The following is a 72,089-nucleotide window of genomic DNA, read 5'->3' as shown; positions in this document are numbered from 1 at the left end:
AAGTCTTCAAATCAAATTTTCAGCATAACTAATCTCGTCTGTTTTGAGAATGAATGCATCACATATTCTCAACTCGTATCTCAGAGTGTATCCGAGCTTAAACAACTAACACAACTCAACTAAGACTAATTCTCCATTCCCCAATACAACATGAACAAAATCTCATGTTGAGGCTCACATCCAATCTCACATATATATTCCTTTTGAAAACAATGAACTCAAATACGGATTGCTCTCGATAATTTATTTTGGGAATAATATCAAACATGTATTTCTTAGAAATCCTTCATAATTCAAAGCTTGCACAAAATCAATGATTTAAGAGATATTTGCTTTTTCTAGCAAATTATTTACATTTCAAATCACACACATTGACAAGCTTCACAATATTTGCTACTTCTAGTAAAATCAGACACATTATATCTTTTTAAACATATATACTAATCGGGGGAAGAGAACACGAATAGAAACGGGTTGAATAACCACTGTCTCCAAACTTTTAGGGGTCGTCACCCACCTTTTCACACATGCTTGCAAGACTTTAGGACATGTCCCCACACAGATGTACAGATGTACATTTACACAGATGCACAGTTGTGCATTTACAAAAATCACACACAAATACACAAGTGTTGTTCATGACTGTTGTTAACGGCTTCTTCCCCACTAAAAACACATTTGAAAAATTATCCAATAAATTGAGAAAATTATATATATATATATATATATATATATATATATATATATATATATATATATATATTTATATATATATATATATATATATATATATATATATATATATATATATATATATATATATTCTCACACTTACTCAAAGTCTGGTATTACAACAAAACCTCATCTGAAATCTTATACACAATTGAAAATCTTGGCACAAACCATACTTATACAAAGTGATAAATTTGTCCAAAATATTCGTTTAAATATCATAATGAATTACTCATAATTTTCCAAAAATTTCGTATACGTAATTCTTGAAAAACAAATTTTAACATAGTATATATATAAAGTCCAATATTCTTAACAACCCTCGAATATAAATTATATTTCAAGGTAAATCATATTTCTTAAACTTATCACAAATCATACTCTCCAGCTCAAATTTTCAACTCACTATTAATGCATCGAAATCCTTAATCTCAATTACACAATTGCACATTCAATTTGGCTTGTAACACAAAGATCACACCTCCAAACCATTAGCTTAAAATCACAATAGCATAATAATCTCATACCCTTTTAATGCGTAATTTTCATAAAGTCTTATCACTTATAAGTAATCCTAAATGAATTTGACTTCTCAATAAAATATTATACCCAAACAAGCTTAATAGCTCAATCCGTACTAGTGAAACTTAACTTCATGCTCAATCGCACATGGTTCCGTACAAAACTCTATCACATAGATCTTATAACTAATTTTCATTAGGGTTAAAGTATAAAACGATACATATAAATCCACAATTTAATCGTGTTGAAATATAAATTATTTATATTATTTCATCTTATTCAAAGAATAATCGTGGTCTTTCAAATTCAAACATACTCTTTACAGAAAACCATATAAAGATCTCAAACGAAATAATTTAATAAAATGTTGAGCTTCCCAACTCGATAAAGGATAACTTGCTAAATATAGGCCATACTTCATAATTCGAATAATCAAGTAATTAATTAAAATACATAATATATTGAGTAGTTCAAAAACTAGATTCTAGAAGATCAATTAGTTTACTTCCTATGATTACTCAAATCATAAAACTTAGTTCAAAAAGTGTTTTTCGTTGTAACCAATCATTTTCGTCATATTCGAACTAAAATTATACAATAACTGGTATATTGGTGAAACTATCATTTAGCGATAACTTTAATAATAACGTAAATAAAGAAAATAATAGTCTCATAAGAATAATTTGTAGATCTCGTTATAAAATTGTATGGCTCAAATAAAGATTCAAGAAAACAAAGAGTACAAAAGAGATCTATCTCGCACGTATGGGTCAACTAGTAGTTCTTGATAAACCTTATTAATCCCGAAAATAGGTCAATATATATGAGTCACGTATTCTTAGTTTTATAATCATGTACTCCGTAGGTTATTTCAAAAAATTTCACACCATAGCTCGAATACTTAGAAAGATGCTCAAACCCTATTTATCAAATATACCAACATAATTACACTAGCATAGGCTTGCCCGTAGCTTTTCATAATGCAAAGGACTAATAACTTCACAACCCATATCATTCTTATATAGGCATAACTATTTTCAACAAAATCTGGCACCGATCATATACCAAGACACACGTTACTTTTCACAAATCTCACAGTCAAGCTTTCACAATTCACACATTCATACCAATCATATATTTCACATTTGAAAAAAAAAATAGGAAGTTCTTTGAAATGTTAAAATAAATGTACATTTCATACTTTCTTTCCGAAATCTCAAATTCCAAATCACAGCAACATAGTACTTGAATAAAAATCAAAATTTTATTCTTAAATACAAATCATATAATTCTTAAAATCCAGGAAACACAAGCCAACTTTTAGCAAAATGGATGGACGATGTGTACCTTAAGCATACGACAATAATACTCCAAGAGTACGATCTCAGGTTCATAATCACATCATCACCACCAATTTCGTGATACCCATCACTCCTTTGCTTGAACTCCCAATTATATATCCATAATTCAATCTTCATAATATATGCATGAACTCAACTCTTTAATAAGCTCCATATATTTACCTTAACAAGGGTTCTGCTTCCCTAATCAAATCAGAGTTGAGATACGAGAGGAAAGCTCAACAACAATAAGGCCGCAACAACAATGAATAGAGGCATCACAACGACTCGTAGCCAGTAGTAACTACCAATTTCAGATGAGCATATCTCCTAGAATACGGATCCAAATTAAGTTATTTTTGCGCCCAAATTCATCTAGAAAAGAGATCTACAACTCTTATTTAGAAACAAGAAGCGGAAAATGAGCACAAGATCTTCAAAACATGGAAAACAAAAGCTGGTGCTGAAAGCAACAACTGCAGTAGTAGCAACAAGCAGAGGGATTTTCTCCTACCATACAGCTCCAAATTGAGTGATTCTGGAGGCAAAATTGATTAATTTTCCAAGGACTACAATTTTCATGCAGGAACTATGAGCAAAATCTGAACGCATGTTGTACGAATTCGACGAAACAGAAGCAGCAACAGACCAGCAGTAACTGACTCAAAGAAAGATGATTATATGAAAGTAAGAGGGGTATTTTACCAACGGTTTCCTATCACTTTTGGTTCCCATTTTCATCTGAAATGAAGTGAATAATTGACAACAAATCATTTTGTGGCACTTCCTAAGGGACACACGTGTCACTAATGAATTATGTTTTTCTTAAAATATAGTAAAATCATAAGTACAATTTAACTAACTCCTACTGTATTAAAAAAAATCTTTAAACGTATTTGGATTACTAAAGAATGATTATTCTTTTATTAAAAAGGGCCTTAAAATATAGGACTATTACAATGGGCTACCACCATGAACTCCAACTCCTAATTGTCCGTCACTTCAGACGTGCACAGTCTAAAGCTATTGCTATCCGATTTCACTTTACATGATTTACCAATTAATACTGTTATGACTCATGAATAACATAAATAACATAATCAAAAAATAATCACAACTTCTTTTTATCTTGGAATCAAGTAAATGATCACACAACTTACAGTTTAAAATTAATTCCAATTAATTCAATCCTTCCTTTACCAAAGATCAACTACCTTTCATTGGTGTAAAATATCGACTTACTAAACAAGGTCCACGACCCTCATAAAGTAGTGAAATACTAAAAAGGGAACAACGATCAATGATGATCCATGCCAATATATAAATAATATAAAGTTCCCAAACCAACATGCTTGCAAAAATCATTCATGCCAACATGATAAATCTCATAATATAATTTTCATGCTCAACATGTATTTTCAACGACGTCAAACATGCAAATTCTAACATAATCAAGTCATACATAAATTCAACATGATTTCCATTCATTATACCACATTCATCAACACATAGGTATGTACGTACCTTGTGTAAACAAATTGTGAGGCCACTTTAACAAACTCAAAAGTCGCCCACGGAGAATTTTCCACCTAAAAACAACCAATATAAATTCATATCAAACCTCCAGGAATTTACAGCAACATTGGAGCACTTCAAAATTTTCCTAAACATATTTAGAACATTCCCCAATATCAAAACTTAACTACTTAACCTCCTAGCATAGCAATTACCACACTAATGGTCACAATTCATCGTAAACTCCAATAAAGCATCCCTTTCTAAAATTCCAGCAATATAAAATAATTTAAAACTTCTCCAAAACATAATTAACATGCTTAAAATCATAAGAATAATAACTTAACTTATAATCATCCTACCATGATTTTAAAACTATTAAAACTTTAAAAATTCATGCTTTAATAATTAAAACCCTTATTTCAATCAAATTATAGAATCTGAAAATTAATAATTTAATTATGCAAAATATATAATCTGAAATTAATAATTTAATTATGCAAAATATATAATCTGAAATTAATAATTAAATCATAAAAACTATAAATTTAACTCAAGAAAACATGAATTAAATTATTAAAACATAATTAAAAACATTAATTAGTTTAGGGTTTAAGAATTAACCAAAAAGAGTGAGAAGGAGGGGTGGCTGGCCGGAGGTAGCTGGCGGCGCAATAGCAGGGACCGGTGCTGGGCAGTTGACGATGGCGTGGCTGCACCCTGGTGGCCAGCGGGAGTTGTTGCGGATGATGGTGGTGGCGTGAGCAAGAAGCAAGCAAAGGGGAGAAAAAGAGAAAGGACGAACGTGTTAGGTTATAAATAATACAATAATATAATTCATGCGGAAAAACCATAAAACAGAATCCAAATTAATTGCCACATAGTCAATTAGCATAATTTAGGTGACATACAATGTGATGCGTGCCTTCCCTAGCTGCTCCCGAACCGAACATGAAAAAGTCTTTAGAGCCCCAAACGTTGCACCTCCGTAGAAAGTCCACAACACGTTCGGATCCGCCTTAGGTTCAACCAACTAGGATTTTACTTAAGGTTTTATGTATTCGGGTTAGGCTTGTATTATGTTCTCCCTTGAACACAATGAGAATAAAGAATATGATTTTCAATTCAATTGATGTTTATAATTATGAGGGCCTAGCCTCATATTTATAGGGTAGGAAATAAGGAATTTGAGTCTTACTAGGAATAGAATTTCAATCCTAGTACCAACCCTACTAGGATTGAAATTCTTATTCAATTAGAATCGCTGCATTAATTAAACTCTTAATTATTTGAATTCCAGTAGGACTAGGAATACTTAATCCACGGTTACTTGGGAATTAAGCAATCGGACCTTTCTTGGAGCCCAAGACGAAACAACCCAACGCAGCCACAACGGGCCACGTTGGCGTGCGTGCTACCTCGGCCCAGCCACAGCCGCAGCTGGCCGAAGGCCCAACGCGTTGTGGCCTTGCCTCGGCGGGCCTGCAGTGTATTGCTTGCTGGTTGGGCGAGGCCATGAGCTACTGCCTTTCCAGCTTGTTGGCACAACCCATGGAGTTGTTGCCTTGCTCTCTGGCTTGGCGCGGCCCATTGGCGATGCTGCCTTGCTAGCAAGCTAGGCGCGGCCCTTTAGCGTTGCTGCCTTGCTCTCTTTCTTGGCGCGGCCCATGGTGCTGCCTTGCTTGCTTGTCGAGAGATGGGACGGCTCGCTTTCCAGCTTGTCGTTCGTCGAGCTTCCGATTCGTTTTCCGATTCCGGAATCCATTTTCGTTTAGTTTCCGTTAATATTTCCGATTCCGGAAATAATTTCCTTTTCCGACAATATTTCCGATTCCGGTAATATTTCTGTTTCCGTCAATATTTCCAATTCCGGCAATATTTCTATTTCCGATAATATTTTCCGATACGATCCATGTTTCCATTTCCAGCAAAATCTACGACTTGGATAATATTTATATTTTCTTCATGAACCATATTTCCGTTTCCGGCAATATCATCATTTTTGGAGTATTCTTTATTTTTCCTTTTGACGATTTCAGCTCCCACTAGAATCGAGATCCGTCGTTTCCGAATGTTCAAAAATGGAGTGCTTAATGAATAATATATTCATTTACATACTTGATCCGTTCACGTACTATTTGTGTGACCCTACGGGTTCAGTCAAGAGTAAGTTGTGGATTAATATTATTAATTCCACTTGAACTGAAGCGGCCTCTAGCTAGGCATTCAGTTCACTTGATCTCACTAAATTATTAACTTGGTAATTAATACTGAACCGCATTTATTAGACTTAGCATTAAATGCATTAAATGCAAACTTGGACCAAGGGCATTATTTCCTTCAGTCTCCCACTTGTCCTTAGGGACAAGTGTGCATTTCCTAATTCCTTTGTCGCTTGATGCTTGCTCATGAACATAAGGTAAGAGTAGTCATCGTTATTATGTCCAGAGGTATTTCTCGGTTTCAGTGTTCAACTGATCAAATAAACAGATAATCATAGTCTATGATTCATCTGAGCACAGCCATGTATTTTTCAGTTTCTAGCTCTCCGAGTGGCCTTGTACAACTTTCGGCATCTCATCCCGATTTATGGGAGGACAATCTCAATCTTTTGATCTTGAGGTTAGACTTCGTTTGATAGGTCATTACCTGAGCGTTGTCGTTATAGTCTCCTTTTACGGTGCGACGCTTGACAACGTCAAAGTAACCAGTTCTCAAACAAGTAATCTCAAATCACTCAGGTATTGAGGATTAGTGTCTAATAATGCAATGAAATTTACTTATGAAAGATTTTCATCTCTTACAGTAAAGTTTCCTAGGTCTGTCCGATACTAATCTTTTTAAGTAAGTATCTATGCAAATGATTGCGACATTGCCATGTCCACATAGTTCAAGAAACATAACTACTAGTCATCTTGCATTCTAGTCGTCTAGCGTTATCGATGCGTCCACCTTTATATAAAAATTCCGACCAGGGACCATTTTCAACTTTTGACATTCAAGTTCACTTGATATACATTTCTTAGTCACAAGACTGGTCCTGACAGTCTATCTTGAATATATCGTCAAATTGAAAGGACTCATCATTTAATAAACCAAAAAATTAAATGGAAAAATGAATTTCTATTCATTTATATGAATTGTTAACCAAAATGTTTTACAAAGTATTAAACTCTAAAAATTTAAAACATTTATAAAGGACATAAAAGCCATTCTCCAACATGCTTGATTCCCATAGCTGCAGTGTGCGAGTTTTGCTTCGCTTGCGGCAGAGGTTTAGTAAATGGATCTGAGATGTTGTCGCCAGTTCCAATCTTGCTTATCTCGACTTCTTTCCTTTCCACGGACTCTTGTAGAAGGTGAAATCTATGAAGTACATGCTTGACTCCCTAGTGGTGTCTAGGCTCCTTTGCATGTCCCAATAGCTCCGTTATTGTCACAATATAAAGCTATTGGCCCTTTAATGGAGTGGACTACACCAAGTTCACCTATGAACTTCCTTAGCCAAATAGCTCCTTTGCTGCTTCATGTGTGTAATACCTCGTATTTTTATAATATTTATAAATATATTTTGTTATATTTATAAAGCATTTTACGATTTTTGGAATTTATTTCATATTTAAATATTATTTAAATGTATTTTAATTAATTAGAGCATTTATTATTTTAATTAATTACGAAACGAATTTAATTTTCGAGTCGGGAAATTTAATGGGTCGCAAGTAATTTTAAAAGGTTTGGGTTTTAAATGAAAAGTCCAATTCGTTTTATTAAACTAGCCCAATCAAAATAATTTAATTCAAGTCTTATGCTAGCCCAATCATTTAATTCCCTAAGCCCAATTCTAATTTTCTAAGCCTAGCCCATTGAAAATAGGGAGCCTATAAATAGAACTCCCCTCATTAAATGATCCCCCTTAATTTCATAAACCCTCTTTTTGCTTTCTTGCACCTCACTCCTCTCCCTCTCCTCTCTTTGTCCGGCTCACCCACGACCGCCCAGCACTCGGCGTGCTCGTGCTGTGTGCCCCGCTCGTTGCCCACACTCTCACTCACCCACCCTCTTTCTCGCGGCCCGCCCAGCCAGCATAAATCGCTGCTGGTGCCGTACTGTTGTGTTGTTGTTGCTGCGTGCACAGCGCACACCCCTGCTCTCGTCTCCCTTGCTGCGCGCACAGCGCCCCTGCTCTCGCTCCTTCCTCGCGCACCACGCCCAGCGCCCAGCGTGCTGTGCTGCCTTATCCCGCGCGCCAGCGCTGCTGCCCCTCGACCCCTGCCGCGCGCACACACCGAGTGTGTGTGTGTGTGTGTGTGTGTGTGTGTGTGTGTGTTGTTTTTGTGTTCGTTGTTCAATCTTTTTCGCCCAATCACATTAATTCGTGGTTGTTCTGTGCTATAGGCCGGATTGGTATAATTCTCTTCTTTCTTACCTATTCTACTTAAATTCCGTATTTTAAATTATAATATTATTATTGTTTTGAACAATTAAAATGATGGGAATCGGTTGTGAACACCGTGCTTTGAGGATTTACGTGTTGTGATTCATTAGGCTTGTTTTAATTATTAAAGTATGAATTTTCAAATTCGTTTATGTAATAAAGAATTGATTTTTGTGAGGTAAATTGGTTTTATTGGAATTTTAATGTTAGGGTTTTAACCTAGACCTAATGAGTCAATTGATTAGCATAATTAGGTGATGATTTTAATTATGATAATCAATTATATTTTCAGATTTGAATAAAGGCTTAAAGTGTTGATTTTTATTGATTTTAAAGGCGGAAAAAGTATGTTTTCGTACTAGGAATTGGTTTTGCAAATTGAGACGATTATATTATTGAAAAACGATTGAATTCTAAAGTTTAAATGAGGTTTTAGATTTTATAAAGTTGCTGGAAATTTAATGAACATGGAAATAATTTAAGTTTCATTATTTTGATGATAGGAGGTGATTTCTAAGTGAGTGCTCGTTATTGCAAAGTGGCCCCTACGCTTAGGTATTCAAGGTACGTACAAGTCTAGTGCGACCACACCAATTGTCAAAGAGAATTACATGATTGTTGTTGATGTGAATTATATTATGTGGAATCATGTTTATTTTTGTGAACGATCATGTGATTTATGATGTTGGATTTATTGGATTAATTGTTGAACAACCATGTTCAGATTATTATGAGTATGGATTTCATTGTCAATCATGTTGTTCAATATTTATGCATGTATGGTTTGTTTCACATGCAATGGATGGATTATTTATCATTATGCTATTGTACGGGATGTCTAGCATACTTTCAGCCAATTATTCGTACCTCGTTGTACTATTTATTTTACCACATGTGAAGGGTTAGCTCACGTAAGCCACCGCACATGTAGGGTTCAGTTGGGAATATTTTGTATGAAATGAATTAGGATTTGTCGTGCAAGGGCACAACCCTCATGTTAATGGGCATGATGTGGAATCTCACTTTGGTGAGGAGGAACATGGTAGTAATTTCACAAGTGTCTTGCTTTGTTGATCACAAGTCCTAAAGCATTAAAATAAGATTGTTTTGGTTGTTGTTTATTAATTATATGTGTATATGTTGTTGAGTCTTGAGTTCGCCTTTTAATAAAATATTAATAAACGTAAAGTGCAACCGGAACAAGCTTCAAAACTCTTGGAATGTATATACCTTGAGTATGAACAATGGGGGGAGATTTGCCGGAAAGCTTGATCTCCTACTAATGATACAAGACGTTGTTTCATTTATATTATGTGCAGGAATTCCGTCGGTATGGCCCGACACTCGGTATGGCCCGATTTTATTATTTGTTATTTGGTGTATGGTTGGCTCCCATCACCTTTTTCCTTAATGGAATATTCTTTTGGCCCGTTCGAAGCTTATTCTAATTAAATTGTGAGTCAAGAGTCGAGTCAAGGGTCGAGTATTGTATTCATGATTTGTTTGTTAATTATTAAATGGCTTTTGCATGTTGATTAGTACATAGTGAGTAATGCATATTTATAGTTTCATTTCACTCTATTCTTGTAAGTACTTAGCTTTTGCTGACTACGTGCTTTGTGTTTTTTGTCATGGCCTTTTCCTTAATCTATCATTTGCACTTGCATTGATGGGGAGTAGAATAATATAGCAGGTTGGTAGATCGAAATCATGTGGCTTGGGATGATTGAGAGAGTTGCATGCTTTCGTATTTCGAACTACTTTATTTAATACTTTAATTATGTTTGAATTCGTTGAACTTTTTATACTTTGGTTTTTGGGCCGTCATGGTTCCAATTTGTAGGAGGCCTCGATATTTATTAATTATGTTTTGAAAAGTTAGTTGACATTAATTTCCGCTGCGTAATTCTGGTACTAGCCTTAACCGTTATCACGGTGGCGGTAATACTTTAGTAATTCCTTTATTTTAAGTTGGAAAATGGTTTTATAAAAGCAAGGAATTATTAGGGTGTTACAAAGTGGTATACTAGAGCTTAGTTTCATTCCTTCTTTATAGTAAGCAATACTACAAAGTGGTAATCGGAGACTAATGCGGAACTTTAGGATTTTTAAATATTATTTTCCTAAAGTCAAAACGTATTATTTTGAGTACTCAATATTTTAAAGGTCAAATATCAATTATTTTGGGTCGTTTGAAATAAGTTGAAAAGTTTAGATTATTATTTAAATTACTTAAGTTTTCCGAAATTACTTTATTTATTCGGAATTTCCGAATTAAATTCAAAATATACATACACACACACACACACATATATATATATATATATATATATATATATATATATATATATATATATATTGGATTTCTTTTAATTTGTCCGTATTATTTATTTATTTATTTATTTATTTATTTATGTGATTAATTTTCGAAATTTCGGATTTTTAAAAAAAAATTCCGGATTTCCTAAATTAATTATCCGAAATTAATTTCTTAATTAATCATTAATTTGTATTAATTTTCGATTTTAATTTTAATAATTTCAACTAAGTTAGGAGTTATTTCTTAATTAATTTCGAAAATTAATATTATTTTCAAGTGAGAAATGGGTAGATTCAGAAGGGCATATTAGTTTAAGTATGCATATTATGTGACAATGTGATTTATTATTTGCCATGTATGTGTTCTAATCATGTTTTATCTTTCTTTATGTGATTAATTGCATCATATTTCATGTTGAGCATATACTTGTGCATTGAAATTGTATGGCTCCACGAACTACTTATTGTGAGGGGGTCGAAAAAGCACGAGGCTAATGCGTGACCTCGTCCCTCGTGGGTGTGACGATTCTTTTTATTCAATCAAGTGTAATTGGATTTCCTGTGAGTTTACACCCAATTGACTAGTAATATAGGAGTCGCCATTCAGTTTTTAACGACAATGAGAAAAACCGACAAAACCCGCTTATCGTGACATAAAGGGGTGCAATTATGTTTGACCACGACGGCCGTAGGTTCCCTTGTGATCCCTGGTGTGGGGATCTCTCAACATACACTCGCAGGGTAGAGATTGAGGGTTCGGGGGACTGTAACTACCGAGAGGAGTACTCGCTCGTCGATAACTCCAGAGGCAGGATATCCTTACTAGCTCAGCATAAATAATTGAAGGGACATGCGTTAACTATTAAACTAATCTGAGTTGATTTTAGCAATATGCAACATATAATACTAGATCGATCGCGATTATCTGATTTAGATTGCATTAAGGGACCTAGCATGATAATCCAATTTCCCAAAAAAATTATATTTATTAAGCGTGATAGAACAATCAGATTTAGTTAGTTTAACAGTTCATAAAAAGGGCGGGGAAAGCAATTAAATCATAGAAAAGGGACACATTACGACGCACCCTTGAGAGGTGCGTCACGGTTCTCAGAAAACTAACCACTTTGACTTTGCTATTTCTCCTTTTTATTTAACGAATCTCAAATTATGGGACAGGATACGTTCTGTTCGATTTATGGATTGATTGCGACAGAACGCATGAATAATTTTGCAGCGTGAGGCTTAGGCTAGGGGTTGGAGTCAATACTTAGAATATGAATTGTGTGTTGTGTTTCACGTCGAACTTAAGGCCCTATTTATAGAAAAGAGTTCGTGGAAAGACAGAATTGTAGAACTCTAATCCTCGAGGAATTAGGAAAAAACACATCCCAGGTATTTTCAGCGCCCAAGGCTGGGCGTCAAAGATTTCGGCGCCCAGCTCTGGGCGTTGAAAATAGGATCCATGCAATTTCAGCGCCCAGAGCTGGGCGTTGAAATTGATGTTTGGGCCGTTTCTTTGTCAGATTCGGACTCTTAGAATCCGGAGTGTATGAGACTTAATCGAGTCTTTTAGTGCGTATCAATTTTATGACGGGATGCGTCTGGGCCCGTTACGAACTCTTAGCTCGTTAGGATTTTAATTAATACGTGACTCTTATTTTCGAATCATATTAGGAATAGGATTCTCTCATAATTTCTATCTCATTTAGGATTTATGTTGGAGTGCAACACCTAATTCTGACAGGTTTCTATCTTTTATGACTTGCCACTTTTAGAAACTACCCTTTACGGCAGTTACTATTTTTAGCAGGTTTCCATAAATAGCAGGTTTCTATAAATAGCAGGTTTTGGGTGAAACAAGAAGGGTGATTGAGATTCGTTATTTTATAGGAGATGCGTTGTTAAGTGGAGATTTATGTTTTCATCACCGAACCTTCCCTTTCGGGAATGGGGACAAAAGTAGGTGTCTACAGTTAGCCCCCACTTTGACTGAGTCTTGGAGTAAGACGATGGTCAAAGTATTAGACGGAGTGCGTCACACAAGCCATGGTGACCTGTTTTTTGCGAGGGTCTCACGAGCCCCCGAGTGATAACATTTGACTTAAGGGTCATCACTTTGAAGTGTCGACATATCCCTCACGTGTCATTGGGATTTGTCAACTGATAGTATAAAAACTTCCTCACTTTGTCATTGGAAGGATCTAAAGGTGCGTAGAAACTCCCTCACTTTGTCATTGGAAGTAGCTACAGATGTTTTCGAAATCAAAGCTATAAAGTGTAATTGGGCCTGGCCAAGCCCATTCACGAGGTAAAAATGTTTTAAAAGATTCTCATTTTTAGGGTTAGCTAAACGAGAAAACCCCCTTGTTTTTATGGGACGTAAAACGAAGGAAAATCCAGCACATCGCTCTTTTTTTGGAAAAAAACGGAAAACCAATCTTTGAATTTTTTGTGGAAAAAGGAAAGCTACTCACATCGTTCTTTTTTGGAAAAACGGAAAACAAAAAGCTACCCACATCGTTTTTGGGAAAAACGGAAAACCAAAAAGCTAGTCACATCGTTTTTGGGAAAAACGGAAAACCAAAAGCTACTCACATCGTTTTTGGGAAAAACGGAAAACCAAAGGCTACTCACATCGTTTTTGGGAAAAACGGAAAACCAAAAGTTACTCACATCGTTTTTGGGAAAAACGGAAAACCAAAGGCTACTCACATCGTTTTTGGGAAAAACGGAAAACCAAAGGCTACTCACATCGTTTTTGGGAAAAACGGAAAACCAAAGGCTACTCACATCATTTTTGGGAAAAACGGAAAACCAAAGGCTACTCACATCGTTTTTGGGAAAAACGGAAAACCAAAGGCTACTCACATCGTTTTTGAGAAAAACGGAAAACCAATAAAATTTATCGCTGCAGCGACTAAGGACCTGCGCGGTTAGTGACGCAGACCCCGCCGGCTGAAGATGGCGAGCCTGTCCGCTAAGGGTGGAGGTCCCTGAATTCGTTTTTTTTTCGACTTGGAACTCGCGTGGTTGGTGACGCGGTCTTGCCCGCTGAAGATGGGCAAGTTCCTATTGCTTTTGTTCATCGTGATTTCTTTTGAGAATTTCTTTTCTTATTCATTCTTGCAGGAGCGAATTCTTTCGAGGGATGCTCGGATTTAGTTGCAACCTGAATGTGGGTTGACAACGTGCTTAGACGGACCATTGTCTTGTGGTCATCTTCTTTCATGGTTTTGAGCTAGTCTTTATGGCTCAATTTTGCCATTACCTGGGTCCTTCATTAGGGGACTATGTATAAGTATCAACGGCGACCTTTGTCTTGAGGTGGTAATCCGGTTTTATCTTTTGAGGTTATCCAAACACGGGACTTCGTACAGCGTAGTCTGGGAATATTGTTTTTAATTTGCATAATATATATTTTCTTTCGAGCCCCCAAGAATTCGTCCTTGACGGTCATTTCTTGTCAAAGAGGTTCCTTGGGGATACGCTTTCTGTAATGTCCTTGATCGTGTTTGGGATTGTGCTCGTAAGTGCGAGCGATCTTTGTAGTGGTGTGCTACTCTTGACAAAGTCGTGAGGTGCGACTTTCAGTAAGGAAATCGGCAATTTTCGAGTCGAATGGATGCGGCAGGGCCCAATAGAAGTTAGGGCCCCTTTTTGAGCCTGGGTTCATTTTCGGCGCCCAGGCCTGGGCGTTAAAGATTTCGGCGCCCAGCGCTGGGCACTGGAAATAATTTCTGGCGAGGTTTCTTGATGACACAGTTGGCCTCTTGATCGTTCGTTTTCTTTTTTTTTCTTTTGAACGCGTTCGTAAATGATACTTAGAAAAGATGATATGTATGTGCGAACGAGCGTTCATAGAATGGCCGTTGTGTGCGGTCCATTAATCAATTTGCTTGAATCATTTTTTTTTTTGAGCAATAACTGATTTTGAATCATTTGCTTAGAAGCTTCATAGGGTTCAGGCCCATTCATGAAGTGGGCTCAAACATCGTACCCTTTCGATTGTTCAAACATTTGCTTCGAGATTTTTTTTATTTTTCTATGGTTGTTTCGTAGCTTGGAGCCCCCAAGTATGCATGTTGGGATGCTTCCTTTTGGCGTACGATTTTTGTAGGTTCTTTCGAGAAAGATGCCTTGGGGTTCCGCTCGTGTAGGTGCGAGCTATCCCTTCCGTGGTAGGTAATATTTTGCTACTTTCAATCCTTAATGTAGAAGTCGTGTGGCTTGCATTTTGAATTTGGGTGATAAGTAGTCTTTGCCTCTTTTACACATGCTCTTGGTCGTGCCCGCATTAGTGCAATATGCCTTACTCTTTTTTAGACTTGTACCGTGGGATGGTTGAACTTATGGCGCGACTTAGGCTTGTGTGGCCTAACGGCGTGTCTTAGAACATTCCTCCAGGCGTTGGGATATCATTATTATTTTTGCATTGGAGTATTTCATCATGCCTCGTTCAGGTGTTTGAACAAGTGTAGCATCTTCTGCGTGGGTTTGCACGGCTTATTACTTCGTTCGATGCGAGGATTCATAGGCGTTTCTTTCTTATTTTTATATCTGGGCAAGACTTGGCTAGCAGAAAGATTCAGCGCCCAGGCTGGGGCGTTAAAGATATCGGCGCCCAGCTCTGGGCGCTAAAAATGATTTCTGGGTATATTTTGACAGTTCTTATCCTTGATTTTCTTCTTTCGCTTTTGCTTTGGAACGAGGTAGACTGTGTAACGGGAGCTTGTAGGGCGAGCGTTATGTGCAGTAGTTTGATCGGAGTTTTGGTGACTCGCGATTTTCAGTTACCCTTGTTAGTGGGGTGACTTTATATATTCTAAGTAGTGCTTTAGAATTTGGGAGGGGTTGTAGCCATTCTAAGGTTCGTTTTACACGATTAAAGCTTAGGATTGTGCCCCTATGATGTACGTATAGCATTAGCGTCGAGAATTTGCGATAAAATCGTCATTTCGAGCATTTTTAGAGTGTTTTTCTCAAGCTACGGGATTGGCTTGGTGCTATAATGCTTTGCATACGTCTTTATGCATTCATGGTGACATGGATCATGAATAGTTTGAACCAGACTCGTTTAGTGCGAGGTACGTTCGAGTAGTGACCTGCTACATCTCTTGTAAATGTCGTATTATGCGACATCGCCATGGTCAAGGTAGTAACATGTGGAAGTGTGCCTTGACCAAAAGTTAGGTGCCTTTCTTTACCCATAATCATATTTAGAAATCTTATTGACTCACTTGCAACATCGGGATAAACGCATACTTAAACCAACGACTCTTTATTATGTTCGAAGAAGTCTTTGAAAATTATTTGGAAGTTATTTAAAATCCGAATCCTACTGTGTACAGTCCGAGGTGTCCTAAGTAAGTTGACTTATAGAAGGGTTCGTACAGGATTACATGAATGAATCAAAATACTGTTACGATTTTTGGAATGCTGTCTCAGGATTTGCTGGAAGCCAGGGTGCAGGCGTCAAGATATACTTGTGCCCGTTTGGCATATGCTTTAGGCTTTTAAGGCCATCTTTTCCAGAATTGCGGGAATATAAACCGTTTTCAAATTGACTTAGATTTACTTGGTGTATGTCTGCACAAAAGGTCAAGGTATACTTAGTTTTTTCCCTAGCTCTTTCATTTCAATTTTTTAGCCCCCAATTGCTAGTATGTCTTCCCATTAATGATGCTTTCGGATTTCGATTTTAGATGCCCGTGTCATATGTCTGAGTAGGGTGAGCCTTGGTTAGGTGCCAAGTCCTATTGACAATGTCAATTTTTTTTTTCGAAGGGGATTAGCGAGCATTTGAATTACCATGAACGGGTGCCCTGAGTTCGAAGGAATGATGGGGCGATGCCGTAGAACAATCCTTTTTATTGCAAGCTTACTGCCTTTACTACTTGTTGGCGATTATGACTGTGTCTACTGGTGAAAGAAGGTCTTTAAGAGAACGACTATGTCTAGTGGTGAAAGAAAGTCTTTAAGTGAGTTAGTTCGCTTTAGGGAGGGTCAAGTCGAGTACTTTAGAGGTCATGGACACTTGCGCTAGCCCCCATTCAATTGAGGCATAGCGATATTTTTGAGTCTTGGCTAAGTGCCTAGGAGTGTGAGTGCTCCTTCTGGCAAGGGTACGTGCCCTTGTTATTTTTCAATGTGTGCTCGTTTTGGCATCTTGATGACTTGGATTCTTCCTATGACTTTTTCTTTCGACTTGGGTTGCAAGTAATTAAATTTCAATAAGGGACTTCTATTTTTTATTCTTATTTTTCTATAGGCTTTAATATTTTTGCAAATTGGTTGGACCGAATCATGGATTGCCTACGTATCCGCCTTAAATAGATTTAATTTGGAATCAGGTCTTGCGTAGTTCTTAGCCTAGAAAATGGTTTCTTAGAATGCCGATTTTAAACAAGTACGTTCTGAGGTGGAATCGTAATGTTTGAAATAGGATGAGATAAGTGAAGTTCATCATTATTTTAATCTGCTGCTTTGCCGTAAGCCAAAAATTTGTTTTATTATTATTTTTTAAGTACATGTATTTGCACAAAAATCTTTTCATGTGTTTTTTTTTTTTGGTACGTATATTTGAATACGTGCTGTACCCCTCCAAGTGTTCGTTATTTTTCCGTGCATGTGCGGATAAAACGACGAGCACTTCTGGACAAAATTTGGCAGGCAGAGAGATTCAGCGCCCAGGCTGGGGCGTTAAAGATTTCGGCGCCCAGCTGTGGGCGCTAAAAATAATTTCTGGGCGGATCTTTTTTGGTGCGCTAAATGCTTCTTTTTCTTTTTAGACTAACTTTAGAGGCGCTTTGCAAAGTTCCTTTTTTTATTATTCACATTTTTTTTTTATTTTTTTTTTCTTAGGTTGAGCGTAGAATGTACTTTCCATTTGTCTTCTTTTATATTCGTGACTCAAGACAGCTTCAAAGATGGGTTGAATGAGTTGGGATAAGTTGTATAGGTATTGGTCAAGCATGAGGATTATATCTGCTAGGACTCATAATTTGCAGCCTCAAGCTAGTGTCATGAGTTTACATCAACCAAGGCCGATGAGTAGCATGGGGACGGCTCAAGGGTATATCAACAGGATGTATCCAAACAAGTTATATGGTCATTATGCTAATGGTGGTTTTGGGCTTTGGAAATAATGGGTATAACGCACGCGTTCAAGAACAAGAGTCGAGGTAATGGTTTCTTGGGTTATGGCAGTGAGAACATGGATGGGTTAAATGAGCTGAACAGGGGCCCCAGAGCGAAGGGGTCTAAGAACATAAGGAAGGGTAGACATCGTAGAACTTTATGATTTGGATTGGTTGACTCAATTCTTTTCCTTCGTTTACTTGGGTAAATTTCGCACTTTGGGAGGTACGGGCTAAGTATTTCATGGCTCGCTCTTTTCGCTCTCCCTTTTCTCTTTCTTTTTAAGTATTTCATGGCTTGCTCTTTTCGCTCTCCCTTTTCTCTTTCTTTTTTTCTTTTTGCTTGGGTTTCTCCATAAATCCTTCAAACAATTTTTTATTTATTTGGGCAAAAAGGTAGATGGTTGTGGTCTTTGAGTCACGAGGCGAGACTGAGTGAGCCTCGTTTGGTAGGCCTATAGTGGACCTCTAACTTTAGTAGGCCTAGGGTGGACCTTTAGCTTTAGTAGGCCTAGGGTGGACCTTTAAATTGTCTTACTTTGCAAGCGTATTTAGTCGTTTCTTAAAATGTGCAAATAGCGTAGATTCAAAATGTTGTTTTTACCTTATTGAATTTTAACGAAAGAATTACATCGAAAATAATTTTTTGCTTCTTTTCAGATTCCAGTTTCTGGGATTTAATTGGAAGTTGTGATTTAGACTCAAACTTTCATTAATCTTTCTGATTATAACCCGTGTATGAATACAAGGAGGTGGCCTAGGCTCAAAATAATGACATGGCGTAAGCCTATAATACTTGACCAAGCGACTCTCAGACTTAGGCTAATTGGACCATAACTTTCGTTGGTTGACACTTTAGATTTTAACCCTTGGGTGTTCATTTGTCATGCGCCATTTTGCTTAATGTTGGCAAGGTAGTTAATTGGGGAGATCGGATTTTTATTTTTGCAAGACTAGAATCATTAGTGCGGCTTCTCTCTTAGTGTGTATTGCTTTACCCCAATGGTAGCCTTATGGTATGCCGATTTGGGTATTTTCATGGTTGGTCATGTTGCATTTATGAAAAATCTTTTAGTCCGTACTTAGTAGTATTTCAAGGAGCGAGTGACTGAAGAGGACTATGATAGTCGTGACCCAATGTGATTATAAGCCTTGGGGCCATTAATTTTTTCTTTGCCAATGGTATTAACACCTTAGGTTCACTTTGGGGGTTGTGCGACTATGGGGGAATGATTTCCAGAATGTGACCGTTTCCATTTTTCAAATACTATAATATATTCTTTTTATTGGTGAGAGGGAGTATTGAGGCCGTGGATTCCTAGCAAGGGATGACAATTACATATGGGTGCTCATTGATTTAAATGTTAGGAAGGGAGACTCAATATGGTTTAACCTTTTAGCTTGCAGAACGACACCAAGTATTAGGACCGATTCTATGGATAAGACAACTAAGACTTAGGATTTAGATTGTACTTCGGCATAACCTAGTCTAGACTCGGATTTATTATTTTTTTTTATTCGAACATTTATTTTTTCTTGAAGACTTTATTCGAACATTTATTTTTTTTGAATACTTTGCCCATGTGACATTCAAGGTCGTTTAATTAGCATGCTCGGTTTTGGTGCCGAGCATTGTCGTCATAGGAGGCCTAACAACGACACAAAGAGTTATTTATTTTTATTTTTTTAGTCGCTTTTAGAATCGAGTGCCTTTTCATACGCCCTCGCAGCAATTTTTTTCGAAAAGTTTTTTTTTTGCTACGTATTTTCTTCACGCGTTGGCACCGAGGCTGCTGTGCCTGACCAAAAGGCCAGGCAACAACTTCAGCGCCCAGCGTAGGGCGTGAGAAATTTCGGCGCCCAGCCAGGGGCGTTGAAAATGCGTCCCTGGCTGGTTCTCGTTTTCTGTTTGCGTCTACTTTTGTTTATGCGACTTCGGTTTTGCGTGGTTGCCTAATAACATCCTTTACGCGTTGCAGTGTTTGTGGGATTCGTTACAGGCCATCCCGAGCGTCGCTCATTTTTGTGGCGATCGTTCGGGCTTGCGGAACACGTATTTTGGTATAACTCTTTGGCCAATTGGTTTATGAATGTTTGGGCAATTTTTTAAGGTCGTTGGTTTGCTAGCATTGTTTGTCTAGCATTATTCGTACGCACAATCATAACATAGTCACATAGTTCGCTACACATAACTACATTACAAACATGGATTTGAAAATTAAATATGTCACGTAGTTTATGATAGGCTTCTATGGGTAGTATTTGCGCCTGGCTTGGTACCGCTTCTATCGTAGATCCAACACATGCCCCGGTCGAGGTAGTGTCTTCAGCAGACGAATTTCGCTCAAGAGGCCAACCCGCAAGTGCAAGCCAAGGGGGCATGCAGGTGAGAGGGACCTAATGGGCGAGCTATTGGGTTTGGGACGGATGTACTACTAGCGAAAGTGCCGAGTGGACAACATTCGAAGCGTATGCACCCCCCGGTTGGCGATGGGTATCCTTAGTCCCAACTCCCAAGATGAAACATCAAGGGAGCCAAGATTTGTTATGCGGTTCTGTCCATTCACATTAATATGCTGCTTTTCAGGTCGTCCCAACTTGATGGGGAAATAAACGCGGGGTAGGATCGTTTCACCCTTCGGCTATTTTGATTACCTACAAGCACGAGTATTTCCTTCACTATGCCTAGTGGAGTCGCCACTGTGAGGGGGTCGAAAAAGCACGAGGCTAATGCGTGACCTCGTCCCTCGTGGGTGTGACGATTCTTTTTATTCAATCAAGTGTAATTGGATTTCCTGTGAGTTTACACCCAATTGACTAGTAATATAGGAGTCACCATTCATTTTTTAACGACAATGAGAAAAACTGACAAAACCCGGTTATCGTGACATAAAGGGGGTGCAATTATGTTTGACCACGACGGCCGTAGGTTCCCTTGTGATCCCTGGTGTGGGGATCTCTCAACATACACCCGCAGGGTAGAGATTGAGGGTTCGGGGGACTGTAACTACCGAGAGGAGTACTCGCTCGTCGATAACTCCAGAGGCAGGATATCCTTACTAGCTCAGCATAAATAATTGAAGGGACATGCGTTAACTATTAAACTAATCTGAGTTGATTTTAGCAATATGCAACATATAATACTAGATCGATCGCGATTATCTGATTTAGATTGCATTAAGGGAGCTAGCATGATAATCCAATTTCCCAAAAATATTATATTTATTAAGCGTGATAGAACAATTAGATTTAGTTAGTTTAACAGTTCATAAAAAGGGCGAGGAAAGCAATTAAATCATAGAAAAGGGACACATTACGACGCACCCTTGAGAGGTGCGTCACGGTTCTCAGAAAACTAACCACTTTGACTTTGTTATTTCTCCTTTTTATTTAACGAATCTCAAATTATGGGACAGGATACGTTCTGTTCGATTTATGGATCGATTGCGACAGAACGCGTGAAAAATTTCGCAGCGTGAGGCTTAGGCTAGGGGTTGGAGTCAATACTCAGAATATGAATTGTGTGTTGTGTTTCACGTCGAACTTAAGGCCCTATTTATAGAAAAGAGTTCGTGGAAAGATAGAATTGTAGAACTCTAATCCTCGAGGAATTAGGAAAAAACACGTCCCAGGTATTTTCAGCGCCCAAGGCTGGGCGTCAAAGATTTCGGCGCCCAGCTTTGGGCGTTGAAAATAGGATCCATGCAATTTCAGCGCCCAGGGCTGGGCGTTGAAATTGATGTTTGGGCCGTTTCTTTGTCAGATTCGGACTCTTAGAATCCGGAGTGTATGAGACTTAATCGAGTCTTTTAGTGCGTATCAATTTTATGACGGGATGCGTCTGGGCCCGTTACGAACTCTAGGCTCGTTAGGATTTTAATTAATACGTGACTCTTATTTTCGAATCATATTAGGAATAGGATTCTCTCATAATTTCTATCTCATTTAGGATTTATGTTGGAGTGCAACACCGAATTCTGACAGGTTTCTATCTTTTATGACTTGCCACTTTTAGAAGCTACCCTTTACGACAGTTACTATTTTTAGCAGGTTTCCATAAATAGCAGGTTTCTATAAATAGCAGGTCTAGGTATGGGCTATGGAGGAATAGAAAGTGATGGTGAGGATGGCATGATCCATGATGAGCAAGCTAGTGATGTTGAGGATGACGATGATGATGATGATGATGTGGTAGAGATTGAGAATCCTAATCCTGTAGTTCCTGAACCAACAATTGAGATATCTAGTGGATCTGAGGATGAGCTTGAAGAGAATAATGTGGTTGATAGTGAGCCACAGCAGGATGATGAGGCTATGGATGAAGACTCTGATCCGGAAGAAGACTTGGATGATCCTAATGATCAGGACTTTACTCCAGAGAAATACAAGGAAAGAAATGACCGTCGTGATGACGTTAGTCTTTAGAGAAGTGTAATCCTTAGTTATTTATTTTTTGTTGAATAATAAAGTGGCAAAGCTACTACTTATGGTTGTTAGTTCTATCATAGTTGGAGAATAAATGTTATGTCATAAGTGGATGTAACACCTATTCATTGAACCATTAATAAAATCATAGAATTTCTTTTTCGTTATCTCTTAAGTTCAATTTTCAATTCTATGTTTTGTGGGTATTGCAAAGGGATTAATTGCTATTTCTTCAATGAAATTTTATGTGCAAGGTGGTCAAGTAGCAACCATCTAAATTACATGCATCGAATAGTGGGGTGAGAAGGCCCAAAAGTGGCGCCAACTTTCCCCTAGGGCACGTGTAACTGTGTTATTGTTGTGAGTGGGTTCGTTGTCGAACTAGTGCCTTAGTAATGTCATGTCCAACCAATATTAAAGTTAGCCTTTTATTTTATTCAGGAGAAGGGATATGGCTAACCAAGAGATTTCTGAAGTGGTTAGACAACTAACTGAGGTAGTTCGAGACCTAGCTCAAACTAGAGCCAACCCAGTGCATGATCCGGCTGGGGAAATGTTTAAGAAAATAGCTCAAAGCAAGCCTCCACTGTATAGCGGAGAGATTGAACCAAGTGTGCTTGAAAACTGGTTGAGAGAGTTTGATAAGCTTATTGTAGCTGTGAATTGCCCCGAAAACCTTAGGGTGAACAGTGTTGTGTACTACCTGAGAGATGAAGCTGATTTCTGGTGGCAACGATGTGAGAATACCCTTAGAACCACACCTAACTTTGGGTGGGAAGCATTCAAAACTGCACTAAGGGAAAAGTTTACCCACCTTATTTGAAGAAGCAAAAGGCGCAGGAGTTCATCGAACTCAAAATGGAGGGTCTGTCGGTAACAGAATACTATTCTAAGTTTATAGAGCTGTCTAGGTTTGCACCGGAAGTGGTGGCAACGGAAGAGCTCAGGGCTTAAAGATTTGAGAATGGTTTGACCATGGACTTGCAACTGTTGTTGTCTGGAGAGACCTTTACCTCATTAGACACCCTGTACGGAAAAGCTTCTCACCTGTATGGGTTACAACAAAGGAAGAACGGGGGTACTGAAAAGAGAAAGGATGGTGGAAGATCGAATCAAGGGAATAACCCTCAGAATCAGGGGAATTTTAAGAAGCACAAAGGGAATGGGAACTTCCAGTTTAGAACTAACAATGGTGGCAATCGCAGCAACCAAGGTGGTGGAAATCAGTCTGGAAGGAATGGAGTAAGGACCTACGATTGTACACTACAAAAATAAGTCATTCTAGCAACAATTTAAAATTGTTTCTATTCACAAGAAATCTGTTGCTAACTCTAGTTGGAAACGGATTGGAAACGGATATTAATGGTTACTAAAAGTTTGGTTGCCATATGAATTTGGCAACTAAATCTGAAGGAAATAATGCCCTTGGTCCAAGTATGCATTCTATGTTAAGTCTGATAAATGCGGTTCAGTATTAATTAACAAGTTAATAATTCAGTGAGATCAAGTGAGCTGAATGCCTAGCTAGAGGCCGCTTCAGTTCAAGTGGAATTAATGATATTAATCCACAACTTACTCTTGACTGAACCCGTAGGGTCACACAAATAGTACGTAAACGGATCAAGTATTTAATGGCATTAAATACTCCATCTATGGATATTCGGAATCGACGGATCTTGGTTTCAGTGGGAGCTGAGATCGTCACAGGCAAGAAATGAATACTCCGGAAACGATGATATTGCCGGAAACGGAAATATGGATCGTATCGGAAATATAAATATTATCCAAGTCGTAGATGTTGCCGGAAACAGAAACATGGTACGTATCGGAAAATATTATCGGAAATGGAAATATTGCCGGAATCGGAAATATTGCCGGAAACGGAAATATTGTCAGAATCGGAAATATTATCGGAATCGGAAAATAATTCCGGAAACGGAAATATTAAATATTTGTTCGAAACGGAAAATAATTCCGGTATCGGAAATATTAAATATTGTTCGTATCAGAAATGAATTCCGGAATCGGGAAATTAATCGGAAGCGTATTGTACGAATTAGCATCGGACGAGGCCTGCCAGACGAAGGCCCAGCACGAAGCCGGGCCATCGCCCAGCAAGCCAGCGCGCCACAACGCACCAGCCAAGGCTGCGCCAGGCCCACCGCAAGGCAGGCCCAGCGCGCGCCAAGGCTGCGGCAGCGTGTGGGCCTCGTGGCAATGGGCTGCGAGCTCGCGGGCTGCGCGCGCGCACATGGCGCCCCTCGTGGGCTGCTGTGCGTGCGTGTGTGTGTTTGTGTGCTATACGAATCCTAAAGCTATCAGGTTTCAACATATGATTAAATTCCTAAACCTAAAAGGATGAATTAATTAAATAAGAATTCTATTAGGATTCTAGTTTAATTAATTCGTATCCTAATAGGATTACAATTCCCTTTCCATACCTCTATAAATAAAGGCCTAGGGTCATTATTTTGCGTAGAGTATTCAAGTATTCAAAGTGATTTTTGAGAGCAAAAATTCAGTCATATAATTGCCTACATTAGCCGAAAATTCTAAGTACCTTAAGGGCGATCCTAGTTGGTCAAGCTTAAGGCGGATCTGGACGTGCTGTGGACTATCTACGGAGGGACGACACTTGGAGTCCTAAAGACTTGTTCTTGTTCGGTTCGGGCGCAGCTAGGGAAGGCACGCAACAAAGTGTATGCATCTAAACTATGCTAAATGATTATGTGTAAATAATATGTTTTCCTAGCTTTATGGTTTTTCCGCATGATTTATGAATTATCATATGTATCATAACCTAACAGTGGTATCACGAGCCTCTTATTATTTTCATAATCTAAATTGCATAAACATTGTTAAATATTACAAATTTGCAAGAATTAAAAGGGGTGATTAATTTTCGTAATTGTTAATTAATTGCAAATTGCGTTTATTTAATTATACGTACTCAGTTTTTCGGCAGTTTCTTCGTTACTCATCCAAATCGAGTGATTTTTGTGTCAATTCTGCATGTAAAAGGCATTCTAAAATTTTGACAAAATAGTAATTTTCGGCCGAACCCAGAATTCTCAAATTCGAAGCCTAACTATGACTTTTCGGAGGTTTTAGTTTTTCGAATGCAAAATTTCGTAAATTTAAGATGTTAAATTAAATATTTGCGATTCTTGTTGATAAATCTTGAATTTTTGATTGACCTACTGTATATGTTTAACAAGTTTGAATGCCTAACCTTGTTAATTATGCAATCTAATTTGTAATTATGATTAATTTGTTGAAAATTGGAATAATTTAGAATTAATTTGATTTTTATAATTAGTTATAATTTAATTAGATACCTATGATTAAAAACCACCATAAAAATTGTAAATTTATGTTAAATTTTAAATTTTTATGACCTAGACTTGAATCCATGTTAATCGGAAATCAATTGAATAATAAATTTTCGATTTTTCGCCCTAAAATTATGAAATTAATATTATTTATTAATTTGTCATTAATTTTGAATATAAATTTTAAAATTTTATGCGATTCGCTCATATAACTTGCACGCACAAAGCAATGGACGCTACGTGTTACCCTTAAGGGGTGTTGCATAGTGCGGGCATATGACGACGAGCAAGGGAGCTCGTAGCCCATGCGGCACGAAAGCAATGAGCAAGGCCATGGTGCACGAGCACAAGGCAGCAGCCCTGCCTTGTGTCGTGGGCTGTGTGCGATGGGCGAATGGGCGAGGGCGAGGGCAAGGCACGAGCAGTCGCGTGTGGGCAGCAAGCGAGATGCGCCACAGCGCGCACTGCCTCGCGCAAGCGTGCGGAGCCTCGCGCGCAGCGAGCGCAAGCTCGCGTGCCACGAGTGCTGCGCCAAGCATCGATCGCTCGCGCGCAGCGAGCGCTGTTGTGCATACGACGAGCGCTGCGCCCAGCGATGGCGTGCGAGTGCTTGTTGTGCGTGCGACGAGCGCTGCGCCCAGCAATGGCGTGCGAGTGCTTGTTGTGCGTGCGACGAGCGCTGCGCCCAGCGATGGCGTGCGAGCGCTTGTTGCGCGTGCGACGAGCGCTGCGCCCAGCGATGGCGTGCGAGTGCGTGTTGCGACGTGCGACGAGTGCTGCGCCCAGCGATGGGCTGCGGCAGCATGCTCGTGCGTCGAGCGCTGGCGCGCGCAGCGAGCACCATGCGTGATGCCTTGCGATGTTGAGCAGCAGCAATGCGACACAGCGCATGGGCTGCGCGCACATGGCCAGCGATGGCTGTGTGCGTGTGGCCCATGGGCGTGCGATGCGTGAGGTTGTTGCGTTGCGATTAGATCGTTTTGAAATTTTAATTTGAAATTTTCAGTTTACGTAATTTTAATTAATTTTAAAATTAATAATTTAAATTATTTTCTTGGATTTTAATTTTGAATATTGTAATTATAATAAATTTTATTTATTCTAATTATTTTACTAAAATTAAAATCATGAATTAATTTAAATACGACTGAAATTAAATTAAACTTTATGGATTCAATTATAAATTTATATGAGCTTTAAATTTTAATTAAATTTGTATGTTTCCTGTTAGACTAGAAATACATTTTTATGTTTAAAATTAGTAAAGCATATGAATTTATTGGTTTAAGTGGGAGCCCTTTTTAGTCATAAACTCTTGATTAGGTCTACAAATCCTTAAGGTTAAAACAACTTGATTAGAATTAATAAGGACTGAATAATTTGTAGATTATTGGTGCCCTTTATTAATTGCTGCAAATGTTTATGTGATGCATAATATGTTTTACTAAGCAGCTATGTGGGCCATTCATGATAATGAAAGGGTGAATGGTATATATTGTATATGTACTGTTTTGCAGGTTATGAAGTGACTAGTATGGCCCAAATAGGATAGAAAATATGGTCTGCGTACCATTAATTTGAATGTAATTGGTCTAAAGTACCAAAGTTGTTTTTCAATTCAAATATGGTCTGCGTACCATCAAATAGTTGTAATTAGTTTTAATTATAGCTTATCCTATTTGAAGAAAATGGTGCCTCCCACGGAGATTTTCAAGACGGACTTTGAAGTTAAAGCTACAAGATGAAGTCGGGCCATACTAGATCACATTTATCTTATGCATGTTTTAAGTTATTTATTGCTTTTAAATATGTCTTAAAATGCATGAGATCAAAGCTTGATTATGTTGCATGATTAAGGATTTTAGTTCACTTAAAATCTAACCAACATAGTAAGAGCCTTAAGTTCCAAACTTAAAAATTGAGTTAAAATGTGCCATGCCAAAATATACACTTGCTTGGATATCCTTTACATCAATCTAGTAATAGTTTTCGCTCAGCGAGGTGTTACTTATTAGTCCTAAAGGGGCAAGGTACACAAATAATTGTGAGTACATGTTAGTTTTGGTGAAACTCAACGATATTAGTAAGGAGTCCTTTTATGTCATGGCAAAATCGATAGGTTCACCTAATAAGTTCTTAGACGTACCTATCAACCAACAGTAGTTTCTAGACTATTAGCAAAAAGGCTTTTGCTTACCTAAAATGTTTTAGAATTGAGTCGACAAACTGTGCTTAATTCTTCAATGGTTTTAGGGTCTTGGAATCATTTTATTCACATCTGCCGGAACACATAATTCGAATAAAATGCTAATGACTTGTTTAAATTGCATGATTGCTTTCATTTTCAAGTTATTATTCATGATAAATGTTTAGACTTTGCATGATTCAATGTATGTTTTTAATTATTGTTTATAATTAAATATCTTGCACTGCAATAAATCCTTTTAGAAAGGTAACAGTAAATTTCCTCGATTGGTAGTGAATCCAAGAACGATTCACGGAAATGAGAGAAAGTGAGCAATTTAAAATGTACGTTTCTTATAGCGACTTTTATGGTTGTTTTCGAACATCAAAGTCGAATGGCAAACCAATTGGTGCTTGTGAATTCAAAATACACTGTAGTTTTGAGATCATAAAGCATTGAGTTTAATACGCTCAGCTTTACCAATGGTTAACAACCTAATATCTTTGTCCATTTAATTCTCGAATGAGTCTAGTCCCTAGACATTCGAATAGATCGATGCTTAGAGAACTTTAGAAGCTTCTGGTAAGATCATCTAGTTGAAACTTAATATTCAACATAAATTAAATGGTAAGAACCTTGTTGGGGTGACATTGGACATGTCTAACAAAGTATAAAAGTCAACACTAAAGAATTCAATTCTTAAGACTATAAGAAAGGGTACAAGAAATAGGAAAACAAAGGAACAAATGAAAGGAATTTATAATTCCGTTTGTACCTATAAGTTTATGTTTAAAGAGAAGTGACCTAGGAATCAAACTTCCTTGGTATCATATACCGCTTGAGGTTCTTACTTCGGTAATAACTCAAATAATGGAAGCTAGGCTACACTAATGGCCTACAAGTGGGAAATGAAGCATGGCAATGCTACATTAGCTGTAGGGTCATCTAGTTTGTTTTAAGTCCTTTCAAGGCTGGAACTAAATGGCTATTTTGTTCCATAAACAACATACCTAAATTTCTGTTTTCAAACACAGAAAGACTCACATTCAAGAAAAACAAAAACAATGTTTGTTTGTTTATTTGAATGAAATGGTCAATTACAGGTTGAGTCAATATGCTTGATTAAAACAAACAACTCTTTAAAGAACTTTACTAGGTTCAAATCAACCCCTTGATTTGAGTTCCACTAATCTTTGGCATTGTTGCTTAGACCATATCAACAAGTTAACATTCAAAAGTTCTATTTTGATGGACTTTTGAAAGTTGATTGATTTCTAGATCATTTTAAGACAACTAGTCTTACTTGTTGAAAGTAACAAAAAAAATATGAACTATTGTTAGAACGCCTAGACAATAGAATTCACAAGCTAAAGAAAGATTTTATGACTTTATTATTTCACATGGACTTGAATGAATATAGGTTTATTTACTCAAATGTAATATAAGTTTGAATCTATTTGGCTAGTTCAAAGATTCAGAAGTATAAAATCCACTTGGCAAGAAATCATAAAGATCTAGGTTAGATCACGTTGTTGATTACTTTGCCAGGAATGATCATCAATGATTGTGTGTTGTAATTTCACGATCTAGTTCCATAAGATATGGCATATCTAAGTTGGAATAATCGAAGTCAATTAGTACTTGATTCGATTAATGATGAATCATAAAGACTTTTCCTATAATTTCTAAACAAAATGCTCAACTACCACCAAACTAAACCAAATTCGTCAAAGCTATTGAAAAGAAATTTCAGAAAATCTTTTCATAATATATCTAAAGAGTTCCTAAACTCAGTGGGAGCTTAGTGTTTGTTATTCAACAAACTAAGGCCCAAGTATAGATATATGTTTCATTGTGATTTATTCAAATGAGACACAAGGGTATTGTTTCTACCACAAATTTTTGAGAACGTAATGTTTGTTTGCTCGAAATAATGTCCTTTTGGAGATTCGTTTCCAAAATGACAAGTGGGAGAAAATAGACCTCGAAAGTCTTCGAGGCGAATAACAAACATAAACGGACATTCCGGAGGCTTTTTGAAGTGCTTCAGAAAAACCGAACTTATTCTTTAAGGACTTTAGAAGTGGCTTTAAAGAATAGACATCTCTTAGAAGACTTTACAAGTGCTTCAAAGAGAATAGAATATTCAAAGGACTCTCAAAGTGCCTGTTGATATTCTATTGTTTGATGTTCTATACCCAAGTAGGCATAGAGTTCAAGTCACTGGAACTATGAGATTCTTCTATTAGATAGTAAAGAAACATAGAGTTCTGGTCAAAGAAACTATGAGATTCTTCTATTAGATAGTGAAGAAACCTACAACTTGCAGTCAAACTATTATCATGTAGATTAATGAGTTTGTGACTTGTAAGAAAGCTATGACGAAATCTAGATTCCCTAAAATGGTTAGAGGCCATATATAGACTCAAATGTTTTAAATGGTTAGAGGCCATAAAACATACTCAATGTTTTGATGACAAAATTGAAATTTTGTTGATTTGCAAGAATAGGTTCATACCTATTGGTTGCAAGTTTGTTTTAAGGATAAAAACCATCAAACATGAAATTGTGTTCACACACAAAGCGAGATTAGTTGCTAAAGGTTACAAGCAAATTCATGATGTGAATTGTGTTGAAACCTCATGCATAATCGTAATGCTCAAGTCTATAATTCAAGCAATGATTGCATATTGGTACATATAGCAATTGGATGAAAAAACGTATTCCTCAATCAAATGTTGGAATAAACTATGTATGTCATAGGATTTGTGGATCCAAATAAATGCTTGAAAGAGAAAGCTAGCTTATAAAATCTAAGTACAGATTTAAGCAAGCAATTGGGAATTGGAATTATATTTTAATGAAGCTAATAAGTATTTTAGTTTCATAAAATATACATGATTCTTATAGATATATAAGAAGTTTAGTGGGAGTACATAAAAACTAAATTGGTCCTATGTGTATCACACACATATCTCTCTATTGTAAAATAACATTCAAATGCTAATGACTTAGATTTGAGATTATTCATCAATGATGGACCATGGCGAAACTTAGTACATACTGGGTATTAAGATCTATTTACAAAGATCTTATGATATTGTTTTGGATTAAGTAATGACATTTACTAAATCAAACACGAAAGTCTCCATTGGAGATATTCGACCCATGTGAATAAATCTAAGTAAAGGATGTTTGAACTATGTATAAGCATTTACTAAGTTAAACATCAAAGAGTCTAAATGAGATTCTTAACCTATATTATATGTCAAAGAATTTAGCTAAATTTAGTATCTACTGAAACTAGATAAGCTAAAGTTACATGAATAGAATTCAATTGGGAATTATTCTGCAAAAGAATTTATCATGTATGATATAATATGAGGATCGCCAAAAACGTATCGTATGACTTTAGGCATGACGAACATATACCAATCTCTATTGATCTAAGTGAAGATCAACTAGATTGAGATCAAGAATACTTATGGTACTTGAAAAGGTACATAGGAATAGTTCTTGATTCAAGGAAATAAAGATATGCTAAATATTGATGCTACACGCATAAACACTGGCAAAGGATCAAGCAAGATTCCCTTGGAGTTAACCATTGATAAGGACGAGCTATAGAGCATCGTGTTTTGTAATGGCAACATGGATTGGAGACCATGAGTTGTTGCGTGGGAAATTAAAATATTAATTTCTATGTTCCAAAGATACAGCTGGAAAGTCTTCCACATATCTGTAAACTGCTTGGATAAGTAAATCCAAACAAAGCATCACTAGCAACCTAAACAGTTGAAGTAAAAGTAATTATTGCCTAAGAAGCAATAAAACAGGGTTGTTTAAAGTTCTTCACTGAACTTGGGTAGATCACCTATCTGCTGGCTTGATGGTTCTTCATTGAAAAATGCGTAGAACCACTCTTGAAGCAAGAAAAACGTCTGCTAACTTGATGGTTCTTCATTGCAAAATGAGTAAAACCACCATCAAAGTAAGAAAGACTAGATCACATAATAAACAAACTCGAAAAGATCTTATCATCATATCTCGAAGAACATTCGATGAAAAGGATATTAAGATTGGCAAAGCATGATAACTAAACCTATGAAACAAGTGAGAAGCAACACTCACGTTGTAGCACTGGAAATCAAGCATAGCTTTGAATTCCATGAACTGTTTTAAAGATGGGTTTGAGGCCCATGGTTGTAAAACAATGGGGTTGAACATTTATCATATATGAAATGTATTTTCATATTCCATTTAATCTTGGTTTAGTATTAAATGATGACTCCCTTCAAATTTGACGATATATTCAAGATAGACTGTCAGGACCAGTCCTGTGACTAAGAAATGTCTATCAAGTGAACTTGAATGTCAAAAGTTGAAAATGGTCCCTGGTCGGAGTTTTCTATAAAGATGGACGCATAGAAAACGTTAGACGACTAGAATGCAAGATGACTAGTAGTTCTGTTTCTTGAACTATGTGGACATGGCAATGTCATAATCATTTGCATAGATACTTACTTTGGGAAGACTAGTATCGGACAAGACCTATGAAACTTTACTGTAAGAGATGAAAATCAGTCATAAGTAAATTTCATTAAAATTATTAGACACTAAATCCTCAATACCTGAGTGATTTGAGATTACTTGTTTGAGAACTGGTTGCTTTGACGTTGACCAACCGTCGCACCGTAAAAGGAGGCTATAAAGGCAACGCTCAGGTAATCACCTATCAAACGAAGTCTAATCTCAAGATCACAAGATTGGGATTGTCCTCCCATAAATCGGGATGAGATGCTTAAAAGTTGTACAAGGCCACTCGGAGAGCTAGAAATTGTGAAATGCATGGCCGTGCTCGGATGAATCATAGGCTATGATTATCTGTTTATTTGATCAGTTGAACTCTGAAACCGAGGAACACCTCTGGACATAATAAGGATGACAACTCTTACCTTATGTTCAAGAGCAAGCATCGAGCGACAAAGGAATTAGGAAATCCACACTTGTCCCTAAGGACAAGTGGGAGACTGAAGGAAATAATGCCCTTGGTCCAAGTATGCATTCTATGTTAAGTCAGATAAATGTGGTTCAGTATTAATTAACAAGCTAATAATTCAGTGAGATCAAGTGAGCTGAATGCCTAGCTAGAGGCCGCTTCAGTTCAAGTGGAATTAATGATATTAATCCACAGCTTACTCTTGACTGAACCCGTAGGGTCACACAAATAGTACGTAAACGGATCAAGTATTTAATGGCATTAAATACTCCATCTATGGATATTCGGAATCGAGGGATCTTGGTTTCAGTGGGAGCTGAGATCGTCACAGGCAAGAAATGAATACTCCGGAAACGATGATATTGCCGGAAACGGAAATATGGATCGTATCGGAAATATAAATATTATCCAAGTTGTAGATGTTGCCGGAAACGGAAACATGGTACGTATCGGAAAATATTATCGGAAATGGAATATTGCCGGAATCGGAAATATTGCCGGAAACGGAAATATTGTCAGAATCGGAAATATTATCGGAATCGGAAAATAATTCCGGAAACGGAAATATTAAATATTTGTTCTAAACGAAAATTAATTCCGGTATCGGAAATATTAAATATTGTTCGTATCGGAAATGAATTCCGGAATCGGGAAATTAATCGGAAGCGTATCGTACGAATTAGCATCGGACGAGGCCTGCCAGACGAAGGCCCAACACGAAGCCGGGCCATCGCCCAGCAAGCCAGCGCGCCACAACGCACCAGCCAAGGCTGCGCCAGGCCCATCGCAAGGCAGGCCCAGCGCGCGCCAAGGCTGCGGCAGCGTGTGGGCCTCGTGGCAATGGGCTGCGAGCTCGCGGGCTGCGCGCGCGCGCATGGCGCCCCTCGTGGGCTGTTGTGCGTGCGTGTGAGTGTTTGTGTGCTATACGAATCCTAAAGCTATCAGGTTTCAACATATGATTAAATTCCTAAACCTAAAAGGATGAATTAATTAAATAAGAATTCTATTAGGATTCTAGTTTAATTAATTCGTATCCTAACAGGATTACAATTCCCTTTCCATACCTCTATAAATAAAGGCCTAGGGTCATTATTTTGCATAGAGTATTCAAGTATTCAAAGTGATTTTTGAGAGCAAAAATTCAGTCATATAATTGCCTACATTAGCCGAAAATTCTAAGTACCTTAAGGGCGATCCTAGTTGGTCAAGCTTAAGGCGGATCCGGACGTGCTGTGGACTATCTACGGAGGGACGACACTTGGAGTCCTAAAGACTTTTTCTTGTTCGGTTCGGGCGCAGCTAGGGAAGGCACGCAACAAAGTGTATGCATCTAAACTATGCTAAATGATTATGTGTAAATAATATGCTTTCCTGGCTTTATGGTTTTTCCGCATGATTTATGAATTGTCATATGTATCGCTTTTGTAGATGATGAATGATCCATGTGCTCTTTGAGATAGAAATAGAACATTTTGTCGGTGTTTCAACTAGCTCCGTTGTTGCAAAATTTCAAGATTTGAAAATTAACCTGAGAAAAAGGTAAAGATAATTAAGTAAGTACATGGAAGAAATTGAAACAAACAAGTTCATGGAGTTTTTCAGCCACGTACACTAAAAGATAGGACTAGTCCAGAACTAATCATAAGAACAATAGGAGCTGAGGCAAACAAGTTCATGGATTAAACAAAAGTTGGCGCTAAGTTGTATCAGATATATGCATAAATGGAAACCAAACTCATGATATCACAGATACTGTTATCACTAACATGTTTCGAATTGTCAAAACCAAAGCTAGGTGGTTTTATGTACTATGAATAAATGTTCAATAACCTTGAGTAGAACTCACCAAGCAACAACAAGCAGTGCGTCAAAACAAGAACCCAACTAGTTCCTACATCCTAAATCCATACTATCAATTTTAACCCAACTAAATCCTAAACCAATAGCAGCGAGAAAGGTGTGTTTTATTACTTTGTATCTAATGAAGGCAGACTGACATCAAATACTCTACACACACTGATCAATTGTCGCATAACATAAAGCATCAAACTTGCATAATATAATACAACATAGTCTAGTTGGCCCAAAATGAATATAAAACCAAAACAAATTACTACTTTAAAACAACTGAGAAATTCTGCAAGTTTTCTCCGCATGAATTGGTCACTCAACCAAAAATATTATGCAAATTCCGTTTAACCAAATCCAGTTTAAGAAAAGTACTCCTGAAGATTTGAAGAAGTCACTCAAGTTGCAGATTTCTAACAGGCCACTCACATTCAGTTCTGGTCTCATTCCCAGGTTGCATACATGCTTTATGGGGTATCATATATGTAAAAAATTTCTCAAAAGGAAATATAAAACATTAGCAGTCTTTCGGACCAGAAAACAAGGATTCTCCAAGTTTGAAATTTAGTTCAGCATTGCCAAAATCATCTGATTAATAAAGGTACATATAGAAAACAGAGAAATGGAATGGCATGATATAAAGAAGCCAACAATTCTTACCCTCGCTTTCTGCGATAATGAGCTGACTTGTTCTAATGTATTACTAGACTTATTCTGTGGTCATAGACAGAATCTTATGGGCCAATTTGAGTTTACCTGATTGCTGAAATTTCTAGCTTAGTAACTGATCTGTTAGACTGTAATCACGAGTACCCTGCATCAACAGAAGGTGATTTGTCAGGGAATTTTGCAATAATGAAATAACTTTGTGAAACTAATTAATATCCTTAGAGAGAAACCACTCTTCTCGAAACAACGAGTTTGAATCATAGAGAATAGATATCTGACTGATGGATGACAAAGAATCTGGGTAATACCATTCAGCTCCTAAAGGAAGGTAGAGTGTTATTCCTTCTTACAAGTTACAATCATCTACTCCTGCGTGCATTCAATTCACAAATTCACAGAAACACCTGACCTGTGATTACAGTTGATTTTTAGATCACAGAAAAACATGTGATTACTATGTACAGCTAATTGAGATCACAAAAACACATGTGATTACTGTGTGCAGCTAATTTTTAGATCACAAAAACACCGGTGATTATTGTGTACAGCTGATTGTTAGAGTTTAGCCAGGAAAATCCAATAGCTGATTGTTTACTACATGTTGCTTTAAAGCTGATCGTGTGAAGTTGATTGGTTGATTCGTTAAGGTTCATTAAAAAAATTAGAACAGATGTGACAGGGAGAGGAAGCAACCAAAAACCTCTATTTCAAGCAAGAGCATGTTCTTCCTAGCTTCGTTTTGCCTTAATCGAGATTTGATGAGCTTCTTAAACTGAGAAATTATCCTTTTACAAGTTTTATTCCGAAATCAATTTAAGTTCAATCAATTGATATTGGATTTTCGTTTTTCTAATTAAACTTAATTCAATCCAAAATCAATTGACATTTAATATGGAAAATTTGAAACAAAAAAAATGTAGAATTCATACCTGTATAGGGGACTCAAAGTCTAATAGGGAGAAGAGCATCGTGGAGAAGGAGAAGTGCAACGCTGAGAAGCAAAACTGCCCATAATTTTCTTCAAAGCCCAAGGATGTGCAGCGTAGAGAAGAGAAGTGCGAATAGGGTTTTGACGTTTTGTGTTCTTTCTTTTGGGGATTTTGGGATCTAGGTTTTAGGCCTTTAGAGTTTTGTGTTCTTTATCTTAATGTTTTACTCGTTTTTTTCCGAACGGCGCAAAGTTTAAAAATTTACCAAAATCAAAATAAGTTTTGGAGATTTGTAGAGTTAATTTTGTATTTTTTTCCATTTAGGTAAAAGAATATCTCGTAAATTGATTTGGGTACATCTAAAAAGTAATTTTGTACACCGTCTGGTGATTAGAGCACAAAAAACTTATCTCTCGTACTGTCTTAGAAATGGATTTTAGCACAACTTGTTTCTAGTTGCAACAACTTAAAAATTGATGCCAACTTTTCGAAAATGACACTTTCGTTATTTAACAACCATGTTGAGATGTATGAATTAATTTGTTTAGATTTTTCGTCAATATAAACTTTAAAGTATAATATTATACAAATGGTTACTATAATTTATACAGGTCACGTTTTGATCACCTTATTTCCAATTTTTCATAAAAAGTAAATTAGCGTAAATTGAAATAGGCTATATTAAGTTCAAATAAGTTTGGATAACATATACTTCATATAACAGTGGTGTGTTATTCACCTGCTTTTCACTAATACTAGTATGAACTTATCTAACTTAACATAACTTATTGGTACTATCTTAACTTAATTGAACTTATTAAAACACACCACAAATTATTTTAATGGAGATTTGTACTTGGATAACATATTTTAATTTCTTGAACTTGTCTTAATTAAACTTAACTATAATTAATTGTCTTGAAATAAGTGAAAAATAATGTGAAAAACATGGACTACGGTCAGTCCTGAAAAAGCAAGTTCCATGCTAGCCTAGATGCATTTTTATAAAGAGTAAGTAATAATAGGTTCTAATAAGTAATTCCAGTATACTCTTAGGATGACCCCGTTCTTTTTTGTGAGTCATACTTTTGTTTTACACAAGTTTCAATGTAATTTTTAAACATAAATATCTCAAAATACATATGATAAAATTATAAAAATAATCGGTATTGTGAAACTATACACAAAGATGAATAAAAAATATCCTAGGTGAATATGTGAAACATATATTAAAAATAATTTAGAAGATTCTCTTTAGTTGTATCAAGATTAAAAATAAGACTAACAAAGGTGAACTAGTTAAACTTATGTCTTGTTTTGTTCACCTTTTTCACTTACTTGCTAAAAAAATAATTTCATACATGTTCAGTTAAGTACAAATAATATAATTTTATTGAAAATAAAGCATATACTACTCACAAAAATAATTTATAACTAAAAAAAGTTTTGATAAGCTAGTTTCAGTTAAGTTCATAAAAGATAAGTTAATATCATATGAATGGAACGCACCCTTAGTAAAATTGGCAGCTCCTATTTCTAATTATAGAACATAAACTAAATTAAATCCCCAATTTGTAATAGTTAACATTATGTTTTCATAGGTAATTGCTAAAACTGATTGATATATACTTATATATTTTAAGTTTAGAAACTTATTTTCAATGGCAACACAAACAAATTTGAAGTCATTTTCAGCAACATATTTTAATACCACTTGTTTCCAATAACAACAAATCATATATGCAACAATTTAATTTTATTTTATTTGTCATTATTAATTTTTTAATTTTTTTAATGCATTGTCTCGATCCATATAATTTAGCAACGAATTGTCAGACAACTTGTTTCCAATGGAAACAAATAAAAAATTCTCATACAACTTTAGCAACAAATAGCAAGACGACTTGTTTCTCACGATAACAAATCAAACATTTGTTTCCTTAGTGTGATGCTAAAAATAATCCAACATCGTTTTTAATTTATCTGATACAATTTCAGAAATAAATAATCAAATGACATGTTTCTAGTGGCAACAAATCAAGTGATCGTTTCCATAGTTCGTTACTAAATCGAAACAAATTGAAACTATGATGCCATCTAGCAACAAAGAGTAAAATAACTTGTTTTCTCATTGCTACAATCAAATATATGTTTCCATAATTGGATGCTAATTAGCAACAAAAAAAATATATGATGCCATATAGCAACAAATATTTAGATAACTGGTTTCCAATAGAAACAAATAAAAAATTTGTTGCCCACATATTAACTAGGCAACGGGAAAAATAACTTTTGCTGCTATTTAGCAACATTTCAGAAATTCGTTGCCAAACTTTGTTTCTAAAAGGCTCTTATTTTTGTAGTGGTAGGCGCTGTAACATGAAACACCCTGGAAAGGATTGTGACGGAAACTTAGTGACTTGTAGATTCTGTCAGAAGTTAGGCCACATGGAGTATGAATGCTATTCTAAGAATGGGAAGCCTAACCAAGGTAACCACCAGAGCAAAATCGGAATAATCAGAACCGATATGGGGGAAATGGAGGTGGAAACCAAAGGAATTACCAAGGTGGTAACAATGGCAATAGCAATGGCAATCACCAAAACCATGGAAAGCCTGGAGGAAACTAACAGCAAAATGGGAACCGAAACAACAATGGAAACACCAATGGAGGTGGCTATAACAAAGGAGTTGCCCAAGGAAAGCTGAATGTGATATCTAGGCAAGAAGCGGAGACTTCCTCTGACGTCATAGCGGGTACTTTTTCTATTAATTCCGTCTTAGTTAAAGTTCTATTTGATTCTGGTGCGACTTATTCTTTTATATCAGTAGATGCTTTGGGGAAATTAGGGTTGAAATAGCCTAAAACAATTGAAGTACCTATAGTCATACCTACTGGTAGCATAGTGAAGTGTACCAAGATCAATAGAGATGTGCCTTTGACCATAGCCAAGACCATGTTCTTATCTAACCTAATCGAGATTGAGTTAGGAGAGCTAGATGTAATTCTAGGAATGGACTGGTTGGCCATGTTCAAAGCCAAAATAGATTGTGAGAAGCAGAAGGTTCACTTGAGGTCTAGCCTAGGCAAAGTAGTGTCATATCGTCGTTTTGGTAAGCCTAAGAACATAGGGATTATCACGGCAATGGAACTCGTGAAGCTAGTCGGTAAAGGGAACCCAGTCTTCTTATGCAATGTGAGAAACCTAGAGCATGTAATCAAATATCAGCCTGAGGATATTGCAGTAGTTAATGAATTCCTCGATGTGTTTCCGGAAGAGATTCCGGGGATGCCTCCCAATCGACCTATTGACTTTACCATAGACTTAGTGCCTGGAACCGCACCTATTTCAAAAGCACCATATCAAATGGCTCCAGCAGAAATGAATGAATTAAAAGGCCAGTTGGAGGATCTATTGAAGAAAGGTTACATTAGGCCAAGTGCATCGCCTTGGGGAGCACCAGTGTTGTCTGTGAAGAAAAAGGATGGAAGTATGAGGCTCTGTATAGACTACAGGGAGCTCAATAAGGTCGCGATCAAGAATAAGTATCCTTCACCTAGGATAGAAGACCTATTTGAGCAACTGAAAGGAGCAGGAATCTTTTCAAAGATCGATTTGCGTTCGGGTTATCATCAATTGAGAATCGCTGATCATGACATACCAAAGACCACATTCAGGACTAGATACGGACATTATGAGTTCACTGTTATGCCTTTTGGGTTAACCAATGCACCTGCAATATTTATGGACTTAATGAACTGTGTATTACATGCCTATTTGGACACGTTTGTAGTGGTTTTCATAGATGACATCCTAGTGTACTCCAAGAGTGAGGAGGATCACACTGAACACTTGAGATCTGTGTTCAGTACCCTGAGAGATAACCAGTTGTATGCCAAGTTCTCAAAGTGTGAGTTTTGGTTGGAAAGAGTTGCATTTTTGGGACATTTTGTATCTAAGGAAGGAGTGGCAGTTGACCCTGCTCAGATCAAAGCTGTTAGTGAATGGCCTACACCCAAGAGTGTGACTGACATTCGAAGTTTTCTGGGATTAGCTGGCTACTATAGACGCTTTGTGCAAGACTTCTCTAGGATAGCCAAGCCCATGACAACTTGATGAAGAAGGAAGCAAAGTTTGAATGGAATGACCAGTGTGAAGAGGCGTTCCAAGCCTTGAAGACGCGATTGACAACCGCGCTAGTTTTAACCTTGCCAGATGAGAGTGGTACCTATGATGTGTATAGTGATGCCTATAAGAATGGTTTAGGGTGTGTATTGATGCAGAACGGGAAGGTTATTGCGTATGCGTCGAGGCAGTTGAAGCCATATGAATCCAATTACCCTACCCATGATTTAGAGGTAGCTGCTATAGTGTTTGCATTGAAGATATGGAGACACTATCTGTATGGTGTGAAGTGTAGGATATTTACGGATTATAAGATTTTAAAGTACATCTTCACACAGAAGGATCTGAATATGCGCCAAAGAAGGTGTTGGAGTTAATCAAGGACTATGATTTAGATATTCAGTACCATGAAGGAAAAGCGAATGTAGTTACGGATGCCTTGAGTAGGAAATCAAGTCATAGTGTTAATGCGTTAGTAGTTGCTAACGAGCTGTGTAAGTACATGCAGCGTTTGAACCTTGAAATAGTAAGTGGTGAAAGCCTTGAGGGAATGATGAATGCCTTAACCATCCAGCCGTCAATATTTGATGAGATCAGGGAGAATCAAGCTGGTGATGTAAAGTTGGAGCGAATCAAGGAAAATATTTCGCAAGGTAAGGAGTTAGAATTTCGAATCCATGATGATGGAAGTTTGAGGTACAAAGGTAGGTGGTGCGTGCCTCAAAAGTGTGGAGAATTGAAGGAGAAATTAATGAAAGAAGGGCATAATACGCCATATTCTGTGCACCCAGGTGGTGACAAGTTGTATAAGGACTTGAAAAAGATCTATTGGTGGCCAAGAATGAAGAACGAAGTGGCTGAATTTGTGGCTAGATGCCTGACCTGTCAGAAGGTCAAGATGGAGCATAGGAGACCTCAAGGAAAGGTCCAACCTTTAGAGATTCTAAGCTGGAAATGGGACTGTATTTCTATGGACTTCGTCACTTGTTTGCCTAAGTCGAAGACCGGAAATGATACAATTTGGGTTGTGGTAGATAGGTTGACCAAGTCAGCAGTGTTTATACCAATGAAGGAAACCTGGAAAATGGAACAACTTGCTAAAGCTTACATTAAGAATGTTGTGAGGTTACATGGAGTTCCTAAGGATATCGTATCAGATAGGGATTCAAGGTTTCTTTCGAATTTCTGGAAGAGTGTGCAGAAGAGCTTTGGTACGACATTGAAAATGAGTACAGCCTTCCACCCGGCCACAGATGGACAAACTGAGAGAACCATCCAAACCCTTGAGGATATGCTTCGGGCATGCGTCATTGATTTCCAAGGAAGTTGGGAAGATAGCCTGGATTTGATTGAGTTTTCATATAACAATAGCTATCATGCTAGTACTGGAATGGCACCATTTGAGGCCTTGTATGGGCAGAAGTGTAGAAGTCCCCTTGTTGGAATGACATTAATGAAACCGTAGTGTTGGGACCTCAAATGATCGAGGACATCATGAACCAAATCAGAACCATCCAATCAAAGATTCAAGCGGCGCAGGATAGCCAAAAGAGTTATGCAGACTTGAAACGTAGGGATGAAGAGTTCAACATAGGTGATAAGGTGTTGCTCAAAGTGTCACCAATGAAAGGTGTCATGAGATTTGGAAAGAAAGGGAAGCTAAGCCCTATAGGCCCATATGAAATCTTAGAAAGAATTGGAAAGGTAGCTTATAGACTAGCCTTGCCTATGGACTTGCATAGAGTGCATAATGTGTTCCACATATCTCAATTAAGGAAATATATCCCGGATAAGCCGCATGTGTTGCAACTGGAGACCATAGAATTAGACCAAAGTTTAACTTTTGAGGAAATACCTGTCAAAATCCTTGATAGTAAAGTGCGTAGTACACGTACTAAAGATGTGAAAATTGTCAACTTGTTGTGGTCTAATCAAGAATCTGAGGAAGCAACTTGGGAAGCGGAGGACGAAATGAGAAAGAAATATCCCGAGCTTTTTCCCGAGGTTAGTTGAGTTACGGGGTCGTAACTCGTGTCTTTTAAGGGGGGTAGAGTGCGGTAGAATTTCGCGCTTTTTACCTTGTTTTCCCCTATTTTATGCTCAATTTAGTGCTTTCTATTGAATTTGCACTTATTATTGTCCCGTTTAATCATGTAAAGAGTACAGCAACTTAAAATTTTTGCAAGTGAACGCATTGAAGTCTCATAAAGTCTCAAGTTTTGAGTTTGAATTTTAATTTCCGAACCCAAATTTCGGGACAAAACTTCTTTTAAGGAGGGTAGACTGTAATACCTCGTATTTTTATAATATTTATAAATATATTTTATTATATTTATAAAGCATTTTACAATTTTTGGAATTTATTTCGCATTTAAATATTATTTAAATGTATTTTAATTAAATAGAAAATTTATTATTTTAATTAATTACGAAACGAATTTAATTTTCGAGTCGGGAAATTTAATGGGTCGCAAGTAATTTTAAAAGGTTTGGGTTTTAAATGAAAAGTCCAATTCGTTTTATTAAACGAGCCCAATCAAAAGAATTTAATTCAAGTCCTAAGCTAGCCCAATCATTTAATTCCCTAAGCCCAATTCTAATTTTCTAAGCCTAGCCCATTGAAAATAGGGAGCCTATAAATAGGACTCCCCTGATTAAATGATCCCCCTTAATTTCATAAACCCTCTTTTTGCTTTCTTGCACCTCACTCCTCTCCATCTCCTCTCTTTCTCCGGCTCACCCACGACCGCCCAGCACTCGGCGTGCTCGTGCCGTGTACCCCGCTCGTTGCCCACACTCTCACTCGCCCACCCTCTTTCTCGCAGCCCGCCCAGCCAGCACGCATCGCTGCTGGTGTCGTGCTGCTGTGTTGTTGTTGCTGCGTGCACAACGCACACCCCTTCTCTCGTCTCCCTTGTTGCGCGCACAACACCCCTGCTCTCGCCCCTTCCTCGCGCACCACGCCCAGCGCCCAGCATGATGTGCTGCCTTGTCCCGCGCGCCAGCGTTGCTGCCCCTCGACCCCTGCCGCGCGCACACACCGAGTGTGTGTGTGTGTGTGTGTTGTTTTTGTGTTCGTTGTTCTATCTTTTTCGCCCAATCACATTAATTCGTGGTTGTTCTGTGCTATAGGCCGGATTGGTATAATTCTTTTCTTCCTTACATATTCTATTTAAATTTCGTATTTTAAATTATAATATTATTATTGTTTTGAATAATTAAAATGCTGGGAATCGGTTGTGAACACCGTGCTTTGAGGATTTACGTGTTGTGATTCATTAGGCTTGTTTTAATTATTAAAGTATGAATTTTCAGATTCGTTTATGTAATAAAGAATTGATTTTTGTGACGTAAATTGGTTTTATTGGAATTTTAAAGTTAGGGTTTTAACCTAGACCTAATGAGTCAATTGATTAGCATAATTAGGTGATGATTTTAATTATGATAATCAATTATATTTTTCAGATTTGAATAAAGGCTTAAAGTGTTGATTTTTATTGATTTTAAAGGCGGAGAAAGTATGTTTTCGTACTAGGAATTGTTTTGCAAATTGAGACGATTATATTATTGAAAAACGATTGAATCCTAAAGTTTAAATGAGGTTTTAGATTTTATAAAGTTGCTGGAAATTTAATGAACATGGAAATAATTTAAGTTTCATTATTTTTATGATATGAGGTGATTTCTAAGTGAGTGCTCGTTATTGCGAAGTGGCCCATACGCTTAGGTATTCAAGGTACGTACAAGTCTAGGGCGACCACACCAATTGTCAAATACATGATTGTTGTTAATGTGAATTATATTATGTGGAATCATGTTTATTTTGGTGAACGATCATGTGATTTATGATGTTGGATTTATTGGATTAATTGTTGAACAAGCATGTTGAGATTATTATGAGTATGAATTTCATTGTCAATCATGTTGTTCAATATTTATGCATGTATGGTTTGTTTCACATGCAAGGGATGGATTATTTATCATTATGCTATTGTACGGGATGTCTAGCATACTTTCAGCCAATTATTCGTACCTCGTTGTACTATTTATTTTACCACATGTGAAGGGTTTGCTCACGTAAGCCACCGCACATGTAGGGTTCAGTTGGGAATATTTTGTATGAAATGAATTAGGATTCGTCATGCAAGGGCACAACCCTCATGTGAATGGGCATGATGTGGAATCTCACTTTGGTGAGGAGGAACATGGTAGTAATTTCACAAGTGTCTTGCTTTGTTGATCACAAGTCCTAAAGCATTAAAATAAGATTGTTTTGGTTGTTGTTTATTAATTATATGTGTATATGTTGTTGAGTCTTGAGTTCGCCTTTTAATAAAATATTAATAAACGTAAAGTGCAACCGGAACAAGCTTCAAAACTCTTGGAACGTATATACCTTGAGTATGAACAATGGGGGAAGACTTGCCGGAAATCTTGATCTCCTCCTAATGATACAAGACGTTGTTTCATTTATATTATGCGCAGGAATTCCGTCGGTATGGCCTGACATCGGTATGGCCCGATTTTATTATTTATTATTTGATGTATGGTTGGTTCCCATCACCTTTTTCCTTTAAGGAATATTCTTTTGGCCCGTTCGAAGCTTATTCTAATTAAATTGTGAGTCAAGAGTCGAGTCAAGGGTCGAGTCTTGTATTCATGATTTGTTGGTTAATTATTAAATGGCTTTTGCATGTTGATTAGTACTTAGTGAGTGATGCATATTTATAGTTTCATTTCACTCTATTCTTGTAAGTACTCAGCTTTTGCTGACTACGTGCTTTGTATTTTTGGTCATGGCCTTTGCCTTAATGACCCTATGATGATCTATCATTTGCACTTGCATTGATGGGGAGTAGAATAATATAGCAGGTTGGTAGATCGAAATCATGTGGCTTGGGATGATTGAGAGAGTTGCATGCTTTCGTATTTCGAATACTTTATTTAATACTTTAATTATGTTTGAATTCGTTGAACTTTTTATACTTTGGTTTTTGGGCCGTCATGGTTCCAATTTCTAGGAGGCCTCGATATTTGTTAATTATGTTTTGAAAAGTTAGTTGACATTAATTTCCGCTGCGTAATTCTCGTACTAGCCTTAACCGTTATCACGGTGGCGGTAATACTTTAGTAATTCCTTTATTTTAAGTTGGAAAATGGTTTTATAAAAGCAAGGAATTATGAGGGTGCTACAATGTGCAGCAATGTACTCCGCTTCAGTTGTAGAATCCGCAATGGTGCTTTGTTTAGCACTTTTTCAACTTACTGCACCTCCGTTGAGGTAGAAGACAAACCCAGACTGTGATCTGAAATCATCTTTGTCGGTTTGGAAACATGCGTCCGTATAGCCTTTAACAATTAATTCATCATATGCGCCATAGACCAGGAAATCATCTTTGTGCCTTTTCAGGTACTTCATAATATTCTTGGCAGCAGTCCAATGTGCCTCTCCTGGGTCTGACTGGTATCTGCTCGTAGCACTGAGTGCATACGCAACATCCGGGTGTGTACATATCATAGCATACATTATTTAAACAATCAATGATGCATATGGAATCCTACTCATTCGTCTACGCTCATCCAGTGTTTTTGGGCACTGAGTCTTGCTTAGAGTCATTCCATGAGACATGGGTAGGTAGCCTCGCTTGGAGTTAACCATGTTGAACCTTTACAGCACCTTATTGATATAAGTACTTTGATTAAGTCCAATCCTCCTTTTAGATCTATCTCTGTAGATCTTGATGCCTAGTATGTACTATGCTTCTCCTAGATCCTTCATCGAAAAACATTTCCCAAGCCAAATCTTGACAGAGTTCAACATAGGAATGTCATTTCCGATAAGTAATATGTCGTCGACATATAATATTAGAAAATAAGTTTCCCTCCCACTGACTTTCTTGTATACACAAGATTCGTCTGCGTTGTTGACGAAGCCAAAGTCACTGACTACTTCATTAAAACGTATATTCCAGCACCTTGATGCTTGCTTCAATCTATAAATGGATTTCCTAAGCCTGCATACCTTTTTAGCATTCTTTGGATCCTCAAAACCCTCGGGTTGTGTCATGAACATAGTTTTTGTTAAAACGTCGTTTAAGAAAGTGGTTTTGACATCCATCTGCCATATTTCGTAATCGTAATATGCGGCAATTGCTAACATTATACGAATAGATTTTAGCATTGCAACTGGTAAAAAGATTTCATCATAATCCACACCGTGGACTTGCCTGTATCCTTTTGCAACCAATATAGCTTTGAAAACTTCTAGTTTCCCATCCTTGTCCTTTTTCAGTTTGAAAACCCATTTGCTTCCTATGGCTTGGTAGCCATCTGGTAAATCGACCAAATCCCAAACTTGGTTTTCAGACATGGAGTCTAATTCAAATTGCATGTCTTCTTGCCACTTCTTGGATCTAGGGCTCGTCATAGCTCGTTTGTAAGTCGCAGGTTCATCGCTTTCCAGCAATAGAATTTCATGGCTCTCATTTGTCAAAGTACCTATGTATCTTTCTGGTTGAGACATGTATCTCTGCGATCTACGCGGGGTTACATTTCTAGTTGGTTCTTGATTCTCACCAGATTCTAAAGATCTTTGAGTTTCAACCTGAATGTCATCTTGAGCATTCTCTAGAGTTTGTTGTTCGACTCGAATTTCATCGAGGTCTACTTTTCTTCCACTTGTCATTTTGGAAATGTGATCTCTTTCCAAAAAGATACAATCTCGAGCAACAAACACCTTGTTCTCAGATGTATTGTAGAAGTAATACCCCTTTGTTTCCTTTGGGTAGCCCACAAGGATACATTTGTCAGATTTCGGTTGAAATTTGTCTGAAATTAATCGTTTGACGTATACTTCACATCCCCAAATCTTAAGAAAAGACACATTTGGAGGCTTTCCAAACCATAACTCATATGAGTCTTTTCGACAGCTTTAGACGGAGCTCTGTTTAGTGTGAGTGCAACTATGTTTAGTGCATGTCCCCAAAATTCTATTGGAAGTTTGGCCTGACCCGTCATTGATCGAACCATGTCTAACAAGGTCTTGTTCTCCGTTCTGACACACCATTCCATTGAGTTGTTCCGGGCGGAGTCAATTCTGAAAAGATTCCACAATCTTTTAGATGGTCATCAAATTCATAGCTCAGATATTCACCGCCTTTATCAGAAAGCAGTGCTTTAATCTTCTTGCCTAATTGATTCTCTACTTCACTCTAAAATTCCTTGAATTTGTCAAAGGATTTAGACTTATGCTTCATTAGGTAGACATAACCATATATACTGAAGTCATCAGTGAAAGTCATAAAGTAGCTGAAACCACCTCTAGCATTTGAACTCATTGGTCCACATGCATCTGTATGGATTAAACCCAATAGATCAGTTTCTCTTTCTCCAACTTTAGAGAAAGGTTGCTTTGTCATTTTTCCAAGTAAGCATGATTCACATTTACCATAATCCTCTATGTTAAATGGTTCTAGAATTCCTTCCTTTTTAAGTTTTTCAATGCGTTTCATGTTAATATGGCCTAATCGACAATGCCACAGATAGGTGAGATCTAAATCATTCTTTTTGTCCTTTTGGTATTTATGTTATAAACTTGTTTGTCGTGATCTAGCACATAAAGTCCATTGACTAATTTAGCAGATCCATAAAACATCTTTTTAAAATAAAACAAGCAACTATTGTCTTTTATTAAATAGATAAATCCCTTAGCATCTAAGCAAGAAACAAAATTGATTTTTTTAGGAAGACTTGGAACATGGAAACACTCTTCCAGTTCCAAAACTAGCCAAGAGGGCAATGACAAATAATAAGATCCTACAGCTAATGCAGCAATCCTTGCTCCATTTCCCACTCGTAGGTCGACTTCACCCTTGCTTAATGACAGGCTAAAGTCGTATCACCTAATCAAAAATAACCTAAGGTCCACTAGCTAGGTAGCAAGGGAAGTCAGGATCGAATCCACCGGGAAACAGGCGTTCTTTCTACTATCAATTAATTAATCTAGACTATTGTGAACAAGAGTTGGTTGGTGATTTGTATGCTACGACTACGAGCGATAATTAAACGAGTATGAATCAATATATTAAGGAATCTGGGGTATAGGTTCACCAACAAATAACAATCCAGAACAATGAACAATCACGATAATCAACAAAGTAATTAATTAGATTAGCATGCTCTCTCAAATCGATACTAATCATAGACTTAGAATTAACGGGCTCTCGCTACGTATTAACTCTAATTCCACCTATTGACACAAGCCTAAACATCAAATTGCATCTCTCGAATCTTAATTTGATATTGCATAACTACCACAATTAAACCTGCGCAAATCTAATTGTAAAGTGAAATAAACCAATCAATAGGAATCAATTGCAATGCCAACAATCATGATTATTCAATATCCCTTCATATCATTCATGGATCCCCAAACCCTAGAAATTAGACTACTCAAGCATATGAACAATAAACAAAGCAATTAGCGTGATTGAAAACATAATTAAAGGTAAACAAAGAATTGAAATAAAGAATAATACCTTAATTGAAGAACAAGAGGAATGGAAAGCTTGAATTTTTATTGAAATTGAAAACTAAGTGTTTGCATAAATCTAGAGAGAATTTAAACTAAGGAAATAAAATAAGGGTCTAATACTAGGAAAATAAGATGTCCACTAAAAATAATGAAGCCTAGTATTTATAGTTTGGCCATAAAAAATAAAGAAAAACCGGAAGAAAACCGCGCCTAAAGCCTGCTGGGTTGTCGTCGCCCGGTCGGGCAGCCAACCGCCGGACGGGCGAGACGCTCGAAATCCGCCCGACGGGCGCAGGTCTGCCCGGCGGGCGGAGGGAGAAACTTTGGTAATCATCTGCACGCGCCCGGTCGGGCGCTCCTCGCCCGTCGGGCGATTGGAGATCTTCTTGCCTGCGGCTTCGCTGGGCGCCCGGTGTGCACCGGGCGGATGTCTGTCCGTCGGGCGCCGAGTGACTGGAGGGTTCTTTGGCTTGCTCGCCCGGTGGGCGATGGGAGATCTTCCGGGCGAAAAGCTAAATATGTCCGCAACACCGAGTATAACTTCCGGGGCTCAATCATGAACATCTAAGGCTCCCTTAAGTCGACATTGATCGTCCCGAATCCCCTCGGGATCGTGTAGTGGCCTAAATCACCTTGAAACGGGTCTAAACAGACCAATTTCTCACTAAGTAGTCCTGAAACTCAAGGCACATTCAAATACACAGATTAGTACTAAAAACGGCTCCTAAGAGCTCATTTGATGCATAAAAGTACTAAGGGACGGGGGTGAAAACATTATATAAAACGCACATATCAAACCTCCCCAAGCTAGATCCTTGCTTGTCCCTAAGCAAGGAAATCATCGATAAACACAAGACCAGCTTCACCCCGAACATATTTCAAAAATGAAAACATAATCCAAGGTAAAATCTAATAAGTATGCATCAATGTCAACCAATCAAATCCATTCAATCGCTAATCCACCTTAACAGTCGTCACGCAAAGCGAACCACAAATGGACAATGGAATTCAAGACTAGTGCTCACACACTCGTCACTCATTTATGTGGCGGATAAAAGATGTACCCGTTCGCTCCCCTCCCAACATATGAGTGAACAATGCCCTCCCAAACTCACACACTCGTGTGTCTAGAAAAACATATACTCAACCTAGTAGTCGACTCGGAATGTGTCATGTCATAACTTGCATTGATAAACAACTACTTTCACATTAATACAACTCTATGCACAAAGGTCGGAAGGTCTTTCAAGCTTGTAATGATAGGCTTAGGTAAGGGTGTGGTAAATTTGGGTAAAATGTGAGCTTAAAGCTTTGGCTTTGCGGAGAATAAATCCTAAATAAATCCATGATCAATCACAAATAATGACCACAACTCTCGCACTCAACACATGAATAAAACAACAAACAAACCACACTATACTTTCTTGCCTTGATTTCACAATTATAACCAATCACTCATGAAGATAAGAAATTGTAATACCGGAGTGACAAAAGCTTGAATTATTTTGAGAATAACGATTTTTTTTTCTTTTTTTTTTGCTTAATCTCTTTTTTTTTCCTTTTTTTTCCTTCTTTTGGAACCTTCACATTTTTTTATTCTCCTCATCTCATTCATTTTTCAGCTCATTTTTTTTCAACAACAATCATGATAAGAAGAACTTCCCTTTTCAATACTCAATATGCTTAAAATGTACCACACTACAACTCCCTCACCTCACTACTATTAGCTCCCCCAAGCTAGGCTTGGGACTAATAACCAATGGGGTTTTCATGGGCTTGTAATATGGTTAGTCACCGAATAAAGGGCACAAGTACAACATGGGTAGAAAAAGAGGGAACAAATATATCTAAATTCATCTGAAGGCTACCTAAATAGAAAAATGCCTTCGTCCTCCACAATGTGCATGTATATGAGTCATAAAACACTACTAATAGTTGCAAACCAATACTCAAAATCAATGACACACCAGGAAGCTATCACACATCCTAACCAAGTCAACTAGTCAAGCACCAAGTCCACAAGTGGTTAGTCGGAGTTGACTCATGTTAAGGCATCAAAGCAATCGAATATTAAATCATGGCTCACACATCTACATTGCCCATCATCGAATACCAAGAATCAAAACAATTTTCGCTCAAGGGGCACAGGGAAGCATGATATTGTATTCATCGGAACGTATTTTTGTATTTTTTTTTTTCAAAGCAATAAACTACTCTACAAAGCATTAAACACACCAAAGAAACACACCAAAATAAAGAAATGCGGAAATAAAAGGAAAACATACCTAATATGTACAGGTAATGTGAACCCCCCCCCCCCCCCCCAAACCAAATCAGACAATGTCCTCATTGGCTCAAGGGGTACCAAACCATCATCATTATCAACAGCATCATCACCATCATCACCATCGCCACCATGGCCACCTTAGCCACCATAGCCGCTACTGCCCGCTCCAAACCCCCCGTAGTGGGTAGGCGTGAAGGTGCCCATGGAACCGGGGGCTCCGTACCCCTCTGCGGGATAAGTAAACCAGGAAGGGTGCTGATGATCTGGGGAAATGTAGCCTTGCCTGGCATACTGATCGTAAAACGGGAACATGGTCCTCTGGTGATCAGCGGCGAACTCATGGAAGCCTAGCTCAAGTCGACCCAACCTCTCATGAATGGCCCCCAGCTCCTCTGAAGACCCATGCTCCTCCTGTGGAGCCGGACTACCTCTTTGTCCCGACCCTCTCTCTCTACGCCCTCCCCGCCGGAAATAGGTGCGAGGCGCGGCCTCAGGCTGTGGCTGGGGCTGGGCTAAGGGTGGTGCCTGCTCACCTACATATAGATAATGGGACTGACCCCTCGTAAAACTGGTGAGCCCGGTAGTTACCGGTAGAGTAAAGAGAGCGTTTCTCTGGAACATCCATGACATCTGACCGGGAAGAAGTTCCCCGTACTCAGAGTGCACCCTGTAAAGGCTCCCAAAATACTCTAAATCTAACAGATTGTTACCCCGGACCGCGGCATGGTCCCTCTCAGCAAAGTTTGCCACCGCTATGGCAATGTGGGTGACTAAACCCCCTAAAGCAATATCGGTCAAGTAGCGGTGGTTAGCAGTAGTGAGCAAATGCATGGCCAGGTGATGGGCCAAATTCATCCTATATCCTTCATTTCCATCCAACAAAAATGAAGGAAATAATGCCCTTGGTCCAAGTATGCATTCTATGTTAAGTCTAATAAATGCGGTTCAGTATTAATTAACAAGTTAATAATTCAGTGAGATCAAGTGAGCTGAATGCCTAGCTAGAGGCCGCTTTAGTTCAAGTGGAATTAATGATATTAATCCACAGCTTACTCTTGAATGAACCCGTAGGGTCACACAAATAGTACGTAAACGGATCAAGTATTTAATAGCATTAAATACTCCATCTATGAATATTCGGAACCGACGGATCTTGGTTTCAGTGGGAGCTAAGATCGTCACAGGCAAGGAATGAATACTCCGGAAACGATGATATTGCCGGAAACGGAAATATGGATCGTATCGGAAATATAAATATTATCCAAGTCGTAGATGTTGCCGGAAACGGAAACATGGTACGTGTCGGAAAATATTATCGGAAAAGGAAATATTGCCAGAATCGGAAATATTGCCGGAAACGGAAATATTGTCAGAATCGGAAATATTACCGGAATCGGAAAATAATTCCGGAAACGGAAATATTAAATATTTGTTTGAAACGGAAATTAATTCCGGAATCGGAAATATTAAATATTGTTCGTATCGGAAATAAATTCCGGAATCGGAAAATTTAATCGGAAGCGCATCGTACGAATAAGCATCGGACGAGGCCTGCCGGACGAGGCCCAGCACGAAGCCAGACCATCGCCCAGCAAGCCAAGCGCGCCGCACAAACAGCAACGCCAGGCCCAGCGCAAGGCCAGGCCCAGCAGGCTGCGCGCAGCGCGCGCGGGCGCTGAGTGGGCTGCTGCTCGCGCGCACGCATGGGGCCCATCGTGGCTGCCGTGCGTGTGTGTGCAAGTGTTTGTGTTCGTGCACGTTTCCTAAAACATGCAGAGTTCGGTTAATGATTAAATTCCTAATTCTATTTGATAAATTAATTAAATTAGAGTTCTTGTAGGATTCTAGGTTTAATTAATTTGTATCTGAATAGGATTTCGATTCCCTTTCCATACCGCTATAAATATGAGGCTAGGGCTCACAATTTATAACACAAGTTTCAAAGTATTCAAAGTGAGTTTTTGAGAGAAAAATTCAGTCACACATTTGCCTATAAAGTGCCGAAAATAATAGTACCTTAAGGGCGATTCTAGTTGGTCAATCTTAAGGCGGATCCGGACGTGCTGTGGACTATCTACGGAGGGACGACACTTGGAGTCCTAAAGACTTGTTCTTGTTCGGTTCGGGCGCAGCTAGGGAAGGCACGCAACAAAGAGTATGCATCTAATCTATGCTAAATGATTATGTGTAAATAATATGTTTTCCTGGGTTTATGGTTTTTCCGCATGATTTATGAATTGTCATATGTATCATAACCTAACAGTGGTATCACGAGCCCCTTATTATTTTCATAATCTAAATTGCATGAACATGGTTAAATATTACAAATTTGCAAGAATTAAAAGGGGTGATTAATTTTCGTAATTGTTAATTAATTGCAAATTGCGTTTATTTAATTATACGTACGCAGTTTTTCGGCAGTTTCTTCGTTACTCATCCGAATTGAGTGATTTTTGTGTCAATTCCGCATGTAAAAGGCATTCTAAAATTTTGACAAACCCAGAATTCTCAAATTCGAAGCCTAACTAAGACTTTTCGAAGGTTTTAGTTTTTCGAATGCAAAAATTTCGTAAATTTAAGATGTTAAATTTAATATTTGCGATTCTTGTTGATAAATCTTGAATTTTTGATTGACCTAATGCATATGTTTAACAAGTTTGAATGCCTAGTCTTGTTAATTATGCAATCTAATTTGTAATTATGATTAATTTGTTGAAAATTAGAATAATTTAGAATTAATTTGATTTTCATAATTAATTGTAATTTAATTAGAAACCTATGATTAAAAACCACCATAAAAATTGTAAATTTACGATAAATTTTAAATTTTTATGACCTAGACTTGAATCCATAACAATCGGAAATCAATTGGATAATAAATTTTCGATTTTTTGCCCTAAAATTATGAAATTAATATTATTTATTAATTTGTCATTAATTTTAAATATAAATTTTAAATTTTTTTGCGATTCGTTCATATAACTTGCACGCACGAAGCAATGGACGCTTCGTGTTACCCTTAAGGGGTGTTGTATAATGCGGGCATGCGACGACGAGCAAGGGAGCTCGTCGCCCATGCGGCACGAATGCAATGAGCAAGGGCGTAGTGCACGAGCACAAGGCAGCAGCCCTGCCTTGTGTCGTGTGCCACGACCAATGGACGAATGGGCATGGGCGTAGGGCGAGCCAAGGCAGTCGCGTGTGGGCAGCAAGCGAGCTGCGCCACAACGCGCGCTGCCTCGCACAAGAGCGCGCAGCCTCGCGCGCAGCGAGCGCAAGCTCGCGTGCCACGAGCGCTGCGCCTAGCATTGCTCGCGCGCACAGCGAGCGATGTCGCCCGCCCAGCGAGCGATGTCGCGCGCCCAGCGAGCGATGGCTCGCGCGCCCAGCAAGCGATGTCGCGCGCGCACTGCGAGCGATAGCCCGCGTGCGATAAGCGCTGGCGCGCGCAGCGAGCACCAATGCGTGCGGAGGCTTGCGATAGGGATGCAGCAGCTATGCGACGAGCGCATGGGCTGCGCGCACTTGGCCAGCAATGGCTGTGTGCGTGCGGCCCATGGGCGTGCAACGCGTAGGGTGTTTGCGTTACGATTAGATCGTTTTGAATGTTTAATTTGAAAATTTCAGTTCACGTAATTTTAATTAATTTTAAAATTAATAATTTAAATTATTTTCTTGGATTTTAATTTTGAATATTATAATTATAATAAATGTTATTTATTCTAATTATTTTACTAAAATTAAAATCATGAATTAATTTAAATGCGACTGAAATTAAATTAAACTTTTTGGATTCAATTATAAATTTATATGAGCTTTAAATTTTAATTAAATTTGTATGTTTCCGGTTAGACTAGAAATACATTTTTATGTTTAAAATTGTTAAAGCATATGAATTTATTGGTTTAAGTGGGAGCGCTTTTTAGTCATAAACTCTTGATTAGGTCTACAAATCCTTAAGGTTAAAACAACTTTATTAGAATTAATAAGGACTGAATAATTGGTAGATTATTGGTGCCCTTGATTAATTGCTGCAAATGTTTACGTGATGCATAATGTGTTTTACTAACCAGCTATGTGGGCCATTCATGATAATGAATGGGTGAATGGTATATATTGTATATGTACTGTTTTGCAGGTTATGAAGTGACTAGTATGGCCCAAATAGGATAGAAAATATGGTCTGCGTACCATTAATTTGAATGTAATTGGTCTAAAGTACCAAAGTTATTTTTCAATTCAAATATGGTCTGCGAACCATCAAATAGTTGTAATTAGTTATAGCTTATCCTATTTGAAGAAAATGGTGCCTCCCACGGAGATTTTCAAGACGGACTTTGAAGTCAAAGCTTCAAGATGAAGTCGGGCCATACTAGATCACAAATATCTTATGCATGTTTTAAGTTATTTATTGTTTTAAATATGTCTTAAAATGCATGAGATCAAAAGCTTGATTATGTTGCATGATTAAGGATTTTAGTTCACTTAAAATCTAACCAACATAGTAAGAGCCTTAAGTTCCAAACTTAAACATTGAGTTAAAAGGTGCCATGCCAAAATATACACTTGCTTGGATATCCTTTACATCAATCTAGTAATAGTTTTCGCTCAGCGAGGTGTTACTTATTGGTCCTAAAGGGGCAAGGTACACAAATAATTGTGAGTACATGTTAGTTTTGGTGAAACTCAACGATATAAGTAAGGAGTCCTTTTATGTCGTGGCAAATTCGATAGGTTTACCTAATAAGTTCTTAGACGTACCTATCAACCAAGAATAGTTTCTAGACTATTAGCAAAAGGCTTTTGCTTACCTAAGATGTTCTAGGATTAAGTCGACAAACTGTGCTTAGTTCTTCAATGATTTTAGGATCTTGGAATCATTTTATTCACACCTGCCGGAACACATAAATTGAATAAAATGCTTAATAAACATTGAATTATGCATGTATGCTAGAATTTAAGTTTATTAAGAGAAACTGTGAATGGTTATTTATTTGTTTATTCTTTTCAATTGTAGTTTTTAATATGGCAAACAACAATTCATTCAACATTCGATCAATTCTCGAAAAGGAGAAGTTGAACGGGAAAAACTTCCTTGACTGGCAAAGGAACTTGCAAATAGTTCTAATGCAGGAAGAAAAGGAGTATGTCCTAGATGAGGCGATGCCCGAAGCTGCAGGCGACGGGGTCACTCAGGCAGCCCTCAATCGTTGGATTGATGCCAACAAGGATGTGAAATGTCTAATGCTCGCCACCATGAGTGCGGATCTGCAGAAAACGTTCATCAACTCAGATGCTTTCACAATCATCAGTGAGTTGAAGAACATGTTCCAAGATCTGGCTCGAGTCGAAAGATTCGAGACTCATAGGCAAATTCTTGAGACCAAGCTTAAGAAAGGCGAGCCCGTAAGTCCACATGTTCTCAAAATGATTGGACTCATTGAGAATATGAGTCGGCTGGATCAGCAATTTTCTCAGGAAATGGCTATAGACACCATCCTCCATTCTCTTCATAGCGGGTATGATCAGTTCAAACTGAACTACAGTATGAATAGTCTGGACAAAACGCTCACTGAGCTTCACGGTATGCTGAAGACCGCTGAAAAGACGCTCAAAAGTGATAAGCAGGATGTGCTTATGGTGCGTGGGGGCAAGTTCAAGAAATCTGGAAAGAAGAGGAATGCTAAGAAAGGTGGCAACAAAGCCAGCCCAACTAAGCAAACTGGCGCCAAATCTGCAAAGAGAAAGGTCAGTCAACCCACTTCTGAATCCGAATGCTTCTACTGCAAGAAGAAGGGGCATTGGAAGAGAGATTGCTTGAAGCTAAAGGAAGATCAGAAGAACGGAACAGTCGTTCCATCTTCAGGTATTTTCGTTATAGACTGTATACTTGCTAATTCAACTTCTTGGGTATTAGATACAGGTTGTGGCTCACACTTATGTTCCAATCCACAGGGACTAAGAAGAAGTAGAAAGTTAAGCAAGGGTGAAGTCGACCTACGAGTGGGAAATGGAGCACGGATTGCTGCATTAGCTGTAGGAACTTACTATTTGTCGTTGCCCTCCGGGCTAGTTTTGGAACTGGAAGAATGTTTCCATGTTCCAAGTCTTACTAAAAACATCATTTCAGTTTCTTGCTTAGATGCTAAGGGATTTTCCTTTATAATAAAAGACAATAGTTGTTCGTTTTATTTTAAAGAGATGTTTTATGGATCTGCTAGATTAGTCAATGGACTTTATTTATTAGATCACGACAAACAAGTATATAACATAAATACCAAAAAGGCCAAAAAGGATGATTCAGATCTCACCTATCTGTGGCATTGTCGATTAGGCCATATAAACTTGAAACGCTTAGAAAGACTTCAAAGGGAAGGAATTCTAGAACCATTTGACTTAGAGGATTATGGTAAATGCGAATCATGTTTACTTGGCAAAATGACGAAGCAACCTTTCTCTAAAGTTGGAGAAAGAGCAAATGAACTATTGGGTTTAATCCATACAGATGTATGTGGACCAATGAGTACAAATGCTAGAGGTGGTTTCAGCTACTTTATCACTTTCACTGATGACTTCAGTAGGTATGGTTATGTCTACCTAATGAAGCATAAGTCTGAATCCTTTGACAAATTCAAGGAATTTCAGAGTGAAGTAGAGAATCAATTAGGCAAGAAGATTAAGGCACTGCGGTCTGATAGAGGCGGTGAATATCTGAGCTATGAATTTGATGACCATCTGAAAGAATGTGGAATTCTATCAGAATTGACTCCTCCTGGAACACCACAATGGAACGGTGTGTCAGAACGGAGGAACAGAACCTTGCTAGACATGGTCAGGTCAATGATGGGTCAGGCCAAACTTCCATTAGAATTTTGGGGACATGCACTAAATACAGCTGCACTCACTATAAATAGAGCTCCGTCTAAAGCTGTCGAAAAGACTCCATACGAATTATGGTTTGGAAAGCCTCCAAATGTGTCTTTTCTTAAGATTTGGGGATGTGAAGTATACGTCAAACGATTAATTTCAGACAAACTTCATCCAAAATCTGACAAATGTATCCTTGTGGGCTATCCAAAGGAAACAAAGGGGTATTACTTCTACAATACATCTGAGAACAAAGTGTTTGTTGCTCGAGATGGTGTCTTTTTGGAGAAGGATCACATTTCCAAAATGACAAGTGGGAGAAAAGTAGACCTCGAAGAAATTCGAGTCGAACAACAAACTCTAGAGAATGCTCAAGATGACATTCAGGATGAAACTCAGAGATCTTTAAAAGAATCTGGTGAGAATCATGGTCAATCTAGAAATGTTACCCCGCGTAGATCGCAAAGATATAGATCTCAACCGGAAAGGTACTTAGGTATTTTGACGAACGAGAGCTATGACGTTCTATTACTTGAAAGTGATGAACCTGCGACTTACAAGCAAGCTATGACGAGCCCTAGCTCCAAGCAATGGCAAGAAGCCATGCAATCTGAATTAGACTCCATGTCTGAAAACCAAGTATGGGATTTGGTCGATTTGCCAGATGGCTACCAAGCCATTGGAAGCAAATGGGTTTTCAAACTGAAAAAGGACAAGGATGGGAAACTTGAAGTTTTCAAAGCTAGATTGGTTGCAAAAGGTTACAGGCAAGTCCACGGTGTGGATTACGATGAAACCTTTTCACCAGTTGCAATGCTAAAGTCTATTCGGATAATGTTAGCAATCGCTGCATATTACGATTACGAAATATGGCAGATGGATGTCAAAACTGCTTTCTTAAACGGCGTTTTAACAGAAACTGTGTTTATGACACAGCCTGAAGGTTTTGAGGATCCAAAGAATGCTAAAAAGGTATGCAAGCTAAAGAAGTCAATCTACGGATTGAAGCAGGCATCTAGGAGCTGGAATATACGTTTTGATGAAGCAGTCAGTGACTTTGGTTTCATCAAGAACGCGGACGAATCTTGTGTATACAAGAAGGTCAGTGGGAGCAAAATTGCTTTCCTAGTATTATATGTCGACGACATATTGCTTATCGGAAATGACATTCCTATGTTGAACTCTGTCAAGATTTGGCTTGGGAAATGTTTTTCGATGAAGGATCTAGGAGAAGCACAGTACATATTGGGCATCAAGATTTACAGAGATAGATCTAAAAAGATGATTGGACTTAGTCAAAGCACTTATATCAATAAGGTGCTTGATAGGTTCAAGATGGCGGACTCCAAGCGAGGCTACCTACCCATGTCTCATGGAATGACTCTAAGCAAGACTCAGTGCCCAAAAACACTTGATGAGCGTAGACGAATGAATGGGATTCCATATGCATCATTGATTGGTTCAATAATGTATGCTATGATATGTACACGCCCGGATGTTGCGTACGCACTCAGTGCTACGAGCAGATACCAGTCAGACCCAGGAGAGGCGCATTGGACTGCTGCCAAGAACATTCTGAAGTACCTGAAAAGGCACAAAGATGACTTCCTGGTCTATGGTGGAGATGATGAATTAATTGTTAAAGGCTATACGGACGCAAGTTTCCAAACCGACAAAGATGATTTCAGATCACAGTCTGGGTTTGTCTTCTGCCTCAACGGAGGAGCAGTAAGCTGGAAAAGTGCTAAGCAAAGCACCATTGCGGATTCTACAACTGAAGCGGAGTACATTGCTGCACATGAAGCAGCAAAGGAAGCTATATGGCTAAGGAAGTTCATAGGAGAACTTGGTGTAGTCCCCTCCATTAAAGGACCAATAGCCCTGTATTGTGATAATAACGGAGCTATTGCACAGGCAAAAGAGCCTAGACACCACCAGAGAGTCAAGCATGTACTTCGTAGATTTCACCTTCTACGAGAGTTCGTTGAAAGAAAAGAAGTCGAGATAAGCAAAATTGGAACTGATGACAACATATCAGATCCATTAACTAAACCTCTGCCGCAGGCGAAGCACAACTCGCACACTGCAGCTATGGGAATCAAGCATATTGGAGAATGGCTTTGATGTCTCTGTTTAATGTTTTAAAGTTTTAGAGTTTAAATCTTTGTAAAACATTATTGGTTAATCATTCACAATAAATGAAAAGAATTCATTTATCCATTTAATTTGTGGTTTATTAAATGATGAGTCCCTTCAATTTGACGATATATTCAAGATAGACTGTCAGGACCAGTCCTGTGACTAAGAAATGTCTATCAAGTGAACTTGAATGTCAAAGGTTGAAAATGGTCCCTAATCGGAGTTTTCTATAAAATTGGACGCATAGAAAACGTTAGACGATTAGAATGCAAGATGACTAGTAGTTCTGTTTCTTGAACTATGTGGACATGGCAATGTCATAATCATTTGCATAGATACTTACTTTGGGAAGACTAGTATCGGACGAGACCTATGAAACTTTACTGTAAGAGATGAAAGTCTGTCATAAGTAAATTTCATTAAATTATTAGACACTAAATCCTCAATACCTGAGTGATTTGAAGATTACTTGTTTGAGAACTGGTTGCTTTGACGTTGACCAACCGTCGCACCGTAAAAGGAGGCTATAAAGGCAACGCTCAGGTAATCACCTATCAAACGAAGTCTAATCTCAAGATCGCAAGATTGGGATTGTCCTCCCATAAATCGGGATGAGATGCTTAAAAGTTGTACAAGGCCACTCGGAGAGCTAGAAACTGTGAAATGCATGGCCGTGCTCGGATGAATCATAGGTTATGATTATCTGTTTATTTGATCAGTTGAACTCTGAAACCGAGGAACACCTCTGGACATAATAAGGATGACAACTCTTACCTTATGTTCAAGAGCAAGCATCGAGCGACAAAGGAATTAGGAAATGCACACTTGTCCCTAAGGACAAGTGGGAGACTGAAGGAAATAATGCCCTTGGTCCAAGTATGCATTCTATGTTAAGTCTAATAAATGCGGTTCAGTATTAATTAACAAGTTAATAATTCAGTGAGATCAAGTGAGCTGAATGCCTAGCTAGAGGCCGCTTTAGTTCAAGTGGAATTAATGATATTAATCCACAGCTTACTCTTGACTGAACCCGTAGGGTCACACAAATAGTACGTAAACGGATCAAGTATTTAATAGCATTAAATACTCCATCTATGAATATTCGGAACCGACGGATCTTGGTTTCAGTGGGAGCTAAGATCGTCACAGGCAAGGAATGAATACTCCGGAAACGATGATATTGCCGTAAACGGAAATATGGATCGTATCGGAAATATAAATATTATCCAAGTCGTAGATGTTGCCGGAAACGGAAACATGGTACGTGTCGGAAAATATTATCGGAAATGGAAATATTGCCAGAATCGGAAATATTGCCGGAAACGGAAATATTGTCAGAATCGGAAATATTACCGGAATCGGAAAATAATTCCGGAAACGGAAATATTAAATATTTGTTCGAAACGGAAATTAATTCCGGAATCGGAAATATTAAATATTGTTCGTATCGGAAATAAATTCCGGAATCGGAAAATTTAATCGGAAGCGCATCGTACGAATAAGCATCGGACGAGGCCTGCCGGACGAGGCCCAGCACGAAGCCAGACCATCGCCCAGCAAGCCAAGCGCGCCGCACAAACAGCAACGCCAGGCCCAGCGCAAGGCCAGGCCCAGCAGGCTGCGCACAGCACGCGCAGCGCGCAGCGCCCGCGGGCGCTGAGTGGGCTGCTGCTCGCGCGCACGCATGGGGCCCATCGTGGCTGCCGTGCGTGTGTGTGCAAGTGTTTGTGTTCGTGCACGTTTCCTAAAACATGCAGAGTTCGGTTAATGATTAAATTCCTAATTCTATTTGATAAATTAATTAAATTAGAGTTCTTGTAGGATTCTAGGTTTAGTTAATTTGTATCTGAATAGGATTTCGATTCCCTTTCCATACCGCTATAAATATGAGGCTAGGGCTCACAATTTATAACACAAGTTTCAAAGTATTCAAAGTGAGTTTTTGAGAGAAAAATTCAGTCACACATTTGCCTATAAAGTGCCGAAAATAATAGTACCTTAAGGGCGATTCTAGTTGGTCAATCTTAAGGCGGATCCGGACGTGCTGTGGACTATCTACGGAGGGACGACACTTGGAGTCCTAAAGACTTGTTCTTGTTCGGTTCGGGCGCAGCTAGGGAAGGCACGCAACAAAGAGTATGCATCTAATCTATGCTAAATGATTATGTGTAAATAATATGTTTTCCTGGGTTTATGGTTTTTCCGCATGATTTATGAATTGTCATATGTATCATAACCTAACAAAAAACCCCCCGAGCACCTATAACTCTGTGCTCCTCACATTCTCCTTTTGGTCCCTCCCAAAGATGGTAAAGGCCATGAACCGGAACCAAACAAAAGGGATGGGGTGTTGCACGCTAGATGCGTGCAAATGCTGCATGCTAGTGGGATTGAAATCCCCAGTCAACTTTCCCCAAACTAAACTATTAAGATGTCCCTCCCCGGGGGACCTATCATGCTCAACAGATAATCCAAATATTGCACCAAAATCTTTAATAGGCATGTTAAAATCATTATTCAACAATCGAAAAGAAACTCTAGTGACATCCTTATATCCATTTTTTGTGACATTAAACGAGCTAAGGAATTCAAGAGTAAGATCCCTAAATGTCAACCGAACCATGGAAAACATGTGCTTCATACCCACCCCATGAAATAATCTCCTAACATCCCTCTCAATACCCATATCATGCAAAGTTTTCTGACAAATAAATCGAGTAGGGACTACCTTCCGAAGCTTGAGGTGTGCAAGACGGGTTTGTTGCTCCTCACTAGTTAGAATCATGTTCGGGAAGGCCGAATCCGGTGCAAACTGAGGTGGTGGTGGTGGACGGCTTGTGAAAGCCTCCTCTTGTCTCCTTGTTGCTCCCGTGCAAGTTCTCTTTGGCCTTGAACCCATTGTTGAAGATGAATTGAGTTTTTGAAGTGTTTTTGGTGAAATTGGGTTTTTTGTGGAGAGTGAGAAAGAGTGAAAATTGTTTGGTGGAGGTTGAAGAGGATGTGATGAGGATGATTTTGGTGTGTGGCTTGATGAATTTGGGTGAGAGATGAGGGAGATATGGAGGTTTGAAATTCTTAGGGTTTGGGGTTTAATGGAGTATGTGAGAGAATGAAGAAGATGTTTGAGAGGAAAGTGTGAAGGAAAGGAGAGATCCGTGGATTTTAAATTGCGTTTTCTCCTTTCGCCCGCCGGGCCAACGCCCGCCCGACGGGCGGTTGGCGACAATGCCAGTTGTTTCGACGCGCGCCCGGTCGGGCGCTCCTCGCCCGCCGGGCGGTTGGTGATCTTGCAATTCTTCCTTCGACGCGCGCCCGGTCGGGTGCTTCTCGCCCGTCGGGCGGTTGGCGACTGACACATATCCTTGTAATCAGCCGCCCGTTGGGCGTCAGGCTGCCCGCCAGGCGAAGAGAGATCTTGCGAGTTCTATCGACACGCGCCCGGTCTGGCGACCTTCGCCCGACTGGCGGTTTGCGACTTTGCTCCTCGCGGATTTTTCTATCTTTTCGTGCTTAGGAGCGGAACCTGTACATCATTAAACACCCATGGACCGTAAAATACTCTCTCCTCACCACTCATGAACAAAGAGACTAGATTACAAAACACACAAAGCAAAACTAAACTATCGAAAGCAATGAAATACGGGTTGCCTCCCGCAAAGCGCTGGTTTATTCATAGGTCCCGCTCGACCTCGTTACCTTGAATATGCAGTCTATGAGGCGGAGGGGTTGAGGTGATGGACCTCAACCACTCCTACAGTAGCCCCATCATGGTACAACTTCAGACGTTGCCCGTTGACCTTGAATCGTTCACCATTCTCATTCTCTACATCAACAGACCCGAACTTGCTTACCATAGTCACGGTGAACGGCCCAGACCACCTAGACTTAAGTTTTCCAGGAAATAACTTAAGCCTAGAGTTAAAAAGTAGAACCTTGTCGCCCACCGCAAACTCTCTATGCAAAATGTGATTGTCGTGCCACTTCTTGGTCTTTTCCTTATAAATCCGGGCACTATCATAGGCTTGTAGTCGGAATTCATCGAGCTCACCCAATTGAAGTAACCGCTTCTCACCAGCTAGCTTTGCATCCATGTTGAGCTGTTTGATTGCCCAATAAGCCTTGTACTCCATTTCTACTGGTAAGTGACATGCCTTGCCATACACCAACCGATACGGGGAAGTACCAATAGGTGTCTTAAAGGCGGTTCTGTATGCCCATAGAGTATCATCTAGCTTATCGCTCCAATCCTTCCTAGACTTCGCCACTACTTTCTCAAGGATAGATTTGATCTCTCGGTTGGAGACCTCAACTTGACCACTCGTCTGAGGGTGGTAGGCTAGCCCAGTGCGGTGATAAACCCCATACTTGCGCAGGAGCGCATCCAGATGCTTCTCATGGAAGTGTGACCCTCCATCACTAATCAAAGCGCGCGGAACCCCAAATCTAGGAAAAATGATCTTCTTGAACAGAGAAATGACTGTCTTAGCATCGTTAGTAGGTGAGGCAACGGCTTCCACCCACTTGGACACATAATCTACAGCAACAAGGATATACAAGTTACCCTTGGACGATGGGAATGGTCCCATGTAATCAATTCCCCATACATCGAAAACTTCAACCTCAAGGATCCCGTTCTGTGGCATCTCATACCTCCTCGAAATAGTGCCGGCCCTCTAGCACGCATCACAAGCCATAATAAAAGCCTGTGCATCCTTGAACATAGTAGGCCAGTAAAAACCACATTGTGACAGCTTAGCGTTTGTTTTAGACGGTCCATGGTCACCATCATAAGGCGAAGAATGACACCTACTGATAATACCTTGGACTTCCCATTCCGGGACGCAACGCTTGTACAACCCTTCAGCAGTCTCACGAAACAAATAAGGGTCATCCCAGAAATAGAACCGAACATCATGTAGGAATTTTTTCTTTTGTTGATATGTAAGATCGGCCGGAAGAATACCCCCTACAATGTAGTTAGCAAATTCTGCAAACCATGGTGACTGACTGGCAAGTTCAAGTAAGTGATCATCCGGAAATGAGTCATCGATCGGTGTAGGAACTTTACCATCATCGTAACTCAATCTAGACAGGTGATCTGCAACCACATTCTCAACCCCTTTTTTATCGCGAATCTCCAGATCAAACTCTTGTAGCAGTAGTATCCATCGAATAAGCCTGGGCTTGGCTTCCTTCTTTGAGAGCAGATACTTAAGAGCTGCATGGTCAGTATAGACTATCACCTTGGACCGAATCAGATAGGTGCAAAATTTGTCCAAGGCATAGACTATGGCTAGAAGCTCCTTCTCAGTAGTAGCATAGTTAACTTGAGCTTCATCTAAGGTCTTACTTGCATAATAGATGGCATGTAAAACCTTCTCCTTTCTCTGGCCCAAAACTGCCCCAACTGCATAATCACTAGCATCACACATTATCTCGAACAGAAGGTCCCATTCGGGAGAACGAATGATGGGAGCCGAAATCAGTGCCTGTTTGATCCTGTCAAAAGCCTCGAGACAAGCATCAGTAAACACAAACGGGGCATCCTTCAGGAGGAGCTGGGTAAGTGGTTTAACAATTTTAGAAAAGTCCTTGATAAAGCGGCGATAAAACCCCGCATGACCAAGAAAACTTCTAACACCCTTCACATTAACTGGAGGGGGTAATTGTTCAATCACTTGGACCTTAGCTCGATCCACCTGAATTCCCTTATCAGATATCAAATGTCCCAAAACCACCCCTTCAGTAACCATGAAATGACACTTTTCCCAGTTCAAGACTAAATTACACTCTTCACATCTTTTCAAGACTTTAGTCAGATTTAGCAAGCAAGAATCAAAAGAAGTACCATAGACGCTAAAATCATCCATAAACACTTCCATGATAGACTCAATAAAATCAGAAAAGATACTCATCATGCAACGTTAGAAAGTAGCAGGTGCATTACACAGACCAAAAGGCATCCTACGATATGCAAAGGTACCATAGGGACAGGTGAAGGTGGTCTTTTCCTGGTCGTCTGGATGTATGGGAATTTGAAAGAAACCAGAATAACCATCCAGATAACAGAAAAACTTGTGACAGGCTAGCCTTTCTAACATTTGATCAATGAAGGGAAGGGGAAAATGGTCCTTTTTAGTAGCAACATTAAGACGCCTATAATCAATGCACATGCGCCAACCTGTGACTACCCTAGTTGGTATCAACTCATTTTTTTCATTTCTCACCACAGTTGTCCCCCCTTTCTTCGGCACTACCTGAACAGGACTCACCCACTTAGAATCAGACACAGCATGCACAATACCCGCATCAAGCAATTTCATAACTTTAGCTTTTACAACATCTTGCATGACAGGGTTCAAACGACGCTTGGGTTGGATGCATGGTTTATGATTTTCATCTAGATGTATCCTATGCATACAAAAGTCAGGGCTAATACCCTTTAAATCATCAATATTGTACCCAATGGCCTTTTTGTGCCTTTTCAACACAATAAGAAGTTGGGATAACTGGTCTACATCAAGTGCAGTACTGACGATCACAGGGTAAAGTTGTTCATCATCTAAAAACGCATATTTAAGGTTAGCAGGAAGAGGCTTAAGTTCGGGTTTCTTTACCTCTTTAACAGAACAAACTGGCCGAACTAACCTCTTCAATTTGGTGCTCTCCGGCTCAGATTCTCCACCATTAAGAGCCAACTCTAGAGCATCCACTTCAGTACTCCAAGAACTGCTATCACCTGCAGAAGACTCACAACAAAGCACTGCCTCCAAGGGATCTCTTTCGAGAACTTGGGAGACGTTATCACGAGTAATAAAATCAACTACATCTATACGATAGCATTGTTCCTCCTCTAGCATGGGACTTTTTAAGGCACTATTCAGATTAAAAGTCACCTTATCATCCCCAACAGACAAAGTCAATTTTCCACTTTTAACATCAATGACCGCCCCCGCCGTGTGAAGGAAGGGTCTACCTAAGATTATGGGAATTTGATAATCCTCCTACATGTCTAGTACTACAAAGTCTACAAGTATATAGAATTTACCTACTCTAACAGGGACGTCCTCTAAAACACCTAAGGGGTATTTGACAGAACGGTCGGCCATTTGTAGAGTGATATTAGTAACCTTAAGCTCACCCATGTTCAGTTTAGTACAGACAGACAAAGGCATGACAGACACACTAGCACCTAAATCACATAAAGCTTTATCAATGAATACAGTGCCAATGTTACATGGGATAGAAAAACTCCTGGGGTCTTTAAGTTTAGGTGGAGACTTGTTTTGCAAATAAGCACTACATTCCTCAGTGAAAGCTACAGTCTCTACCTCACAAAAAGCACGTTTCCTGGTCAAAATATCTTTCATGAATTTAGCATAAGCAGGAACCTGTAAAAATAATTCAGTAAAAGGAACCGTTACCTGCAAATTTTTGACCACTTCCAAGAATTTGCCAAACTGCTTGTCTAGCTTATTCTTGAGTTGCCGGTTTGGGAAGGGGAGTGCAATAGGTGGTATTTGAATATCTGTCCCCTTCTTAACCTCAGTTGTAGCCTCATTCTCATTGGCTACCTTTTCAGCTTCCTTACCATCCATAACCATCTTTGGGATTTCCTCACTGACCAGACCACTAACAGACACCCCAGAATCAACCTCAACTGGAAAAGAAGGACCATCATAATCCCTACCACTCCTCAATGTAATTGCATTCGCAGTCTCCCTATTTTCGGGTTGTGAAGGAAATTGGCCTGGTGGCCTCCCTGCAATAGTAGTAGCCATCTGTGCCAACTGTGTATCAATGATCTTGTTGTGAGCAGTAAGAGCATCGATCTTTGCATCCTTTTCACTTAGAGATTTTTGCATTTGTAGCATCATGTTTCTCATCTCTACTAGCATAGGGTCAGGCTGTGTGGTTTGAGGTGGTGGTGGTGGAGGCGATGTGTGTTGTCTAGGGAACCCAGGTGGTCCACTAGACTGTTGGTTGTAGTTGTTCCGTGGTTGGTAGGATTTTTGATGTGGGGGTTGGTATGGTTGTTGTGGTGGATGTTGGACTTGGTGAGGGTTCTGGATATTGTTGCTCCTGTAGGATAGTAGAGGGTTGTTTTTGTAGCCCTCATTGTAAGAGTTGGAGAATGGGTTATTTTGTTTGTAGGATTAAAATGCGTTACACTGTTCAACAGAGCTCCTACATTCCGGTGCATAATGACCACACATTCCACAACTTTCACAAACAGTAGCAGGTTGGGCACTCATAGCAGCTACACTAGCAGGTTGGGCAGAATGAGTATTGGCTGCTTGCATATTATCAAACTTATAGTGTAAGCAGTCAATTGGGCAGTTAATTTTTCAATGGAATTTAAATCATGCTTACCACCCCTGTTAGATAGACCTCTAGGATTCCCATACTGGGCATTGTGAATGGCTATCTCCTCAATCACCTCCATGGCTCTAGGCACCTCAAGTTGCATGAACCTCCCACTGGCAGCTGAATCCAACAAACATCTAGACTCATTGCTCAGACCATTATAAAACTGCTGAATCAAGAACCAATCTTCCAAACCATGGTGCGGGCACTCTCTTTGCAAATCCTTGAATCTCTCCCAGACCTCGAACAAACTCTCATCTGCTTGTTGTGAGATACCCAATATCTGACCCCTTAGACGAGCTGTCTTCTCAGGTGGAAAATATTTAACATAAAAAGCAAGAGCCAAGGATTCCCAATTAGTGATTTTCAAAGCCGCCCGATTCAACCCATTAATCCACAATTTAGCTTTCCCACTCAAAGAGAACGGGAAAAGTATCTCCATAGTCTGTTCCGGAGTCAATCCCTTTTGCTTGATGGTGGAACAATATTGGATGAAGGACTGTATGTGAAGATTCGAATCTTCATCTGGTTCCCCACCGTATTGGCATCTCTCAATCATGTTAATCAATGCAGGCTCGATTTTGAAGGTCTCAGCTGCAATAGAAGGCATGATTGCCTTTGGTAGCACGGACAGACTTGGCTTAGAATAGTCAGTAAGCCGTGGGGTAGGTGGCGGTATCAGATTTTTGTCACCCATCTCTATCTCTGAAACTGAATCTGTATCTGAAGGAAAAAGATCGCCAATATTATGATCAGAATCAAAGTAATTCCCACACTGTGCAATGAAATTTCTTCGTCTACGAAAGGTTCTTTCGGGCTCAGGATCGAATGGAGTAAGATTACTAGTACCTACGGTCCTGGGCATAGACAAAGACTACAAAACAATGTGAGATCCGGTCTCAAGGAACGTGAGTTCCTTGAGTAGTAACAAACAATAATCTAGGATAAGCAATCAACAACAGAAAATAAAACCGTTTCCCCGGCAACGGCGCCAAAGTTTGACAGGCTAAAGTCGTATCACCTAATCAAAAATAACCTAAGGTTCACTAGCTAGGTAGCAAGGGAAGTCAGGATCGAATCCACAGGGAAACATGCGTTCTTTCTACTATCAATTAATTAATCTAGACTATTGTGAACAAGAGTTGGTTGGTGATTTGTATGCTACGACTACGAGCGATAATTAAACGAGTATGAATCAATATATTAAGGAATCTGGGGTATAGGTTCACCAACAAATAACAATCCAGAACAATGAACAATCACGATAATCAACAAAGTAATTAATTAGATTAGCATGCTCTCTCAAATCGATACTAATCATAGACTTAGAATTAACGGGCTCTCGCTACGTATTAACTCTAATTCCACCTATTGACACAAGCCTAAACATCAAATTGCATCTCTCGAATCTTAATTTGATATTGCATAACTACCACAATTAAACCTGCGCAAATCTAATTGTAAAGTGAAATAAACCAATCAATAAGAATCAATTGCAATGCCAACAAGCATGATGATTCAATATCCCTTCATATCATTCATGGATCCCCAAACCCTAGAAATTAGACTACTCAAGCATATTAACAATAAACAAAGCAATTAGCATGATTGAAAACATAATTAAAGCTAAACAAAGAATTGAAATAAAGAATAATACCTTAATTGAAGAACAAGAGGAATGGAAAGCTTGAATTTTTATTGAAATTGAAAACTAAGTGTTTGCATAAATCTAGAGAGAATTTAAACTAAGGAAATAAAATAAGGGTCTAATACTAGGAAAACAAGATTTCCACTAAAAATAATGAAGCCTAGTATTTATAGTTTGCCCATAAAAAATAAAGAAAAACCGGAAGAAAACCGCGCCTAAAGCCTGCTGGGTTGTCGTCGCCCGGTCGGGCAGCCAACCGCCCGACGGGCGAGACGCTCGAAATCCGCCCGACGGGCGCAGGTCTGCCCGGCGGGCGGAGGGAGAAACTTTGGTAATCATCTGCACGCGCCCGGTCGGGCGCTCCTCGCCCGTCGGGCGATTGGAGATCTTCTTGCCTGCTGCTTCGCTGGGCGCCCGGTGTGCACCGGGCGGATGTCTGCCCGTCGGGCGCCGAGTGACTGGAGGGTTCTTTGGCTTGCTCGCCCGGTGGGCGATGGGATATCTTCCGAGCAAAAAGCTAAATATGTCCGCAACACCGAGTCTAACTTTCGGGGCTCAATCATGAACATCTAAGGCTCCCTTAAGTCGACATTGATCGTCCCGAATCCCCTCGGGATCGTGTAGTGGCCTAAATCACCTTGAAACGGGTCTAAACAGACCAATTTCTCACTAAGTAGTCCTGAAACTCAAGGCACACTCAAATACATAGATTAGTACTAAAAACGGCTCCTAAGAGCTCATTTGACGCATAAAAGTACTAAGGGACGGGGGTGAAAACATTATATAAAACGCACATATCACTTAACCTTCTACTTCTTCTTAGTCCCTGTGAATTGGAACATAAGTCTGAGCCATAACCTGTATCTAATACCCAAGAAGTTGAATTTGCAAGTATACAGTCTATAACGAAAATACCTGAAGATGGAACGACAGTTCCGTTCTTCTGATCTTCTTTTAGCCTTAAGCAATCTCTTTTCGAATGCCCCTTCTTCTTATAGTGGAAGCATTCAGACTCAGAAGTGGGTTGGCTCACCTTCTTCTTTTCAGACTTGGTGCCGCCAGTTTGCTTAATTGGGCTGGCCTTCTTTCCACCTTTCTTAGCATTCCTCTTCTTGCCAGATCTCTTTTCCATTGCCCCTTCTTCTTATAGTGGAAGCATTCAGACTCAGAAGTGGGTTGGCTCACCTTCTTCTTTTCAGACTTGGTGCCGCCAGTTTGCTTAGTTGGGCTGGCCTTCTTTCCACCTTTCTTAGCATTCCTCTTCTTGCCATATTTCTTGAACTTGCCCCCACGCACCATAAGCACATCTTGCTTATCACCTTTGAGCGTCTTTTCAGCGGTCTTTAGCATACCGTGAAGCTCAGTGAGCATTTTGTCCAGACTATTCATGTTGTAGTTCAGTTTGAACTGATCATACCCGCTATGAAGAAAATGGAGGATGGTGTCTACAACCATTTCTTGAGAGAACTGATGATCCAGCCGACTCATATTCTCAATTAATCCAATCATCTTGAGAACATGTGGACTTACGGGCTCGCCCTCTTGAGCTTGGTGTCAAGAATTTGCCTATGAGTCTCGAATCTTTCGACTCGAGCTAGATCTTAGAACATGTTCTTTGACTCACTGACGATGGTGAAAGCATCTGAGTTGATGAACGTTTTCTGTAGATCTACACTCATGGTTGCAAGCATTAGACATTTTACGTCCTTGTTGGCATCAATCCAACGAT

The 72,089-nt window shown here is 38.7% G+C and overlaps 1 long non-coding RNA gene and 1 other non-coding gene across 3 annotated transcripts; one reads left to right on the top strand and one right to left on the bottom strand.

The window, feature by feature from the left end:
- Window positions 1–32,717: 32,717 nt before the first annotated feature.
- On the bottom strand, window positions 32,718–36,623 carry LOC130461005 (uncharacterized). Of its 2 annotated transcripts, XR_008921292.1 has the most exons (4): window positions 36,393–36,623; window positions 35,772–35,872; window positions 35,455–35,608; window positions 32,718–34,474 (listed from the first exon to the last, which is right to left on the bottom strand). It is a non-coding gene; the product is annotated as an uncharacterized lncRNA (long non-coding RNA). The 2 variants fall into 2 exon arrangements; XR_008921291.1 differs by having other exon boundaries at window positions 32,725–35,608.
- A 32,280-nt stretch (window positions 36,624–68,903) lies between these two features.
- On the top strand, window positions 68,904–69,010 carry LOC130462144 (small nucleolar RNA R71). Its single transcript, XR_008922284.1, has one exon. It is a non-coding gene; the product is annotated as a small nucleolar RNA R71 (small nucleolar RNA).
- Window positions 69,011–72,089: the final 3,079 nt, after the last annotated feature.

The sequence above is a fragment of the Spinacia oleracea genome, chromosome 5 (assembly GCF_020520425.1).
Source record: "Spinacia oleracea cultivar Varoflay chromosome 5, BTI_SOV_V1, whole genome shotgun sequence".
NCBI lineage: Eukaryota > Viridiplantae > Streptophyta > Magnoliopsida > Caryophyllales > Amaranthaceae > Spinacia > Spinacia oleracea.
The sequence above is the reverse complement of the archived record's forward strand: the minus strand, read 5'-3'. Positions and strand labels throughout refer to the sequence as shown.